This window comes from Thermobia domestica, chromosome 7 (assembly GCF_964235325.1).
Source record: "Thermobia domestica chromosome 7, izTheDome1.hap1.1, whole genome shotgun sequence".
Lineage (NCBI taxonomy): Eukaryota > Metazoa > Arthropoda > Insecta > Zygentoma > Lepismatidae > Thermobia > Thermobia domestica.
Window position 1 is genome coordinate 95,967,059 of NC_137460.1, and position 72,089 is coordinate 96,039,147.

Consider the following 72,089-nt stretch of genomic DNA (forward strand, 5'->3'; position numbering starts at 1 on the left):
TTGCCGCTAGAGGGGCGTTCGTTTAGAGGTTGTCATCCGCCCCTTACTCTGAATTTCAGATTTTGGGGGCAGTAATGCAGATTTAGAAACCTTTTGCTGAGCAAAGTTCAACATAAAAAAATTGAAGTCCTTGCTTCGAATAAATACGGATTTTGATCCGTTATAATCCATTTCAATTGGCCGTGGAAAGCTATAGACCCATATTGCGCCCTTGTATATTTTTTGGCCCAAGTATTTCAAAGGTGGCTTTACTTTCGAGTTTCGGACCGGCTTAAAATTCTGGAAATTGGGCCTAAGCAACTTTCCACTTTAATCATCTGTATGTTCTCCGTATTTATTCGGTGTAAGGACCGCAAGCTTGTTCTGTTGGACTTTGCTTATCAAAAGGTTTCTGAAACTGCCTTAATGCCCCAAAATCTGAAATCCAGAGTGGGAATGGATTTTGCCTTCCCGATGCTGCCCTCCTATTCCACTGACGCCCTGTCTAGCGGCTGTCATATGAAACTATCCCACGATCTTTCGCATAGTTTTAGTTACATTTGTTTTGTACTATATTACGTTTTGAAATAGCAAAACGCATTTGCTGAGCAAAACCGACCTTTATTGAAATAGATTCGGATCCATTGTGCTCTGAACGCCAAAAATACTATCTTTATTCAGTAAATTATTGACTCAAAAAACAACCAATTACATAGGCTTGCAGAAAATATTCTGAACCTAGCACAACATGAAGTATGCTTCAAACATTACTTTTCGAAAATGTATTATTTTCAAATAATTTTATTGCCATCACTATTCTGATATAGTAATCAAATTTTGCAATAAAAATCTCACCCGCCTCCACGAAACGCGAGCTTAGTCCCTAAAGGCATAACTAGAAAACGCCCAGAAGCAGTAACTCCGAAATTACTTGTTTTAGGGCTAAAATCGCCGTATTTCTGGTAAAATTCTAGCCTTAAAACACGTGACATGACTCTCTTTGCATTTGAAATTTCGAATATCAATCAAAGATGTCCGCCATGATGCTTGATAGCTCCATATGATGTTTCAGACCACTTGCAGGTTTCAAAATTCTCCTTCGACCCGTTCTCAATACACAAGGATGGTGAGGACATTTGTTTTGGCATGTATATTAATAGATTTGTGAAATCTCTATAGTAGGTAGATTTTAAAATCTACTCAAAAAGCTTATTACAGCTAGGACGAGAGTCACTGGCAAGAGGGTGTAATAAAAGGGGGTCATGATATGAAATAATTTGAGAATTATATACGTCTAAAGTCGCAATCACACTTAATTGTTTGCATACTTCCACAAAACATTCAATCACGAAATTTCGCATACATATTCACCGTGTGATGTGAATAACGGGAAATTCTGATATCTTGGAAAAGGTGATATTTTCAATGTAAATGAAGGGTCGAAATTTTTCGTCGTTAAGAAATACTGGTTTTTATAGTATTTGCAGACATCATAGAAACGTTATATTTTGTCAGGCAGGGAAGCTAGGAACATAGTTTGTGTTAGAAAAAACAGTCCTAAAATTCGTTTTCGTTTGGCGGCCCAAATCGAGAAAATGTGAAGTTTGTAATGGCTGTTGCTAGAACGTCTAAATTTTGAGCTGATGATTACTCTGATGTGTAATTTGCGAATGCGTGCTTAGACTTAAAAAACATAGTCATCTTGGGGGTAAGAAAGTGCTAGGAATGTTTTAAGGGGGCGTCTAATTCTAGACAACTTGTAGATATGGTGGAAACACGAAATTGAGTTAGGATGTGTGGATTGCAGCCTAACTAATGGAAAAAATTGGACACGTTGAAAAAGTCGTCATCTTCGATCTAATATGGCGGCTCAAAAATTTGTAACCATGAAAATTGTAAGTTGTGCTCACGGTACGTAAGGCAGGTTTTGCTATATTATTAAGGATGAAGTGTAGTTTAAGAGAAAAAACAAATCTCTGGAGAAGTCGCCATCTTGAATGCAAAGTTGCCATGTTGTTGAATTGGATTGATCTGCCATGTTATGTGCTATGTTAAGGGTAATAAAAACATGAATCAACGTAGTTTCTCGGCTCTGATGTATCGCGTCTGCTTTCTAAGTAGCAGGCCTGGGTTCGATTCCCAACGAAACCTTGTTTTCTTATCACCATGGCTTCGTATTAGAAAAGTAGTTTCTGTCGCGAACAAAATATTTTTGTTATTACACGTAGAGAGAAAGTATATATTTATACGGCAACTGTTCAGATGGTCTGAAGAGGAGGTACTATGTTCGTGTGAAGCTTTGAGACGACACAGAAATCTTAAAATACAAACATTTGTAGCTTTGGAAATGGGGCCTCACCAGTGTTTCAGAAACAATGCTCCGGGGGGCACATTTGGTATTTCAGAGGGGCAGTGCTAATAATAATCTATTTATTATGCTATTATAGACGTATTATTTTGGTCTTCTCCGGGGGCACTCACAGAGCTTGGGGGCAGTGTCCCAGAAAAATATACAAGTCTGAAAGAAACATTGGGCATCACTTCCGCGATGTAGTGTCCAGACCAGACAACAATACAGTTTGTCTCGCGACAACAGTGTGTGCCTCAAACCGGAAACGATGCGAGAAATCGGAAAAATAATCTCCCTTTTATGTCCCTTGTGGATTCTCGTTAAATTACATACGTATACCAATTTTAAAGTCTATAGCACAACTTCAGCCTCCAAACCGAAAGTACGTCAATATCTGAACAACGGTTTGGAAAATAATCATAATAGATGCCGAAAAAAGCATGATTATAAATTTTAAGCAGACTCAGACACACACACAAACGTCTTTTGGCAATTGTCTCGTTTGCAGCTTACATAGTTATAATATATGAGATACGTGGGAAATTGCCGCTTTCGATTCGTTTGTCTGTTGAGCAAGGTGGACATCAAATTCCATGCATAATAGACTCAAGCTTTTTAGCAATCAATATAAAAGTAAACGTTCCAAGAAAAAAAGGTAAGAGAAGAAGTTGGTATGAATTGAACCCTGGTCTCTTAGTTCTTAAACTCTTATGTTTCCGCTGGACTAATTAATTTCTTACATTTTTAATTTTTTTTCTATTTACTGGTCACATAATACATGTGAGGCCAGTGTAGATGGAATTATATCTCTGAAGTCGAAATACTAATGATCTTTTATATGTGCTCTTTTAAAGAATATCGTAATGAATAAAATTCTTGTTAATTCTTTATATTAATGAATGGGATTTTGAGAAATTGTTTATGTTATTATTTTTGTATTTATATGTAATTTAGTAATGGGGAGAATCGCTGCACTGTTTGATTCATGTTCTCTTTAATGTGAATATGTTTGTTTGTTTGTAGCTTTGTTACTGTTTCCAAGAGTGTATGTCTGTTGGATATCATAGCGTTTCAATGAGAGTTTTTTTTGTAGTATTAAGTATCAATCAGTGGTCCCGGAACCAAGAAGCTCAGGCCCTGTTAGACTCCCAAAATTTTCATTGGAGGCTGGGCTCTTCCCCCGAATGATCGATTAATATTTTAATTGATTTGCAGGTAGGACTATTGTTAATACGTCATAAATAAAAATCAATAGTTAGCAAAATATAACACAAGAGAATGATATCGGATTAGCAAAGCTGTAAGAAATAAGATACTAAATTATTATGACATGGTTAGGAACTTACAAAATTTAACGATTGAACAGTTTTTTTCTAAATTATATTAGGTATAATATTTACACTATAGGGAGAGGAATTTTAAGCTCATAAATAAACTAGGGAAATAACTAGTAAAACGGAGTACCCTAAGACACGCAATAAGTATACTTGATTTCTTTCGCCATAATGTGGCATACGTTATTGCTAAGGTAAAAACCCATAAAAGGTTGTTTATATTTAGGAATAAATGTTCTTTTAATGAAGCTATCTGAAAACAAACTTTTGTCCGTATTAAATAAATAAACGTTTCAGTAATAACTGTAGGATAATATGATTTTCACAGTAGTTTTAGAAATTAGGCAAGAAGGTTAGTCCTGTGTAATGTGCCCTTTATATTTTAGTTAAGCCGACCAGTGTAGAAACAGGAACTTCCACTGTTTTAAGTACCCAGCAGAAGGACACAGATTGAAGTGAAACCCACAGTCGTGACGTAGAAGCCATGTTAAATATATTTCTCCGTCTCTTACCGTCTTGGCTTTTCCCTCAATACTAAAATTTGAAATTATATTAGATTTCTTTCATTTTCGAATGTATAGAGGAATGACACTGAATCTATAAAAAGTGACTCTCACTCTTTCTGACTGGTATAATGGACACCTCAAAGTCCCAAAGTCAAAATAATTTGTACAGGTATATTGAAAACAACGTATTACAGTGGATCGGATTTCATTAAAATTGTAGGTTTACGTCTCATAAATCTTGGGTGTTGGAAAGGAACGTTTAGCTTGAACCAACGAAGCCAAAATCTAATTATGTGTTACTATCTTCTCAGTATGGTAATTGGTACTGAACTTGGGAAACTTTAATTTCCACTACTTCAGATTTGACTAGAGAGACAAAGGAAATATGTAAGATACTCTTGTGACACTGGAGCCATATATCTCTATCTCTTACCGTTCTTGAATTATCGCAAAAAAAACTGAAAACGGAAATGGTAATAGACTTTTAGCTTTTCGGGTTGGAGTAGAGGATTAAAGTCGGAGAGGGAACAGATCAATATTGCATTGAATTCTCATAAGAAAACTTTTTGGTTTTCTTTTTCCGCTATAGCGATCACTTTTCAAAATGGAAATCATACAAATCCAACATTTTCAGTTTGAGTAGAGACAAAGTGCTTTTCGGATTACTCAATCTATATTAGACCAAAATTTATCGTTAGTTTTGCAGGTTTTGATCAATTGAGATTAATACTGAGACTACAAATGAAAGTAAATGTCTATTATTTTCGGTTTGTGTAGAAACAGAAATGGTGATGGTGAATTGCTTGTAGAAGATACTTTTTGCTCTATGGTGATAAACGTTAACGAGTATTCACTAGGTTTAAAATTGTTATTCTATTTACTAAGTTTATCGGGTCAAATGCTGCAAACGATTCAAGCAGATAAAACAGATCAAATGATCCTATGGTGTCTATCCTTTTCATATAGATGAGAATAAAACATCTCCACGCGATGACAAGTATAGAATTGAAAAATTTTCCGAGAACTTTCCTCACAATATCAATCTCATATGTCAACGAGTCATGGTTGATATCGATGGTATAACGATTTCCTTGACGATAACTAAAGATGTATTCGCCTTACGTTCTATATTAAACATTAGAGAAATTGTGAGAGTCTATAACGATAGAAGATTAAAATATTTCAGACACATTGTGAAGAGTATGTCAGAAGATGAAGTTCAGTGCATGTACGCTGAAATTTAAACGTGAGCTTTCAATCGCCTGAGACACTTCTTGCGTGAAAACACATCCACATTTGTATTGGAAACCAAAAAATGCACTAAATACGAACAGAATAAAGTCTATATTTTTCAAGGAACTACCATGATAATAAATGCATGAAGTCGATTTAGTTATATATAGAAAGAAACAAATAATTGTGTTGATTTTCTTTTTTGTCATCGCTTATAGACCTCTGGTTTCTGCTCTACAAAATAATATAATCAATTAATATTTACTTTGTTTCATTATTTGATCTATCATAGTACTGTTATAATATATTTAGTCTGTTTACAGTCTGAGTTTCTTACAAATATGGCTATAATTGACAAAAATATTGCAAAAAATGTTTACATCCTACTCTGAACACATTTATTTTCCTATTTGCTTTTGTGATGAAACTTTGCACTGTGTTTATAACTTTTTCTAATGACATTTACATAATAGAAATACATTGTTAACATTTTGACCTCAAAATGGAATGGTTAATCTGTACTATACAACGCTTGAGATAAAATGGATGATAATTATTATAAAGCAATATTTATACGTATAATGAAACAAATAAACATAAACACGCAGCAACGAGTTAACATAAGTAATTTAAGTTTCTTACATTTATAATAGTTACTTAAATATTTAAATTGTAGTCACGTAGAGCAAAAACTGTTTTGAATTTTGAATGATAAAAGGAACTAACAGCATGTATTGAAGTTGAAATATAAAAATGGCGGCGTGAAAAATCCATAAAATAATGCACTATTATTGATGCAGTCCGTAATAATATCACACAATGTGTTTTATTCCAAAATAATATTCAATACATCTTGTTAATACAATCAGTGCCTTTCATTGTCGTAAATATTTTATTGGAGTATATACAGTATTTCTAATTTAAATGTATTATATGAAAAACATTTTTAAAAATTAATGAAGTAAATTAATTCATGGGTCCTGTAATATATTTCTTGTTTACAACCATGATTTATAATTAAGCGGATTAATACAATTTGCAGCTGCTACTTAAAACTATACAGTAAGTGCCATAAGATAGTAAACTGTTACTATAAATCAATGTTTCAGACTATTCATATTTCTTGTTCTTACGAAATACAATTAAACACAGAACACGAATTATATCTTTTCGTACTTTACTTGTAGGTTGCTCAATTGTATAGTAGATTTACAGAATGTTCACATTATAATGTTATTTTCAATTTTCAAGGAAAGATTAAGTATAATGTAATTATTGAAAAAGAGAATTGAAGAAATCTACTTAAAATTCTCAAAATACGTTTTCTTGTAATACTTATGTCTGAAGAGATTACTTCATATTCAAGTACTAATAAAGAAAATTATATTCCTTGATAAATAGTAAAGAACACTTATACTATACATACACACATATCCACAGTATATATATTCTATTACAGTAGTTTGTCCTGATGATCGAGATTTCAGGAAGTTGGACTTTCCTAGTAAAATGTTATCAAGCGTTCCTAGTAAAATGTTATAATATCTGGAGATCAAATTCAATTTCTGTTTGTCGAAAATTTTTTATAGTGTGTATTTGCTTTACTAAACTCTATGTAATATCGATTTCTCTCGTTCTAAGCTTACAGAATATAGGAGTTTCTACTAGAAAAGTAATAGAGAATAGACACTTAATAATTAGAGTATATTTAAACTAAATATTTAAACTAGTTTTTAATCTAAGAATAAGTAATTGCCTAGGGGTATTTTTTGCTTTTAAGTACACACAAAAGCTTCAATAACAGTTTTGTAAAACTTCAGGTTCTTTCCTTGCATAGAAAATCATAACAAACGGGATACCTCTAATAATCTTTTTATTTAGAAAAATAGACCAATGCTATAACAAAAGATTCACCTCAGAAATGCACGAGAGTTAACGTTAACTACACGGTACTCTGTCCTCTAAAATTCCCTAAACATCTCTCTCAGTTTACCAAGTCTCTAAGCAAGTAATATTTCTCTAATTTATATAATCTGTGGAAACAGGAAGGTTAGCTCTAATTAAAAATGTGACCTGCCCGCTTTAATTTCTTAAGAATATTGACTCATTAAATAAAACAAAACATGGCCCACCACCTATCTCGTATCACCCTTAAATAGTAGAAGCACTTCCAAAGGATATCTTTCAAAAATTCTTTAATTAGAATGGGCAAGTAAGGAAAATGAATTCCATTAAATAGCGAAAAGATTCTTACATAGATTTCTCAATAGAGGTAAAGAGTGAACTGTACTCTCGAATAGAGGAGATTGAATTCTATTAGAAACAACATTCTATCAGTAGAAACAGAGAAGTCCACTTCAGCAGAACGAAGACAGTACTTAAAATACAAATTATATAACTTTCGTATTACGTTCCTTAATTCCGTATATAGCTCTAGTTTAAATTTTCGTATCTCTAAATTCCTGCTAAATTTTAGGGAATTTCTATTTTAAGTGTTATATCAAAGAATACAAGCAATGTAGCACTTCAGAACTTGAATATCCTTTTCTCTAATCTAAGAAGGACCCATTTCCCTACTTGTTTGCATAGCACTTACTATCTGCAAAATTAGCAACGTGGGAAAAGAATCACATATCTCTCTCTCGTGAAAGACCTGACATAGTCCACGCAAGTCATCGAAAATTACACCACTTCTTGTACAAGACCTGACATAGCGCAAGTAAGATTCTGAGTACCTACCTAATAATCTGCAGGATCTAACATAATCCAAACTAGATTTCCCTAAGAAACATCATTTACCTTGCAGGACCGACCATACTCTAGGAAAAACCACTGAAAACGCATCCTTTCCAGCAAATTTCATTCACACTTAGGTAGCGGTGAGAAAATAAAAGAAGAAGAAACATAATTTTAAAACACTATGGGAGTAAATATGCTCCATAAAAAAGCATTGGAAAGCCATTACTAGAAATCCTGTTACAAAGTAGCTATCTTGTGGAAAGTAGAGGTTAATTATGAGTGTGTGTGTGGGTGGGTGTATAACAGTTAAGGGTCTTCACTACAGCTACCGCTAATTTTAGTGTTTTTCTGTAATATCTCCAAAACCAATAAAAATGTTCGAAAAGTAGAAACGTAGTGAACTAAACGATACGATTTTGCATATGATACCTTTACGACAATTCACCTATCTGCTTTTGGTATGCCGCTATTAACAGAATCCGAAAAATGCTAAATCTATCTGCAGTTGCAAATCGAAAGCAGATAGATGAGTTGTGATAACGGTATCACATGGAAAATCGTATTGTCTAGTTCACTATGTTTCTGCTTTTCAAACATATTTATTTATTTTGAAGATATTACAGAAAAACTGTAAAATGAGCGTAGTGAAGACCCTTAATATATTCTTATTATCTAAACACTAATATTAATATTGATTAAATAAATAGAAACAAATCTGGAGATTTATCTCTATATACAATATTAAAATTATACATTTAGTTACTTATATTTAGTTAGTAAATAATGCTATTTACATTTAATCACAATTATATATAACTACAAGGTGCTTCCAAACAACGCCGACAACGTTTAGGAGTAATCCCTGGTACCAAGATAAGACAAAACGTATGGACCAATCTGAGTGCACAAATACTACTTTTCGGAGTTATAGGTTGCCTGAAACACGAGAAAATGAACTTTAAAGGGCAATAGGTCCAAAACTATGGGACCTACCGCAGTCGCGTCAAGACTTGACTTAATAACTAATATGCGCTCTATCTAAAAATACATGTTTCAGAATCCCGCGGTACTCACGAAACAATTTTTATTGAGCCAGTTTGACTATGGGCATATAATTTGAAGTATTCACTACCTCCGTAAAACTGGTTGTGTAAGTACCTCAGGATTCTGAAACTTGGATATTTGGATTGAGCACGTACTAGTTCCTAAGTGAAGTTTTTACCCGACATACGATAGGTCCCATAGTATTAGAGTTATGAACCTTTAAATTTGGTTTTTTCAATTTTTTAGCTAGCCTCTAACTCCGAAAGCAACCATTTGCAGACTATACTTTCTGTCTTGCCTTGGTCTTAGGAATTACCTCCTAAGCGCCGACGGTATTCTTTTGAAACACCGTATATATATTAACACATATCAGTAAGTGGTACCAAGTGGCACATGGAATCATTACATTATCATCATTATATATAAACTTCGTAGCGGGGCATCCTGCGAATGACCCGCAAATTTCCCACCTGAAGCGAGATATTCAGGTTCGCGAAAGAAATTTTGACAAGAGAAATGTTCATTGCATTTTTACTTGGAGATCAATAGGGTTCAACTAGTAGGGAACTATATTGGAACGCAATGTTTTTGAGTAATTATACAACTAAGGACTCGAAATGGGTCCACAGGGAATTCATTCTATGGTATATAAATGGGAGTTATAATTCCATAGGATGTTCTAAAGATGACCTATGATAATTTTTTTTTCATATTAAGGATGTGATGGAACTGACGTCCATCAAATGTCAGAGATAACTTGTGCGTAGCTATGTGTTTTTACTTCGAAATTCTTCAAGAAGCAATTCTAACTCTGTACGTTCATGCAGTGAACACAAAACATAAAACAAAAGTTGAAACGTTTATGAAATTATCGTTTAGCTCTTTCTCTTACAAAGTTGTTGCTTTCAGAAATGTTCTTCCCAAATCTCTACAAGTCAGAGAGACAGCAATAGCGTTTTCGATACTTCTAAGTTTTGCTAGTTTTTCTTTCATTTTCAATTTTTAATCATCTTCTATATTTAGACATTTGATGCATTCTTGCAGTGTTCTTGCTAACTACTTCATACATTTCAATGCATGAATAAAGACTAATACAACTGGTTTCAGAACGACAAAATACACAATCTCTGCTATAGACATGATACTTCCTCCAACGAACAGACCAAATACTCCACCCACAGACACTGAAATTAAAAAAAAAACAAAAACAAAAACACAATGATTATTTTCAAAATATTGCATTACATGTTTTGAAATATAATACTATAAATAAAAAAATATTAATACAATTTTATAATGGAAAAGACGGAGATTTGCTGGCTAGTCAATTTATTGAGGTCGGATGCAAAAATATTCAGCAGGATGAGGCTGCTTAAGTGTTGTAATAAAAGATATGGCTGTTTTCCTTATTTGGTCTATTTCTGAACCCACCACAACAAGCAGCAACAACAGTAGGTTAAGAGAGAGATTTTCGAGTCTAGGTAGGAAGACTTCAGCTGCTAGGAATAATTGCAAAATAGAAAACAAAGACAAACAAAGAATAAGAAAAGACCAACAGCTTACTTTTAATACAATATATGTTAAGATATAAGAAGTAGTTAATTTAATCTACGTATGATCATCAATTAACCTAGGTACAATGAAAAATAAAGAAAAACACTTATACAAAGAGAATATATGCACTAGACAGGGCCAATTAAGATAATCAGAAGTCACTCTTGATAGTCAAGAAGATAAGAAGATAAGTTTTATTTCGAATTTATTCTAATCAAACACGAAACTTCAAGATTACAAAAAAGGAAAAGAATAATAATGGGCTCTTTACCAGTGAATTTGTTTGGAATTTAGAAATCATTTATAGGCTGTTGATTTTTCATAAACAGTATATGTGTTTAAAAATTCATTTCGTAGAAAGTAGTGATTTTAGGATATTTTGCGAAGGAGGGATCTTTTCGATACACATGGCATGAAAAGTAAGTTTGCAGAATTATTGGTAACTTACTTTGAACATTATAGCAATATGGCCTTTGCGCTGTTCTTGGGCAAAATTTTACCTCTTGCTGCACCTTAAATCACTACTGTTCGTACTATTTCAAGTAAAGTTTCTTAAACATCAATAGAAACGTTTCTTTTAGTTGCTTAATACTGTATTTAGGTAATATTTGTAAAATGTTCATGTTTAGTATATAAGGCGGTATAAACCGTGTTTATAATAAAAAAAATCTAACAGAAACTAATCGATTTATTTGTATTTATGACCTACGTTAGGATTCATATATATCGAGATATTTACATTTTTAAAGTTGTATCATAACAGTTGCAATGATTCGATACATGATGCTCTCCCACTGTAAGGGAAATCCGGAAATTTGTGCATAAAACACACCATTTCCTCTCCTAAAATTTCGCATCAACCGGGACACTTCTTTTTGTGTTCTTTCAGGGAATACTTGAATTCGACAGGGAATACTTGAGAATACTTTGAGAAAACTTTTTTTTAATGTTGATTTATTTTGACCTTAGACATTTATCATTTTAATAAATTTATCTGCATACAGTAACAATCGTAATACAAAGAATAGGGAGAAGGCCTTGTATAAGGTTAATGATAGAGATAATTCTCATTAAAAATTATAGTCTGTCTTATTGTCTCTGTTACTGACACTTTCTTTAAAATAAGGGCAAAAATAAATGCTAGCCTCGGTGCATCTCGGTCTGCATACAGAATTAAGTGTAATACATACTCACTTCTAATATTAAAAAAAACACACACATTTAAAATTTATATTCTGAGTATTTAATACAAAGCGGCAGTGACGAAGCCTAAACACTTCAAGTGGTTTCCATACTAATTGATGTATGGAAGGACAGAATGTAGAAATGAATACACTTGGCCCAAAAGTAGGTATACAGATCTACATATAATAAGGAATTCTTAATCACACCAACAAGAATAAAAATAAACTAAAAACAGGAGCTAGAAACATATAGGACTGTACATACTTTTTGGCCACTGTGTTATATCAGGCTAATTGTCTGCCATGTGGTCGGCTAGAGTCATCAATGGGCTCTTAGGACACACATTTTCGTATTTTTTTTTAATACACAGACGTAAGAGTTGCTGAATGGTCGGTGATGTGGAAGCCCTATTCTTTTCAGGTTTCCTTTGTTATAAGGTGTTAAAATATTAATAAAATTAGTTATCAAATAGAAAGAAGTATTCAACTAAACTCTTGCACTATAGGTGATGTCTTTCTCTTTTATGACGCAGGTTTAATTGAATGATGAATGACCAGAGCATCGGTTGCTACGCACCATTATTTCGTTCTCTCTGGGCCACAGTTTACCTTATTTTAATCTAAGTAGCTCTCTATTTGGCTATAGAAGGTATGTATGTTAGTGGGTGAACACTGGAAAGTTTTTGTGTTACTACAGGGTATAGAATTTGCGACAGTACACTTCCAAGTCATGTACGCTAATAGGTAGTTAACGACAACCCAATAATACATATTTTTTTAAAAAATAAAAAAGTAGTTAGCCAATTTCGTTTTCTAGTATTCGCACCCATAAATTGTCAATTTTATATACTGTACATGCCAAACAGAAAGAGCACAAAAATATGAAAAACCCGTACCGCTATATAACCATCTTTTGGATTAGTATGTAGGGTTAATAATAGAGATTCTCGGAAATTATTTTTTCGAACACGACTGTAACTTTCTTGTGTTGTGTTCAAGAGAGACTGATACATTATAAAAATCGACATGACATTGGCGATCACAAATGGGATAGACGGCATATGCGTAGTATTATCTGTCGATATCATTATTGTTAAGAGAGGGGTTTGAGTTATGCCAGCTTGCTGACAATGCAACTACATAGATTACACAAATAATCTGCAAGTAATCTTTTTCAAATATCGTTCGATGTAAGATTCTTTATTTTAAAATTCAACAAAAATCAAACCTCGATAAACTTAATAGAAAAGAGAGTATCTTCTCGAAAACAAAATTATGTTTTGCTAAATTCTTTTCTCCCCATTTTTTAATAATTCAACAAAGAAATCAAGAGTTGTTGCTTTTCGGATTCCACTGTTTCCTCCTTCACTATAATTCACAACTCTTTACTTTGAAATGGGACCAAACTAGATTATTATTAAAGATAAGAATGCAATGCAGGATATTTCAAAGAAATAAAACCCAGAGTTTCGAAAATAAACTTTTTTCTTATTTTGGTGTGCAACCTATGGTCATATGAAGTAAATACTTCTTCGCCATTTCTTGACAGCTAGGGCTCCAAGGGTTCATACCTACTGGACATTCTTCAGTTTCGTCTCCTAACCTATCAATTTATCTCATTATCTCCATCTAATTTTATCTACAGCCCGAAGAGGTAATTCCGCATTGCCTATTCCTGTTCTGCGTACGCGCAATCGATGAGGGATATTTGAATTGCTTTTTGTTAAAAGGGTCAATGTACAATAAAAAAGTTGTCGGGAAATAACAAAAACTGTTTTCTTATGAGACGGTTTGGTTTATATAAAAAAGAACAATGCCTTACATTTATAACACGTCATTTTAACGCAAATTGTTACATCTACAAGTAAAATATTAACTTCTTTAAAATAGTTTCAATTGTGAAAAATGTTATATACGCACTTTAAGCAGAAACCGATTCAATTAGTGTAAGAGAATTTTCTTTCTCTACTTCAGCTGTGGCCAATGAGTTATTTAGAAAGTTAAATATGTATTTATGTGAGAAATAAGAGTTAATAATCTGGATTTTATAGCCTAAATCAATTCAATAATAATAATAATAATAATAATAATAATAATAATAATAATAATAATAATAATAATAAATTGTAGACTATTAGGTTATCTTACACATACACATTTACTTAAATTAGAAGGTATTGCTATAGCACAAAACTGGCATCTTCATGTAGTTCTTACCTATGACGGCTCAAATCACAACGTTTGTTCTGGTCAACAGATCAGTGTTTCCTTTCTTAAACAGAAATACCAAGTCAGATAGAACCTGTAATCCAGGCAGATCCAACTACCCGGAAGCAGGTAACATTTCAAGTTTACGTTATTATGGCATACTCGTTCTCACGTGTGACATTTCTTTACCAAGTACCATACCTTGACTATTTAAAATATAACTCCATGTTTAACTTCCCCTACTGAAGAAAAATGTAGTAATTTTGAACACAGGCCACAAAGTTGTAACACAAGACTCTTTGAGCTAAGTGGCATCTCTTGTATTCTACACGACAAGTACGACTAAATTTTGAGTACTCTTCAGGGAAAACGTTTTGTCTATCCTAATGTGATCCTCATGTTTTCGTACTATGATTTAACCTGTAACTTCAGAGCAATTATTTCACACATCATGACGAACACAACAGAGAAATAAATTGTATAAAGGAGATCCATTATAAATTTCGTTGGAACAGAGTGAATTTTAAGCCAGAATCCTACAATTATAAGGCTTCGTGTGCTCGTGCTATAAAAATATGTCATGAACGCACAAAACATATTTCGGTAGTGCCACAGTAGCCAAATAGTTTTTGGTATTAATTATTTTTATAGTAGAAAATCCACCAAACTTAAATATTGCATTATTCCAGTCTCCCGCAGTAAATTGTAAATATAATAAATTGAGTAAATAAAGTAATGGAATAAACTTGAGAAATGTATTACATACAGGTACTTAGGTATCATCCCATTGATAAAATATAGTTTTAACAACAAATATTGTATCTCGGTATTTTATTTTGGGGGGATGAGGGAGTCTGGTTGTTGCACTCTTTAAAATCTTAATAGGAAATTGATATTTAATCTTCTATCAGGGAAAATGTGTCTATCTACGAATCTCAGGTACATCACTGTTAGTAGCACCTATGTATGGGGATAGCCGAAGGTATTCATATTTAATATTTTGATGCAAAATTTAAAAAAAAAATAATAATCCCAAAATTTCTCCAGATAATTGAATACTTAGAAAGTACTATTTGACGTATCATCGTCGTAAGTATTCTTCAGGTATTGACAGGTCACTTGCCGAAAAAGAGATGCTTACATGCTCCATGGTCTTTAGGTAACCTTTTTGTTTCTTTTTGTTTTGTTTGTTAAGCTTTTTTGTTAGGTTTTGAAATCATCCATTTATTGTGCTACCCTCCGCCCTATCCTCTCTTTCCTTCCGTCAAAATCCTCTAATATGTCCCTCGTGATATAGTTCTTTCGTAGCCAATGTACTTACCAGTTTCTCTTCCTTTTGTTAATATTGTCTAATATTGTTCTTTTCTCCCCCAACATTTCTAAAACAATCTTGTTCATTTTCCGCTCAACCCACATAATTCTTTCCATTCTTCTCTACACTCACATCCCGAAAACTTACAGTCGTTTTGCATCATCTTTGCGTAACGTCAATGTTTGTAATCCATATAGAACACTCTACATGAATCATTTTATGAGTCTTTTATCAAATTTTAATTCAAGATCCCACATAATTGTGTTTTCTTCCTTCTAAAGGATTCTTTCGCCATTCCTTTTCTAGCTTTCATTTCACTTTCACAGTTCATATCATTAGTAATAATACTACCCAAGTATTGGAAACTAGTTACGTGTTCTATTTTATTTTTCCCGTTATATTTCTCCGTTATACTTTTTGTCCTTCTAATATTTATTTTCATCACATATTCTCGACAGCCCTGTCTCGAATTTTCTAACATCATATTGGTTTTGTCCTCAGATTTCCCAATAAGCGCTATATCATCTTCAAACCGTATGCACCTGATCATTTTACCTTCTTACTGCAATACCGTCTTTATTTTGTAGACTCTTTTTCATTATCTCCTCTAGATAGATATTAAGTAATATTGGTGAGGGACAGCATAGCTGTCGAACCCCTCTTGCAATTGCACTCTCTTCCGTCATTTCCTATCCTATTCTAATAATTATAGGTTGGATCATATATAAGTTCTTACGAGTCTCAATCTTTCCATTCCATTCCAACATTCTTAAGAACTTCCAACAACAACGCCCAATTCACTTGGCGTATAGTTCATATCAAATGTTCCTTACTCGAAAAGAATAAATCTTCAATTAAATAATGGTTTTATTGAGTTGATCACAACTAACGAAAAAAATTCATTACGCAAACATCTTGAGACCTACTCTAGAATATGTCAAATCTTCTCTCGTCTCATGTGCTTCCTTCTAAAAAGGGATAGCAGAAGGATTCTCCAACGAAAGAATTTATCCAGAAACAAAGGATATCTTTATCTTTTAATTAAAAATTGAATTGATATCTTTCTCATATCTGTCTAAGAAAGTTATGTATTGGACCTTACGAATTCTTAAATTTATTGGATATCTATTAAATTTCAAACAAATTCATTAATTGTGCTAAAATAAATAATTGCTATAATGCATCACCTATACTTTAGATTAACAAACACAACGTCTTACTTATTAAAAAAAAAAAAAACGGCAAAATATCGCAAGCCAGAATCGGATATTGGGCGCTCGTGGTATATTTTTATACCCTGAGTTGACACTTTTACTTCCTTGCGCGCTAGTGAATTACACCCACAGAGTAGCAGGAGAGAATCATGCTTCTTACAATTACAATACCAGTTTCATATACTCTCTACGTGTATGATGATTTTTCGTTTTGATTCCTGGCCACACTGTGTGAAGGGTCAAGGGTGTAGCTGGTTCAAGGTCACGAGTGACTTGTTTCTTCATTGTTTTTACTACAATTGATCATTGTTTTTACTATAATTTATTATAATGGGTTTATGGGTATAGAATTATGAAAAAGATGTTAATTTCGGAGGCTTTTGACCTATGTTATCCTCTTTGATGTCGTCTTATAATGCATAATGGTTTACTATGAAATGATATATTTATTATGAGAAGTTAAAACAGATGGAGGGGTGATCCTACACCTAGTTAACAACATTAGTTTATATAGTTTTGTTCGTGGATTAAATAAGAGTGTTGCAAAGGTTTAAAGGGCTTCTTCGTGTATTGGCTTATGTTAAGGCAAACGTCATGTATATTGTATTACATGTGCTTACGTATTCGCTGCCAGTATCGTTGACATTGTTTTGTTATTACATATTGAACATATACGACGTTTAATTGTCAAGTAGTGTGTAATGGTTTATTGAGAAAGGATACATTCATTCTTAAAGAAGGTAAAAGACGGAGATGGATAAGATGATTTTGGACCTAGCTAGTACCTCTCGTTTCCGTTCGCGGATTAAAATAAAAAATAACGTCACATTTATTTTTTGCTTCAATATGATTGGTTCATTGTAATAACGATTAATCATATCTATTAAACGAGAGAACATCGAGAGGTTATTTGTTACTACAAAATAAGAAAATATACGTTTAACACAGAAAGGATGTATACACTCTTTAAGAAGGTAAAAGAGGAAGGCGATGGAATGATTTCGAACATAGTGTATCTCGCTTCAATTCCTGGATTAATAATCGTGGATTCGATTAATCATACCTATTAAACGAAAGAACATCGAGAGGTTAATTGTTACGATAAAATAAGAAAATATATGTTTAACACTGAAAGGATGTATACACTCTTTAAGAAGGTAAAAGAGGAAGGCGATGGAATTATTTCGAACATAGTGTATCTCGCTTCAATTCCTGGATTAATAATCGTGGATTCGATTAATCATACCTACTAAACGAGAGAACATCGAGAGGTTAATTGTTACGATAAAATAAGAAAATATATGTTTAACACTGAAAGGATGTATACTCTCTTTAAGAAGGTAAAAGAGGAAGGTGATGGAATTATTTCGAACATAGTGTATCTCGCTCCAATTCGTGGATTAAAATAAGTGACGTCCCACTTACTCTTTGCTTTAAGCCGATTGGTTCATTGTAATAACTCATCGAACGAGGTAACAATGAATATGGAACATTGTTATTGGTTTCGGCGATTTAAAGTTGAGCATTTCAGTGTTTAGTTTAGTTAATCATAGTCCTGACCCCCTAAAAATTTCTATGTCCGGACAATTTTATTGCTGGAATGAAATAAATAGTGACCAAATAAAAATAAAATCGTAGGTAGACATCTGTTATCCTGTACGTTATCTTTTGGCAGCCATTTTTCAATATGGTGGCTGCTCTAACACCTTTTACATTATCTGGGAAAAAACTGACACATCGTGAGTGTTTTAAAAGTGCAAACCTACGTTTTCTGGGTTGTAGAATCAGATGAAACTATTTCCAAATTAGGTTTAAATAGTTTCGAGTATATTCGTACCAAGTATGTATACTTAGACGCCACGAAAGCTGTATAAAATTAAGTAATAGAATTTCTTTTCATTATTTCAGAAACGAGGCAAGGAGGACTGATTCTTTTGCAATAAATACTTCTTAAGGTGTTCAATTTAGTCGGCAATGCATAGAAGAGTCCTTTGATAGCAGTAAATGCATAATGTGTCAACAAAATACGTCAGAGCGCTTGGCCAATTCGGCTGCTGGAGTTAAAATATTGCAAAAAGTTGCTAAAATGTGAATGGCGATGTAAATAAACGAACAAATGTAAAAGCAAAATAGTGTATCACAGTGGATACGTCTGGGTAGAATTATACTCTAAAAAAGTAGATTTAATTCGAAAATCGAATGAAGCCGAAGCAGCTGAAAGGGCTGTTGAGCAAGAGGGAAAATGTTTATTATTTCCCTCACGAATACCATCGCTTCGGTCAGAAAAACGGGAAAGTTCTGAACCTAGTAGAGGCAGTAGTTCGTGGTTTCACGGAGCTTTTGTTTTCCATCATATGGGGAAACGTAGTAACTAGAGGAAAGATGGAAACATTATAAAAAAAAAGAAAAAAACAAAAACAAAAAAAAAACTAGAATTTGTGAGTCAATACATGGAAGCTCTTTTATAGTTGTAACTTCCAAGACAATGCAATTTCCAAGACAATGTATTTTGTCGAGTTGGTGACTGAATAGTGAGGAAAAAAAATTCATAGCTGATTTGTACGCATATGAAAATAGTACACGAGGATGCATTACAAAATATGAGACAATGTAGAAAGTGTTATACCAGGCACCATATTGAAAAATGGCTGCCAAAAATAACGCACAGGATCACAGGTAACAAAAAACATTCAATTCGAAATTTCCTAACTGAAGTTTTGGAAAAAGTGCAAACACAGGATTGAAACCGATCACTTAAACTTTTGATCGAAACTTAGTTTACATCTTTGGATTGGAATAAGTTTCTAAATTTTGGTTTGAAAATTTTAGGTCCAAAAAATTTGAATACACAGATAGCAGATAAGATGACATCAGATGGAATAACATAGGTCAAAAACCTACAAAATTAACATTTTTTGATACTTCCGTACCCGTAAATGGGAACGACGTCCTACACACTACTGGACATAGGCCGGCTAAAAACCTTTAACTCATTCGCTCCAAGGCTGTAGTGCATGGCACTTAAATAATGGAAACAAAATGGGAGAGAATTATAATTATTGCAATCTGGTGCTTTTTATCTTGATATCAAGTTCGATTCAGGGATGAATTACTGAACTCAATCATAATTATAACGATATAAGGTAACAACACCTCATCAAAAGGGATAGAAATCTCCAAATTTTTTGTCATAAAAGGAAGCAATATGAAAAGCGCTCATAAACCCTATACTAATTAATAACGTAGTAAATCATCAAGAAATTAATCAAAGACGTTGTTTTTAGTAATTTTGTACATCTAAAAGAAATAAATAAGCCATCATAACTTCTGATCCATAAATCCCAATTCAATGACATAATTCGAACGCGTTAGCCGGGCCAAGGTACATCTGACACATTCATGCCAATGTGCATGGCTCCTGAGTAAGCATAAGCAAAATTTCAATTGGTGACGCAAAGCCCGGACCAAACTACTTTTGACTCATTCGCACTAACGCTATGGTCCATGGCCCCCTAAACTGGATAAACAACATGAAGATAGGGTGAAGCAAATAACACTCTTTGCAAGGAAATTTGCGTGACCTCCAACAGAGTTTGGTAATTGCTTCAACATACAGAGTGTGTCGCTGCGTTTTCACTCACTATTTGTGGTAGTCCAGCAAAATATCCCAAAAGAGTTTGTAGCGTGGGGTGCCATGGAACATCATAGATACACAACGTATAATAAATACATGGGTGTTAGGACGAACCCTATGAATATTAGGAACGGGGTTACTTGTTCCGGTTTATGTGGCACACATCAAGCTTGAATTGTACAGGGCGGAGAACAGAAATAGTGACGTACTTAGGTAAGGGAACAAATAACGCACAACTACTGACCAAACCCAGTTGCTTGTGTTCATTTAAAGACGGTATCTGCCATTTGCAATGTTGTTTTTTTTTGCGCTTGAGCTACATTCGCATGTTTCTTTCGGAAAGCGGGATCATTGTTTTTTTGTATTATACATAAGCTTGTAAGATGATAAGCATGAATCCTATTAATGTTGTTATTATTTAAAAGTGGAAGTTGAAAATTTGTATGCCGACATAGTTGCAGAAGGGGTAGAAGATAAGTCATTTGTGTCTCCACTTAAAGAACTAATAAAGGACAAATATAAAGATAGGACGTTACTGTAAAGTTCGACAACTTAGACATAGAGACTGATGCACATAGTAAGAGCTCGGCACAAGAATGAAATAACAGTTTAGAATGTGAACCTGGACCTTGCACTAGTGAATATGAAGCATCAACCTCAGAATAACATGTAGTAATTACATCAATAAATGAAACTGTTAAAATAGGTACAAGAAGAGTAAGGGACATTATGATACCTTAAAGACTCCGTGATTATCTACAGGAGAAAATACATGTGCACATGAAATTATCTACGTAAGGCTCTCAAATATAGTAAACACTTGAAAAGCCACAAAGATTGGAGGCTATTAGAAAGGACTTGTTATAAGCGTTAAGGGTTTCCCGCGAACAGTTCTTAAACATTCTTGAAGTTAATTTATAAAACTGGGCTATATTATCATCAAATGAACACAATTATCGCCTACTTGTATCAGCAAAGTTTCTTCGCTGTTACAAAAATAAAAACACGATCAGCTCCAGAAAAATCACAAAATTTGTTTCTAGAGAAAATTTGCAAGAGCAGTCAGAGTTAATCACATACGAAAAGTTTTTTGAGGGATGTGAGTAAAATTATATCAGCAACTCCATACAAGGGTGATTATGTATTCAACACTGATCAGAAGAGATTTAATACGAGCTGATATCTGGTAGAACTTAAGCACAGGCAGGTGAAAAACATACGCATACAGTTGTGCGATCAATCACGCATTCCTACATTCTTCAGATTCATATGCCATCGGGTGACACATTAGGGACACGATTTTCATATGCTTTTAAGAAGAAAAAGAAGAGTTCGGTCTCAAAATTAAACAAACGTTAAAACTCAAGAAAGAACATGTGCAAAGATGGCTGATGTGCGTGTTCATTCCTGATGTTACGGTTGACATGCTACTGCTGTTAGATTCCTGGAGTGAACAGACTAATAATGATGTTTCTAACGACTCCCCAATACAACAGATGTTATACAAGAAGATGAACCGAATCCAATAATTACTTCAAAAACTAGGAGATTTATTCCGCCACTTGATGTTTCCTTTTCTGGACTGTACAAACTTGTCATTCTCAGAATAGGAGAATATGTAGCCTACTTTCGACACAAGATAATATTCGAAAATAGTACAGAAAATTTGCATAATAGAATCTTTGTAACGCAATTAGATTCTGTGGTGCATATTCAATTCTGTTCCACAGCACTTCAAGACATGTTGGTGTATACGTGCTAAAAGGTTATGTAACAAAGGAACTGAACAGTGGTTTTGGAAATGTTCTTCGAACTATTTTTCAAGTTGACGTTGATATATATGCAACAGAAGATTGTGAAGCAGCAGCATCTCATCCTACACGTACTGTTCCATGGCTCTTTGTCCAACTCACTTCGTTTGCAATCCACATTACCATCGATAGAATAGGTTTCGTTTTAACTTTCATTCAATATGTTTCAACTATTGTTTCGTTTATTTGTGTACTATTATCACACGTATTATGGAAAAGCGTAGATGTTGAGCATTTACTAATTAAATAGTTGTTTCATGTTGCACTTTTTGCATCACTCTGTATATCTCGTAAAGTACGCAAGAGCATATCGAATGACCATCGCTCGTTATTTACCGACCTCCAAATACTATCTATACGAAATTGCGTACAACATCTACTCGGATTACATAGTTGTCTTACTGGCTTTTATACTTAGCCAACTGGATCCAGTTTCTACTTTGCATTTTTATTTCTGCGAGATTCATCTTAATATTGTCCTCCCATCTGGGTCTGTGTCTTCCTAGTGGTTGATTTCCGATTGGTCTTCCAGTTAAGACTTTGAAAGGGTTCCTACTTTCTTCCATTCTGCCTACTTGACCTGTCCACCTGAATCCCCTAGATTGGATGACCCCTAACAATTTTCGGTAAACCGTACAAATTATGTAGTTAATCGTTATAAAGTTTCCGCCATTCCCCTTTCCCATTCCTCTTGGGTCCGAATATTCGTCTCAGGATCTTATTCTCAAATACTTTTAGTCTATATTCTTTCCTGAGAGTAAGTGACCATGTTTCGCAACCATGCAGAACAACAATCATGATCATCATTTTATATATTTTAAACTTCAAATTTCTCGAAAGGATTAGCGACGACAAGTTTTTTAACTGAAAAATAACGAGAATTCCCTGGTTTTAGTCGACATCTAATTTCCTCGTAAATATGATTTTAATCTATTAATGTTGATCCTACATATCTGGAACTATCCACTTTTTCAAAAGTATTATGTGATATTTTAACGCATCCATAATGTGTATAAACCCCATGTCCCTGCAAGCGTTTAATAAGACATGTGTATTTCTTTCTATTGTTTTCGTATCATGACCTATTAAATTTACATCATCAGCATTCTCCATAACCTGGTGAATACCATTTAACTCTAGGCTCTGGTTGCTATCTTTGATTTTCTTTATATCGTATTTCTTCACAAAGTTGAATAATAATGGCGACAACACATCTCCTTGTTTCAGGACATTCTCGACGTGAAAGCCAGAGTGGGATTTATTTTAAACATATTTTAATTAATCTAATTAACTTTTTCGTTATTCCAATTGCGTTTCGATATTAGCTTCTGTAAGAATGATGTACAATATTTTTCTCTCATAAACGAGTCGTAAGCTTTTCTGAAATCAATAAATAATTGATGTACGGGGTACTGCATTATCACTTCGTTTCGAGTATTTGTCGAATGGTAAATACTTGGTTGATAGCTGATTGATTTGGTCTAAATCTGCACTGATCATCTCCAATAATTTCATCTGCGTATGAGGTTAATCTTGCTAATAGAATGTTTGAAAGGGTTTTGTAGAATGTTTACAGAAGAGAAATGCCTCAAAATTATTACAGTCAGTTTTGTTACCTTTGTTGTGAATTGGAACAATGATTGATACTTTCCACTCTTCTGATGATTCTTCCTTGTTTCAGACAAGAAGAATGAGTTCGTGGATTTTGCTTCAAAATTTTTCGGATCCAGCTAAAATTAAATCAGCCGGAATTTCGTCTACAACCGGAGATATGTGTTTCTTTAATTTCTTTATATCGATTTCTACTTCTATTCTTTTAGCTTCTGAAATTTACGGGTGTGCCTCCCTCTCTCCACACACATTACTTTTTTGCTGTGTTTTAAACAATTCGACAAAGAAATCTTTCCATCTATTTAAGATGTTATCTGTATCAGTGATAACTGTTCTATCAGCTTTCTTTAATATAGAAGCATAAAGTTGACAATCTTTCTTAAGTTCATTAATCCACTTTTACATGTCTCGAATGTTTTTATTTTCACTATTATCTCAAGTTCCTTAATTTTAACTTCCAAAAGGGCGCGTTTCTTTTGTTCTAAAAATTTTGGAAGTTTCCCGCCTGATGTCAATAAACTTTTGAGTAGTTATTTCAATCGTGTTTTGTATTCAACCTCATTTTGACTGTTCCTTTTTTCTGATAGTTTAATGCGTTCCTGGTCGAACCATAGTTTGCTCCCACGTATTTCTGCTGAAATTTTAATGCTGTCTGTAATTTCAGTCCAAGTATCCCCAACACTAGTGCACTCCGAAAGTTGTAAAACTGAGAATCTATTCGAAACTTGAATTTGGTATTCCTCTCTTACCTGGCTCTCTTCTAATTTCTTTTATTTAATCTCTCCGTTTTTAGACAATAAATATTTTCTTTATTCAACGACAATTCTACTTTTATTATAGTTGCTACCAGGTAGTGATCAGTGTCACAATCAGCCCCTCTAAACGACCGAATATCAATTATGCCAGATTGTCTTTTTCTATCTACTAAAACGTGATCAATTTGATTACGTATGTGTTTATCCGTCTGGCCAAGCGGATTTCTAAAAGTCCCTATTGGGAATAAGATTTCATTATAAGATTTCTTTATTTTGTAAAGTTCAATAGTATAACGCCGTTGTCATTACTTTCCTTATGCAGACTTTGGTACCCTATAGTCGGTTTAAAAATATCCTCTCGTTCTACCTTCGCATTGAAATCTCCTAATAGAATTTTCACATGGTATCGCGAGAGTTTATCAAATATCCGTTCTACTTCTTCGTGAAAACTGTCTTTTATATTATCATCTTTATCTTCTGTTGGGGCATGTACATTTAAAACACTAGTATCACACCACAGACCCTTAAGAGGAATAAAAGAAAATCTATCATTAACAAATTCAATCCACTTAATTTATGATATTATTCGTTTGTGTAAGAAAAACCCAGTTCGTAATTGATGATTTTTATTTCTTTTCCCGTTAAAGATCGTAACATTTCCGGGATTCACAGTTCCATTTTCTTCCCAACTAACTTCTTGAACTCCCACTAGGTCCATCCTGTATTTCTCTAACTCACTCCCTACGGATTTTAACATGCCTGCCCTATAAAGACTTCTAATATTCCATGTGTATTATATATATCCATGTATATTATGTATATTATTTATAATGTATATTCTAATATTCCATATACACAAAACCGTATATTCCATCATATTCCTGATTTGCTCCACGGAAACGTATTAAAACTAATGGTTGTAGTAGAATTCTACAAGTAGGTGTTGAAATCGATTAATAGAATTGGAGAAGACCACCAAATGCAAGCGAAAGCTACTTCTCTCAAAGTATTAATATTTTCACTGTGACGATCAATGTTGGAACTTTAAGTTGTAGAGTTTCTCCACTTCTGGTGTGAATTATGGGTTAAAGGGCAAAATGAATCTTGCTTTTGGCACACTGAATCCCATAAAATGTTTCTACTATCTTTTTATCCCTCGGGGTCGAAAAGAACCTGAAGTAGTTTGTTATTGCTAAAGCTGATATATCTGCCCACCTGTCGTTTCAACCCAGTATCATAATTAGCCAATGGGACGTCAACAAAACGAATTAACACTAACATTTTCCAAAATAAATCAAAATACAAAACAAAAAAGATAAGGGAATATATGGGTTAATGACTGCTCAGCTAGTTGTCGAGAGATGGATGGACGTTGCCATATTATAAGATTCCACACATATGTAAATATACAAAGCTTGTTTGAAAATCTATATTTTTCCCCATGGTATATATGCGCGAAAAATTTTTATAATATTTTGTTGGTTTCAAGATAAAAAATATCGATATGAGTTATTTGCTTTAAGTTGTTAAATTGAAGTCTCTTTATGTTGTTTATGTACCAATGCATTAAAATTAGAGATGCAAGGGCTCGAAAAAAAACCGGCTTTTTTGGGAAAAAACTAGCTTCGCTTTTTTGCTTGGGAAATTTTGGGCTTTTTTGAAAATTCTGCTTTAAATTGATAAACCAGATTTTGTTTCACTTCCCTACAACACAAAAGGTCATTTAATTAGTGGTTGATGCCGATAATAATATAAAACCTCGAAAATAAACCATGAATTTCGAAAAGATATTTCAAACAGTTTTACTTCTCAACATATTTACATTATGAATTCCAGGATTAACCAATGTATACAATAAGATTTTTTTAACCTCCTACATACAAAAGTAAACAGGGTTGGCAAGAACCATGGTTGTTTTTGAAAATGCCAAAAACCCGTTTTTTGGAGGGAGTTTAAACTATGCTTTTTTGGTTTAAACCAGTTTTTTTTGGGTTTAGATATTTTGCTTTACGTATTTATATTACATATTGACAGAAATAAGTTTGTTTCGCCTTGGTGTTATTATGCAACAACGGAGTTATGCTGGAAGAGGTCACATAAGCTTAAAGAAGTCCGGTCAGTAAATTTCTTAAATTAAGAAACTCCCGCCCTAGCCATCGGGAAAATCCCGTCATTACTCTAAATGTAAAACAATAACGGAAAAAATCCTGTTATTGCTTTGCATGTAAAATTTAAAGGTCAACGTATCATAATCAGTACGCTAAAACTGAGGTATTAAATTACAAATTTAGTGCGTACATATCATTGAAAGTACAATCCAAGCTAATGTTGGAAGCTACGTAGGCAATCGATAAATTTTGTCAATTTATATCAGTATATTTAAGCAACCTTGGCTTCTTTATAAAACAACAGGTATTCAGGCATGCAGAAATATACAATTTAGTTTCGTTTCGTATGTTCAGGTTTAACATCCTTACGTAATACCGAGGTTATCAAGGAGAAGACTTTCGCTTAAAGTGACATCCGAACCGCTACTTTGTTTACGCATGAAAGAAGGGTTGTGGTTCGAGCGAGAATTGAACATGGGACACCTTGATTAAAAGGTGAAAAGGAAATAAAACTAATGCAGATGGTTTGATGTATGGAAACGTCACCATGAAGTTCACACGATTCGCATTTTTCGTACCTTTTATGTTTTTTCGGTTTAAACCAGTAGTTTATTTTAAAAAAAGAAGAAAAACAGCTGGTGTAAACCAGCCAACCCTAAAAGTAAATACTTCTTTTAAAAAAATACTCAAATAAGTAGCAAAATTCTATGTAGTATTTTTACTTCAAATTATTTCATACCCTCTTTTTAGAACAAAATAAAATTAAAATAAAACATAAGAAAAATACTTAGATTTATATGATATACTTAAAGGCTGCACACCTAGAGCTTTTGGTTTTGTATATTCTTGAAATTCTACAGTTTCATATAAGCACCATCACGGTTTATTAAGTCCTCAAGTTTTCTGTATTTTTAACAAGAGGGATTGAACATGAAGGGTGTGAGATAAGAACATGATAACCCATAATTTTACTATTTTAAGAAATTAGAAATTTTCTGCTGCACAATCCATTTTGAAAGTCGGAAAGCTGATTTTTCACATAAGTCTATACATGAGGGATTAAACGAAGCGGTATGCGTTGCTGCCTATCTGATGCTGCGTAATTCAGCAATTGAAAATTTGTTAGTTACCATGTTCTTGACTCACACCCTTCATATCATTATGGAACTCTCCCCACCCCACCAACACGCACAAAAAAAAGGACTACGGAATATATTTAAGTTAAGATAAATACAACTGCACAACAAACATGATTGACTGGAGCTTTTGCGCTTCTATCGAGAAGTCCGGAATTCAACTCAGCATTCGACCATTCTGACAAAACTTTTCTTCATTCCATCTATGAAGTAGAAATCGTGCGTGTACTGTGAGTTGGCTGACTTCATTTCTTATTGTTTTTAAATCGTTATTATTACTAATTACCAGCAGTGACGGTTTTGCGAAGGTTAGGGGGGGCGGTCTTTCGGACTGAAGCTTGTTCCCCAAAATTACGGAATGTCTAAAACAAACGAAATATCTATTAGTTATGCCTTTACTCATAAACTTTAAGCTGCCGTCAAATAAAAATTACGAATGTTTAGAAAAACTAAACATAGTAAGAAAAAGCCCTCCCAAAATACTTTTCTAAATCCGCCACTGATTCTCAGTATAAAATGATCTTCAAGGTTGTATCCGGAAGATTATCGCTAAATATATAAACGAAACGAAATACAGTATTAGTTATGCCCGTACTCATAAACTTCAAGCTCCTCCCAAATAAAATTAGGAGATTTTAGAAAATGAAACAATCAGAGAAACCCGTCCCAAAGTACGTTTCTAAATCCGCTACTGATTATTTGTATAAATTAGTATTCAAGGTTGTATCCGGAAAATTATTGCTAAATCGTTGCACAGCTACAGTATAACAGAAATGTGGAAGTACGGTTAGACGGATATATTGAAAAACGTACGCTTTGACGGATATATAGAAAAACGTAAGTTTAATTTCTGCGTTAGAAGCTAGAGTACTAAGCTCTTAGAAATGAAATAAACGACAAACTGAAATGATATCGAGAAGAAAAAATATCGATAACTCAAAAGTTAAAATAAAGTTAAATAGCCTCTAGAATTGCCCTCAAATACTACATTCTCAGGGTGTCTAGCAGTCGAGAAAATCGGGAAAGTCGGGAATTTGTCTTAAATTTAAAAAATGGTCGGGAATTCGGGGATTTGTCTGGAATTTGCGAAAAAAGTCGGGAAAAATGGGAATTAAATTCCACATGTTGGAAATTTCCACATGTTCCACAGGTTCGTCATTGTTTCCACTTCCATTTTGCCATATTCGTTGGGTAGAAAATGCGAAGGTAGCCAAGCGAAGCTAAGAAATATTACCGCATGTGAGAAAGTATGTTGAAACGGTTAAGGGAACAGACAAAGAACCCAACTGTAACAGTTTCAGAATAGTAGCTAGAAATTTGAACGACAAGTTGCTCTATGCAAAATTAGCGTTTTTTCAATCTCTTGCTGAGGATTGTGAGCCTTTCCTGACTGAATATCAGTCAGACACTCCTATGACTCCATTTTTGCATGATAGCCTTTCTCAGTTATTGAAAGTATTGATGTTTCGCTTCGTTAAAAAAGAAATAATGAACAGGAAGAGTATCAATGCTATTGATGTTATGGAGAAAAGTGAAAACATATATATAGCTCGCGACAAAACATAACCAATTTTTTCCTCGAAGGTCAAGATCTAAGGGTTTACTTGTCCCTACCATAAATTCTTCATTGTAACTAGATTCCGGCGTTGCCGCTCCAACTCAGGTAGAACTATATAAAGCTCTCAGTATGGCTAACCCCATTACGGTTATCATAGTAGCCCGAGCCCGTGCGGACCTCTAAACACATTACCCCACAGAAATGAGTGCCATAAGTCCAGGCCTTCTAAAGGCTGTTGCGCCAGGAATTTAGCTATCATTATTATTATTGCTAATAATAATATGCAATATTAGTAATAGACTTAATAAAGATTCTGCCTGTTTATCTGCTCTGTTTGTAAGTATATTATTTCTAATTTTAAGATATAGTTATACAGGTCAATATATAATTGATCAGTTTCTTTCTAATGCGATTCGTCATGTGTATGATAACTGGACAAACTACAAATTAGGATACTATACACAGGAAATTAATAATGATAGCTTTATTACTCAGATATTAACCTGCATACATTAATACATATGAGGATTTCTTTCTTTTTTTATAGAAAAAAGTTTTAAATTGTCATTATAGACAGATGACCTGTTGAATACTACTACTACTACTACTACTACTACTACTACTACTACTACTACTACTAATAATAATAATAATAATAATAATAATAATATTTTCCCAGGACATTGAACAAAGTTATCATGCCTTGCAAAATATTTTTGATGGAGACAAAGATCATGTTCTCATCGAGATAGATCAGTCGTCCTCAGAAACTGAGGAAAACGAAAACGAGGACATGTTTTGAACTCTGGAAGTGTTAAGTTCCAATTGTTTATTTTATCTATTTATGTGAGAATTTTCAAAATAATGTTCAATCAGGTCTGATATAGTGCTTTATGTGAGATTGATTCTAAGTTGCATGAAGGGAATAAACAAATAATAATAATACGGTAATGATAATAATAATATTTATAAAAAACTAACATTAGTGCATCACGCTAACTCCTAATAGTAAATCATATTGATGCTCATTGCAATAATTTAGATTTGAGCATTTATATTTATGTATCCGCAAGTTCGTTGGTCGGCTAACTAAAAAAAAGAAAGAAAAAAGAAAAAAGTGAATGCAAACAATTAGAGCTTTCAAGTATTGACTTTAACCTATAATTAGTGCTTGAACTTTTCGGGTAAACTGTATCCGCCGGATACCAATTGCGTTTGGTTTACCCGATCCTTAGACCTGATAAATCCGTTTGACCCGTGTTTGGCCTGTTTGGACCGTTTGAACCGATAGACTCGTTATGAGTTCGTACATGATAATTAGAACAATTTGTATTATGATAATAAAGTGAAACAACACATCATTTACAATAATGACAGACTAAGCTTGTTTTCATAAAAACGGGATTATCAGGTCATCCCTATTCATACGGTTCAATCGGGCAAACCCGATTCATACGGGTACAAATACAATATCGATCCAACGTGCGGTCCAGTTTCTATTCTATTTTCCGAGCATTACCGCAAATGCACAGTAGCCCGAAACGGCTCGGACGTAAAAACTATCATATTATTATTATTATTATTATTATTATTATTATTATTATTATTATTATTATTATTATTATTATTATTATTATTATTATATTAATAGGAGAGAAAATTACTTGTTGATTGACCTGTACGTATTTTATCCCTATTTTAAATGATTATTCTGGTTTTATGTATCTGTTTATTGGTTTGCAACACCCAGAAGGACAGTTCGAGACTTCATTGTTTACCCTGGCGACACAGGGAGAGCGGCTAAGCTTTTGTAATACCGGCAACATCCAACTGATTGACAAACCGCACGTGGCCGCTAACAACCTTATGACAGTTTTACTGCTGATAAGAAAACTTGGTTTAGCTTTGAAAACCACTATATATTTAATTCGTATCAAGGAAATTGACCTTGGGTATGCAACTAGGTCAGCACTGAGGAGATGTACAGAAGTTAGTGAAAAGGAAATGTGTTTCCGAAAGCAAGTACGTGAATGTTATCAACATTTAGTTTCCAAGCTGCAGGAGAGGTCGCCGCTAAAATATTCCTTTACAAAAGCGCTGACATTTCTTAATCCCTTAACCGTTGGTTATTCACAGGAAGAAGCTGTTAAACAAATGAGAGCAACGTTCGAAATTTTAGTGCAGAGTAATATTGTCTCAGCGTCTGATGCAGAAAAGGCAAACAGGGAATACAATGCTCTAGTAGATCAGGCACATGTGCGGGAGAAAATGGAGTGCGGGAGAAAATGGAAAAGAAATGAACACAGACTTGGTGACTTCTGGATGAGTGTGTTACCACCAAATGATGTATATCTGTGTAAAATAGTAAAGATATGCCTAATTCTTTCCCACGGTAGTGCAGCATTAGAAAGGGGTATTTCGATAAACAGGGAAATAGTAGTTGAAAATTTGTCAGAGGATTCTTTAGTGACGCAGCGTGTAGTGTATGATGCTGTCAATGAGGCTGGTGGCATACAAGCCCTTCCTATCCCAAAGCAGATGATTCTATCAATGAGAAACTCATACGCAAGATTCAAGGAAGCCGAAGAACACAGCAGAAAAGTGATGTCAAAAAAAGGGCTGCTGAAAAAAGAAGAGCAGAACAGAGACGAAAGGAACTTGAAGCAATGAAACAGAAAATCGTAAATCAGTTGTCAGAAAAGGTTGCTACCATAGAGGAGGAGATCAAAACATTGCATGATTAGGTTGTTTCATTGCATATATGAAGAAGGAGACATTCTATGATCAGGTCAGAACTTGTACACTTTTTCATTACATTCAACCTTTCCTAATTTTACTAAAACATTTTTTTTAGAATGAGTCGGGAAAAATTTGGAAATGGTCGGGAAAAGTCTGGAAAAAGTCGGGAAATTGCTGAGACAAATTTGCTAGACACCATGATTCTTCCTGTTAACTTTAATTCGTAAAACATGTGCTCCATCCATCTTGATGGTGAATTTTAGAGCGAAATATGGCATTTAGGTCATGGAATTCTTATCTAAATATAGAATATACTATAAGAAGGCTATTTAGATAGAAAAATCATGAAAATGAAAAAAAGCCAAAATTTCCAAAATTCTCGTTTTTTTCCCAAAAAGCCGGCTTTTTATGTGAAAAAACCATCGATTCAAAAAAGCCGGCTTTTTTGCATCTCTAATTAAAATAGGTAATCTTATCACATAAAATTTCCTGTACCAAATATTATTGAAAAATGAAAATATTTTAATGACATAAACAGGAATGATCAGTTCTGATATGACTTTCAGCTTCTCTTTGTATCAACATTTATGAACTGCATCCTTCCTTCATTTTAGTTTTCATCCTTATGTTTTATTGACTACTATAATTAATAAAGACTAAGAGTTGTGATAAAATACTATAGACGTAAAATTTTGTTCTCGGTTTCACTAAAAACCAAGAACAAATTTCGATTTTGTTGAATTATCATATTTACTATTTTGAAATTACTCTCTAAATTATGTAGGATATTATATTGATAACACTTTTAGGTCGCATTCCCTGCCGTTATCGTCGAAAGTAGTCTAAGTGTGAAAGGTGGATTTTTTTTTATCTTTACCATAGGACTTATTATTTTTGACTTAACAAATAAATAGAAATACCAGATGTGAGGCTTTCACATCGGTGGATTGGTTTCAGTTATTAAACTCATCTTAGCAGAAAAATAATGCAACTTGTGCAACTTAGTTTAGACGCCAATCTAAAGAAAATATCGTCCAATCCTATGGACCGTTAAATTCGCTGAAGGTTGAGTTGCATGCTATTTTAAAATCAAATGCCATGCTTTTAGAATACTTTCTGTCGCTTTATGTGAGAGTAACAGTTCTAGAATTTGTAACTTCCTTTTCTCATTCTTCGTTCTGTATACAATATATGATTTGATCAGAGATTAATATATATGATTACCTTTATAGTTAATAATTAATACTGTTTACCGTCTTTAATATAGCACACTTAAAATAATCTATCGATATATGAAAGAGATAAAATGAAAATAAAGTAACCATTTTAGCAACATATGTTGGCATTTTAAGAAAAGTTGTTTTGACTCATATTTTTGGTGTTTGTTTCTTTACTACAATTGGATTTTTTGATGAATATTTGCTGTTACAGTTTGCTTCTTACTATTAATAAATGTTTCATTACGAAGAAAATTTGTCACAGAATATATAAGTTTCTTCTTATGGATAAATATATAAATACAATTTGCCGATTCTGTTGTCAAATATTATCTTAAGGTTCATTTTACGTTTTTCTTTGTTCAATAAGAAGGATTTACCTGTAATGTCAGTCAAGTCACGGAGGACCCTCATTTTTGTTCTAGTGTTGGAGCGAGTAATTACTAAAGTAACTTTATGATATTCTCCTCCTCTTAGAGGTTCATCGCCGCCAATTCTGTAAGAAGTGATATTGTAATTAGTTCTCTATTTTATATTTAAATTTTCTCATACAGAACGTCATCTAGAGAGTAATCGACAGAATATTGTGCTAAGGACATTGATACAATCACATAAGGTTTTAATTAACTTGTATCAAGTGTTAATATGATGCAAATTGTGGACGTTGTTGCTTCACCTACAGTCACAAAATTACATATGTATGTTTCTCACTTATACAAAGTACATTACATGTACTACGAAATTGGAAAATAATCTATTAAATTCATATGCTGCTTAAGGATTGTATTTTCCCGCATGTATTTTACTTGACGTTTCTGCTGTACATTTTTCAGCTAGGGTATATCGATGCTACATGTTGATATGTATGATATTTATTTCCATGTATGCAAATATCTAGTTTGTTCTGTAATGGCTTATTTCTCTGAAACTAATGACAAACATTGAATGCTTAACTATTAGTTGGAAATTATCTTATAGTAATATATTTATATAGAAAGTCTATTACAGTAATGCATGCACTATCAGAGAGAATGAATAATAACTATTTTTGTACTTTTATCATGACATCGCCAGATCATAAAAGCAACACGAATTATTAATTGTAATATCTCACACCACATATTTATCAGTAATAAAAGTCCTCAGTGACTGTGGCATTGCACAAGTGACAATATTCGAATTGTGTATTTGCATTTAAATTAAGCTTTCGTTTTAATGAAGGGAAAACATATCGCCTACCTCTAATTAAATTTGAAACCTTCCCAGTATTTTAGTATCTGAAAACATCCATAATGTTCTTATATTAGTTTCCTCCGGATATTTTCCCGGAGCTATGACCATTTATATATCGTCATTAAAATCTTCAGTTATCTACAACTAAGAAATAACGCAGTCCAGACATATTGGTCTATAATTGAAGAATTTATTCAACGCACACACACACACACACACACACACACACACACATATATATATATATATATATATATTCAATTGTAAGTATACGGATAAGATATTTTCATCAATGTGTTAACTGAACTTACGAAATAAGATATGATTAATAAATATTTAGATAGTGTAATAATATAAAAAAGAAATAGTAAATCAATTTTGTAAAAGATTAGTTGAATGTCCTTATTTTATATTAAACCTTAAAATGAAAGAATTTATTTACTCTAATTTATGTATTTTATTCCATGTATGTCAGTGGTATTATAAATAATGTTTTGACTCAAGATACTGAATGAAGATTGTAAATTTAGAATAATACAATATTCAGATAGGAGAGAATGATGACTAAAGTAGTTTAAAAATATTATTCTCAGTAATGATAGTAATACGTACGTAGTCAAATGAGATTGTTGAAGAGAATTTTGGCCACATCTTAATAAACAATTACAATATAATCCCTTTTCTTTCAGATCAGGATTTGCAACTATTTCCAGTTTGTCTGAAAAAACAATTACAATATGTAAATTGGAAAAAGAAGTGTTATTATGTTGCAGTTATTGATAGGCATTTAGCGGTACTAAGAGCTACAACGTATGAAGAATAGTTTATCATGAGTCCACTATTTTCAGTAAACACCATTATATTAAAATGATTATTTTCTTAAGTTATTACAAAGTCGTACGATTAGATTACTTCGTCGTATATATATATATATATATATATATTTGTCCACATGTGTAAATGTAAAAAGAAAATATTATATAGTTATACCATTGAAGATTAACATCTATACGATTATCTCTAGTGCCTGACCTGTAAGCTTGTCAACCACTCAGTTGCAGGTAAAGCAAAGGCAAAACTGTTGATGGGAAGTAAGCAATTTTCATAAGGATTGATGACATTTAATGTAAATAATACACCGATTTAAGTTTAATTATTCTAAATTTAGACATATTGTTACTCATACAGCAGTTATTACTGTTAACTTGCCACAATTTTCTAAATCAACAACGGTAGAGCAATATGAGTAAAGAGACGAAACAAGTCCGCGAGTTTAGTGTTGACAGTTATTTAAAAATGGAAGCGGCCTGCGTAAATCAGCAACCAGAGAATTGATCGCTTAAATAAATATTTCAAAAAGATAAGATTCCACAACTCTCGAAACTATAACAAAGGCAAATAAATTTAAATATGTGATGAAAGGTTGCCTGTTGCAATCTTAATTTATCAAACTAACTAACTAACTCTATGGCCTGTGGGAGCTCCTCCGTGGCTAAGCGGTTAGCGTACGCGCCTTTGGCGCGGGAGACCCGGGTTCGATTCCCGGCGGGAGCTCATGTGGTTCGGATTCCACGTTAAGGTCCACGTCTCATATAGCCTCGCTGCTGAAACGGGACGTTAAACTCAAAATCAACTCAACTCTATGGCCTGTGGAACCCGGAGGTTCAACGCCGCGTTCACAAAAGCTCTCCACTGACTTCTATCCTTAGCTAACTGCATCCAGTTTCTACTTTGTATTCCGATCTCTGCGAGATCCATCGTAATATTGTCCTCCCATCTGCGCCTAGGTCTTCCTAAGGCTCGTTTTCCGATGGGTCTTCCAGTCATGACTTTGAAAGCGTTTCTACTTTCTTTCATTCTAGCTACATGACAAGCCCACCTAAGCCTCCTAGACTTGACGACCTAACAATGTTGGGTAGACCATATAAATTATGTATTTCATCGTTATGAAGTTTCCGGCATTCCCCATTCCTGTTCCTCTTGGGTCCGAATATTCGTCTCAGGATTTTGTTCTCAAATACTTTCAGTCTATGTTCTTCCCTCAGTGTAAGCGACCATGTTTCACATCCATATAGAACAACAGGCATGATTATAGATTTATATATTTTAAGCTTCAAATTCCTCGACAGAATTCGCGACGACAAGAGATTTTGAACCGAATAGTAACACGAATTCCCTGCTTTTAGTCGACATTTAATTTCTTCGTGAATATGATTTTCCTCTGTTAATATTGATTCTAGATATTTGAAACTATCCACTTTATCAAAAGTATTATTTAATATTTTAACGCATCTATAATTTGCTGTATTACGGTCCCAACGCACTTCCATGTATTTAGTTTTCTCTGCATTTACTTCTAAACCCATGTCCCTGTAAGCGTTTAATAAGATCTCTGTATTTCTTTCTATTGTTCTCCTATCATCCCCTATTAAATTTACATCATCAGCATATGCCATAACCTGGTGAATACCGTTCAACTCTAGGCCTGATTCCTATCTTTGATTTTCCTTATAGCGTATTCCAGAACAAAGTTAAATAATAATGGCGACAACGCAACTCCTTGTTTCAAGCCATTTTCGACGTGAAAGCTCTTGAAAAAAGTTTTCCTACCCGGACTTTACTTTGGGATTCATTTAAACATATCTTAATTAATCTAATTACCTTTTTCGGTATTCCAAGTTCCGTAAGAACGTTGTATAATGTTTCTCTCCTAACCGAGTCATACGCGTTTCTAAAATCAATAAATAGTTGATGTACCGGGCTACTGTATTCCCACTTTTTTCGAGTATTTGGCGAATGGTAAATATTCGGTCGATAGTTGATCGATTTCGTCTACATCCACACTGATAATCTCCAATAATTTCATTTGCGCGTGGTCAATCTTGCTAATAGAATATTTGAATGAATTTTATAGGATGTTGACAAAACAATCTTAATCACAGTCCAAAATTAAAGCGAGTAAATTGACACATATTTAGGAAGATCTGTAAGTTTCACTTTCCGGATGAAATCTATTTGGCTGATTCTGTTTACCTTTTATAGCTGTTTGAGGTTTGAAGATGCAGAGAAGGTTTGTGGATACTGTCCACGATCCCTTTATAAAAAGTAGAAATGATTGTAAACGAAACAAACACATACTGGTGCAATCATGCCTAGGAGCCGTACGTTGCTATTTGCCGGTTTTTGACAGTTTAATGTACACTTGTCTGACAAGAATTGTAAGCAGTTTTCCATTCTTTGTATGAGACAGTGTAAAACTTCAATTCTCCAAAACTTGAAGATGGAAGTTGGTAAATCTATGTTTCTTGCCTCAGAATTCGGATACCTTGAATTACTGAATAGCTTAAGATACATTCAATGATTTTTATATTTGAAATACAAATGTCAACGCTTAAATCAAATCCTGTAGAATAACTCCACAAAGGTAATTTAGATATTTGGGCCAATTGTTTCCCTATTTCTCAATATTATGGGACTATGTTTAATACTTTCGGTGTTATTACAGAGAAGGACTCACTAAATATTTGTTTCTTCAATAAGGAGAATTATATGATTCACTTTACGACTCTTGTGGCCGATTCTGCCTTTCATAAATAGTTTAATATTTACCAAGGGATAGATATTATACTTTGATAGACGCTGAGAAATGTCTCGAGCGATTCTGAGCTTGAGTTATAGTAACTGTTTAATACCACTTTGTCTATTGATAATTTCTCCTTGATGCTGTTTACCTTTGATTTTAGTAATATTAAAATCAGACAAAATTATGATAACCACGAGCTTCAAACGCTTTGCTCTTACACGCTCCATTTATAATATTTTAGAACATATGGTGAACAGATTTGACGATACAAGCTTTCTGTTCAGCTAATTCCAGTGTTACATCGTCTTTCGGATTCATTATAGACAATCTTGATCATCTAAAAACTAAATTCAAGAACTATATCATGTCTATATGTTGTTGTTTTGTTTGGTTTTTTGTGCCTTCGTGGCTACGGTAAAAGTGAAAACAAAGTACTTAGATTTAGGCTTTATGTTGATAGTGCAGACCATCGTGGAAGACTATCAGAGCGATTTGCGCAGGGTAATGGTATCCTGCTATTGATATTCTCAGTGTTAGAATGTTTCATGTTGCCATTAAGGTGTTCTATAGCAGATTGAGACTCATATGCATTATATGTGCTATCCTGATTTATCTATTTATACACTACTTGTTAATTACCCATCCAGGTAGCTTCACGTTGTTGCCAAATAGCTTCAAATTTCTTTAACCTTTTTAGTTACTGGTCAAATGAGAGAGGATTTTGATTTTCTGCTGAGAAAGTAAAGTGTGTTCACTTTTTTTTGCCAAAGAACTTGCCTTGTTTATCCAGACTACTCTTGTTTCCGAACTGTGTGTTAAGAATTTGTAGTATTTACCATACTTAAGCCGCTGATAGCAATATTAATTTGAAGTTATATAATATTTTACTCTGGCCTAATTTATCTTATGGTTGTATTGCTTATCCTTCTGTTCGCTCACTCCTGAGACCAAAACACCTCCCTATTTAGTCTGCATATCGGTATATAGAATCCACGGCTAAATTAACATAAGTTGGATTACCCTAGATCGTGCACTTAGCTTTTTGTTCATTGTGTGATTATCTGTACCGACTCCCAAATAACAGCTATTAAGCTGGGAACTATTTTTAGTGCTCAGGACCTCACTGAAAAATATTTTTGAGCTGCAATTTGGTAAAAATAAATCGCGATTGTCTGCTGGATAATAACACTAGTGACTTTTGTGTGATAATCATGCTTTCTGATAATGTTCTCGGAATTGAAATGGCTAACATTCTCTGAAGCTTTTCTTTTTAAATTTTACGTGCACTGTTAAAAATGTATATTCTAGTTGTTAATTTTTTCTTTGCTTTCTAGTGCTTTACCTTCTACGATTCTATTTTTATAGAGTTTGTTGTGTTATTTTATTTAATTAGACTTGTATACAAGTTGTAGAGATTTGTTAGTTTTCTTTTTCTTTTTTTAGAATTCTATTGAGAAGACCATGGAATACATTAGGCCTTCAGAAACGGACCAAGTAACTTCCTCGGTAACGGTCTCACTAGTACATTAATCAATGAGTTTTAACTCACATTTTTTATCATTATTTTAGCTTCATAATTTATTTTGTAAACATTATACGTTAACTATTACCGTTATTGTGGCTAAATGAATAATATGAAAACTGGCATCAATTTTGAACTAATCAATTACTTACCAAACTACAATTAAATTGTAATTTGTGTGATATTTAAGAACATCGACTATTTTAAATAATATTATTTTTAAATTACATGTTATGGTATTTTTTACTACACTAGTGTGCACAATTTTCGGACAAAATCAAGTTTTGCATGACGTGTCATTACCGAGTGTCCTAGATCGATTAAACATGATTCATGCATAGAAAATGGTGCATAAAATATGACACAGGAAACACGACGTGCCTGTACCCTCGAATGTGCCCTTATGTTTTGGTTCATTGTGTCCAACAATTTAGTAGGAAAACAAAAATGATACTTATACACAAACAGTAATTTACACTGAAATCGCTGTGGATTGTGATGGGTCCCGTATGAAATGGTTCTTACGAGGCGTGTGATTACTACGTACAGTTATATATGCCATTTGGCGTGCTTCCATAATGCTCACAAGGTTGGTAATGAGTTGTGATATAAAGTTCCATTTCATTATCTGTGCTAATTACAACTGCTGGATGGTCCTTGGTGTATTTTGAAGTGGTTCAAGACGTCTTCTTATTGCATCTTGTACATGATCGATGGGATTTAAGTCAGAGGAAGAGGCACGCTACTCAACCTACCGTTTATTCTCTCGTTAGAAGAGGTCAAATATTTCTGAAGTTTGACGCAGTTCATTTTTATCTATAAAGATGAATTCTGGGCAGAAAGTACCTGTAAAAAAACGCACATGGGGAAGAAGTACAATGTCACAATAACGTTCACTGGCCAATGATTTGGGTTTAAATATTGGAGGTTGGTATGGCACATACTATAAGACGCTTCAATACACAGAACATCTTGACCACCAAAGCAAAAGTATTCCTGGCTTTACTGCTTATTTCTGCAAGATGCATTTAGGTTCAGAATAACTAATACAGTCTTGATGTTCTTGGTATCATTGCAAATGATATTTTCTGAGCCAACAGAATACAACAGAATGTGCATTGGGCAAAGAGACAACTTCCATTCACTTCGACGCACCAGCATAAAGTGTTTAAGATTACGCGTCTTTCACAACTGTAGAATGTGATTGGATTTATACCTGCTGTGTGATTTCGATACCTTCTTACCTTATACACAATATAACTACGTTTTGGTGCTGTACTTTAGCGTGGTTGACACAGTTTTTCTTCTTTACACAACATTCTTAGTGATTTGTTTTGCATGTGAAATAATACTGTAAGTAGTACCAAACCTTTGTTGTGACACTCGTCAAACTTCAATCTTATTTCAGTTTTCCGATGATTGTTCCTCATGGTCTCTAGACCATGTTATGAGTCAAACCACCACAATAATTATCAATCTCACCGACTAACACCCACTGCCTCTTTCCCTTCATTTCACTGTTACATTTTAAGGAGCAGATCCATTACGATAAACGTTACGTCATGCAATGCCTTGTTCTGTGAAAACATGTAGGAGACTTTTGGCATCATTGTGTGGACTTTCATTAATTTCTACTCACTACAGAATACTTTATGTTATTTTATGTACCTAGACCTTACGTTTTGCACAACAGTATCGTATGATAATACAATTTCTGTGTAAAAGTAGACTTACCTTTAAACTTCCTCAAACATTCATTTCCTGATTCGTCGCATAACTTCTGCCTGCCTAAATATTGGAATATGTTGAGATCAGTAAAAATTGTAATTGTTATCGTGGATGAAAATTAATACTATTAAAAATTAAAGGACAGACTTTTTAATGAGTTAAAACAAAGTTTGACGTATTCTCAAAAATATTCATTTCACACAAGCGTCTATAATCAGACTTCTGTATTGATAATTAAATAAATTTCATCATTTCTAATTTTATGAAAATGATATCGTGAATAAAGTTTTATATTTTTTCAAGTGTTAAATTTTCCATTTAAGCGATGGTGATGCTTTCCAGTGGATGATCTTCCAAGTTTCCGGAGTAACACAAGATGGTGGCAATATTTTTCAGGCCTATATAATGAGAAATGTTCCATCATGTTACACCTGTTACTTTCACTTCACTTCATCATGTCAGTTCAGATTTAAATGCCTGATATTTAAGACTGTATACATCCTAAAAACTGAGAGGATTTCAATGTGCGATTTGAGAGGCTTGCGAGGATTAGCTTATTCATGGTAAACAAATATTTACTATTATTAACACAATTTTTCAAAAGTTCTCTGAAAGAGTAATGTCGAGTGAGATAGATATAAGTAGAATCGTTATAAGGCACTGGAAATTAAAATTGAATGGATAAATCATAGTGTTTTGTAAGAACTAACGTCTTCTGATATCATCTGTTTGCAAATATAAATATTTTTATGATTACACTTACAAGAAAAAATAAGCAAGCAATTGTGCTCTATATCATTAACATACATTTGTTTCTTCATTGATATATCGTGTGATCTCAAGTAATACCTACTATACATGTGGCTACCAAGAGAATAGAAATACCTGATGACAGTGCAATTTTCCTTTATAATTAACATGGAATTACCGTTAACCCGTGAAAGAGATACGATTCCTCATGAAATTGAAAGATTCAAATCATCAAGTCTTTCTTTGCCTTTGATTTACTGTACCATTTTTCATGCAGATAAGTAATCAGTTTTTTAGTAAGTATGAGAAACGATATCTTCTCAGGAGTCTAAGATTGAGAAGTAACAATAGGTATTTAATATAGTTGTGGTTTGGATGGGTGGATTAGGGGAGATATAGTTCATTGAGATTTTCACTGAATCACGTCTTAAGTTTCTGGTAGTGTGAATTGACGCATTGTCTGATTGGATAACGAATCTAGAATCAACATCTGTATTATAACTTGAGTATGATCACTGAAAATATTTACATAGTCATTGCAGCAATGATAACTACAATATTATTAATATCATAAGAGGAAATTGGACTCCACAGCATCATAGAGTGGCTGCAATGTTCTATCATAGGAAGGAGATACACAGTTCGAAACATACACAATATGATCAATAAATTGCAGGACTAACTCGAAATAATATACTTAACGATACAAACATAATTTATTACCACGCTACTTTTCTACACACATCTATTATCTAGTCATACATTTGTGAGAACTTTGCAGAAGCTCTGGAAAGCCATATTAAAGTAGCTTACTGGAAACCTCTTCAGTACAGCCGTGACATTCGCGTTAACCGATAAAATATCTTCAAAACGCTTCTCATTAAAATCAAATTAGTACTTAGAGAATAGCATCAAGTTTTCTGGGGTCAAATCAAGCGAAAATGGAGTGTGCTCAAGCGGGCGTTTTTTCAGAAAGAATATTCCTGGAAGCACACTTAGTATTCCGGGGGGCACTGCTGGTAGTTTTGTATTTATTATATTGTAGACGTATTATTTTGGTCTCCTTCGGGAGGGCATTTCTGAGCTCCAGGGAGCAGTGCCCCCAAAACATGTCTGGAAGAAACACTGTGCTCAAGGACTGTGACCTTTATGACCCAACGTTGACTCGAAAATGAACCCTGCTTTCGAACAGAAGAGTACATCATCCCATAAAAACTGTTTTGTACCTCAGCGTCTCTTCGCCTCATTTGGCTTCACTGTACTTCATGCTCTTCTATAAACTCAAAACTTTCCTCAAGAGGAATACATTATGTGAATGATGCACCGATTTAAACGAATGTTGTCAAGGGAGTACTGAACAGCAGTCGTCATATATTGTATACTGGTTTTCGTGACACTTATTATCAGATCTTAAAACAACTGTGCCAACTAACTGCGTCCATATTGTTCGCCCATTTTACATTTAGTAAAGCACCTAATTTATCACGTTTCAAAATGTGAATACGCTGTGAGTTCTCCATTACAAAAAACATTTCATGTAACGTGAAAGACAGCAAAGTACCGAATGTAAAACATCAATATTGGTACGTTCCACGTGCCACGAGCTGCAAACTACAAGTCTTTAAGTAAGTTTAATACCAATTTATTTGTTCTAATAATTTACTTTTACCTGAAACGTATCCCATAATGTAGTCAGTGCAACCACACAATTCCAATTTTTTCTCAACTAAACATTGAGCAATACACGCTGTGTAGCTGTAGTACTTGAAAGCCCATAAACCATCCGTTTCGTGGGGAAATTTGCACTTGCGTGACTCTGGGGGTAGGATACTCACATCGCTGTCAACATCTTCTTCCATTAAAATATATCTGTACCTATTTTCCTCTGAAAATGTAATAGTTTCTCCGTAGAGTATAGACCCAATGCCCCCTTTGAGGGGTATTTCAGTGTCTTGCAAAAAGAAAATCTGAAACGATAATACGTCCGTTAAACATTTGTTTATTTCTGACTTTAATTAAGGGAAAAGAGTTTGATATAAAGTATTTTATGCAAAATTTTCATGACACTGTGTAATTCTTCGGGAGTCACATTTTATCATACAGAAAAAAATAATTCTAATAACTATTGAGAAACAAAACTGACATATCATTATGAAAATAATCCCCATTCTTCTTTTGAACTAGTACGGGACGGATACAATTATAAAATTACTGTCTGTTTCATAATTATATCAGGCTACATTTCTCAAAATAAATTTTATCTACTTTCAAAATGATTTTAAAATTATACCGCTATACAAAAAGTAAAGTTTCTGTCACAAGAACAAAAAGCGTTTCTGGAAGGAAATTTGACTCTGAATCCAGATCAAATTGCAGATTTTTTTCCATGGGCCTCAGTTTTCATGTAAAGGTTGTTTTTGCTCATGCCTATGGCAGCTTACGCATTATATGTATTTGTCTTAAAGACATGGACTCGCAACAAGAGTTCCTTACATAAAGTTTTTAAAGATCGGTATTAGTACACAAAAAATCAAAGGAATGAGAAGCACAAATGATTGCATAAGGAAATTCCCGTCATAAGGTTCATCAATAGTCGGACAACATTGCTGCACTCAGATCCAATTGATAACACTTTTCCATTTGAGTAATTTCCTGGTGAAAACATTCAACATGTTCGTCACTAATTGCATCAAGGAAGAGGTCCGGAAAGAAGTCCAAATGGTCATTCAGGAAATGCAGTTTAACTGACATGTTACATCTCGTACTGAGATATGATCTCACTAGTTCATGTACATTCCGCATAAAAAATGCGATAGCTAACGTCGTTCCGTTAGGCCACCCAATATACACCTTCTTATCCCGTAATTGTGTCAGGTAAAGAGACTCCCTCTCTCTTCTCCTTTCTTCTCTCCTATACTAAAATTAACTAAAACATGAGCGCAATTCTTATTTCAAACTACATATATATATATATATATATATATATATATATATATATATATATATATATATATATTAGTTTCGACAAAATGAAATAACAAAACCGATAAAACAAAATTCATAAGTTGATGTAGGGAGAAACTGAAAAATTGAAACCAATAGGTGTTTATTACACAGAGATTCACAAATGAGGCAGAAAGAGAGTGAAAAGAAGAGAGGAAGAAAACGAAAAGGGAGAACAGAAATACTGTGCAATTCAAACATAGTAAGAAAAGAACCTAATATTATAAAGTTCCGTTTCCAGAAATCCAACAGTAATATGAAAATAACGTTTGTTTTTACATACTTTTTCAGAACTATTCGAATATATAGAGGATCCTATAAACATTCATTATGTCCCTTTCATAATGGATAGCATACTCAATTTCAAGTAGAACTGTACATTAGGGTGGAGCGAAAAAAACTTTTTTTCACCAAGCAAAACGCCTGGGGTCCAAAAAGTTGCGTAGTAGCATGGTGTCAACGGGTGTAAAATATTTCCTTGATCGGTTGATATCTTCAGGTTGCGCAGAAGTTTGGCGAAAATGGGGGAAATTTAAAAAAATAGGATATTTTAATTTATTTGCTTTTATTTCTTTTTGTCACCAAGCAAAACGCCTGGGGTCCAAAAAGTTGCGTAGTGGCCTGTTGACAACGGGTGTAAAATATTTCCTTGATCGGTTGATATCTTCAGGTTGCGCATGCGCACTGAAGTTTGGCGAAAATGAGGAAAATTTGAAAAAATAGGATATTTTAATTTATTTTTTTTATTTTTTTGTCACCAAGCAAAACGCCTGGGGTCCAAAAAGTTGACAACGGGTGTAAAATATTTCCTTGATCGGTTGATATTTTCAGGTTGCGCATGCGCACTGAAGTAACATCCTTTTTTGCTTTACCAATAAATTCTATTATGCCATTAAGCCCAATTCGTGCACTGAAGTTCTGTTAGCAACATTCATGTATTGTTTGTAAGAGTAAGTTAAGAAGCAATTAGTTAATTATTCATTAATTAATTAATGATTAACAGGGGCCAAAGTCTTTCTTAGTTTCAAACTTCGGCATCGCGAGCCGATTCGGAAGACGTGCCCGGATGAAAAACCATCGCGCCTGTCCTGTCCACAGACTTGAGTTGCAGCTTCTGTCACCACACGAATGCATCGTTTGACTGCTTGCGTATGGCACGGTAGATCCTTCCACCACAGATTTTGAAGTTGATCTTGATCCAGGCTATCTTCTGGCAGTCCAATAACGAGTGGTGGTTTGGTGACAGCGAGGTCTTGCCAAAAGATGATGTCTGTGTAATCCTTGGCGCTGAAGTTCAACGGCGGAACTTCGAATTTTCGAATCGAGCCGCCAGGACCAGGAGGAGCCTCTCTTGCCTTCAGTATTCGTTTCTTGGCCGAAGTACGAATATGAGGTCTCTCGTCATGCAGCATCGCCAGTAGGAGGTTTTCGGGATATGCGGCGAAGGCGTTTCTCTGCATGGTGTCGTAAACGACCTTCTTCAGTTCCGGATCGAGGTACTGCGACAACTGCATGGAATGCCATAGATTCTTTGGTGCATCCGTGATCTTCCAATGGCGCTTGATATTGAACCACATTGGAGCGTACACGCAGACCACGAACGTGGACAGGATGACTAGGTTTTCAGATGGGATTTCACTCGCCACATACAGCCGCAAGATTCGATTTGCAGTAGTCAACCATTGTGAATGGGACAACATGCCAGGACTTCTTCCTCCCAGCCCTTGCGGGAATTGCCCGGTTGCGACAGCCCGACAGATGTCGAGTAGATACTGCTGGTCGTTGCTGAGGTCTGGGACGACGTCGGGAAAACTGCCTTGGATAGGCTGGAACTCCAGGACAGGAAGGTTCTCGCAAATATGAAGGTTCTTTGCGAGTGGTCCCGTATACCCTCGTGGGCTACTCGTAGGACCCTCTAGATACTCGATTAGATGACGTAGGGTAAGCTCATTGAAGTGGAGTTAACGGACTATCCACTGCAATGGCTTGCCCAGCTGAACTTCCAGGCAATGAATAACCCCATTTTCCTTTCCTGTGTTGACAGCAGTACCGTCGCTGCCGATCGCCTGCAGTCCCGACAACTCCATGTTCACGACGGTTGCGTATTCCAGGATTGCATTCGTAATTGCTATAGCAGATCCGAATTTTGGTGTAACGTGTCCGAAGTATGTAGACCCTGGTTCACTGATTAGGGACACGTGTTCCTCCACAATCTCCCTGCGATGTAATTTTCCACCAGCCATCATTTCAACAGACATCGTTTTGTCCTTTCTCCCGTCGAAGTAGAGTGCCTGCAGTGGTTGGAGCTGGAGGGGCGGATCTTGTAAACCCTCCCTCATCTTCTCTCGCTCTCCCCTACTTTGCTTCTGTCGTTGACCGTACTCTCAGCTGACGGATCTGCTGTGTCGTGCAGAATAGCAGAAGCAATCGCTGCGGCAGGCCTGTCAGCAATCCCATATCTTTCTAACACCTGGGCAAACGTGGGGAGTTTGAGACTGGTACTGGGCGACTGCTTTGTGGATTTCCGGGTATCGAAGGTTACTGATTGGTCAGTTGTCTCAGCACTAGCAGACTGCGCGCAATCGATGCCATCGTTGGAATCCGAATAGTCAGCTTACGTGTCAAATTGGGACCTTGGACCGGAGTCTTCCTGAACCTGACGATGCCGCATGCGCAACCTGAAGATATCAACCGATCAAGGAAATATTTTACACCCGTTGTCACCAGGCCACTGCGCAAGTTTTTGGACCCCAGGCGTTTTGCTTGGTGACAAAAAAAAATTAAAATATCCCATTTTTTTCAAATTTTCTTCCTTTTCGCCAAACTTTAGTGCACATGTGCAACCTGAAGATATTAAACGATCAAGGAAATATTTTACACCCGTTGTCACCAGGCCACTACGCAACTTTTTGGACCCCAGGCGTTTTGCTTGGTGACAAAAAAAGAAAAGAAAAGAAATTAAAATATTTCATTTTTTCAAATTTTCCTCATTTTCGCCAAACTTCAGTGCGCATGCGCAACCTGAAGATATCAACCGATCAAGGAAATATTTTACACCTGTTGTCACCAGGCCACTGCGCAACGTTTTGGACCCCAGGCGTTTTGCTTGGTGACAAAAAAATAAATAAAAAAATAAATTAAAATATCCTATTTTTTCAAATTTTCCTCATTTTCGCCAAACTTTAGTGCACATGCGCAACCTGAAGATATCAACCGATCAAGGAAATATTTTACACCCGTTGTCACCAGGTCACTACGCAACGTTTTCGACCCCAGGCTTTTGCTTGGTGAAAAAAAGTTTTTTTCACTCCACCCTACTGTACATATCTGAGACACATCTAGGATAATGTCGAAAGTTTAAAACACATGCTCTGTTTCCGTGTGGTTCGATTGCAAATTCGGTAGTGTTCATTATACGTACTGTTCCAAAATAAACCCAGCAGATAGCGTTGTTCATATCCTCCATTTCAGGCTACTAGTGCAAATTGAACAAAAAAGCAAAAAAAAAAAAAGCGACAAACAAAAAATATACAAAAAACAAAAACAAAAAAAGAAAACGAAATGAAAAGAAAAGAGAAAGAAAGAAAGGGAGAATGGAAGAGTTCTATTTTATTGCTAAATTTCTATCAGAAATACCCTATATTAAAAGTCCAAAGTGTATCGTAATGGAAAGTTACGAGTCTTGGAAGGAAAAGTTTATGTTCCTCATAGATGTAGTATGTTTCAAATTTCAACGTGAAAAAAAGAACACATTGAATTACAGGATGGGAACACATTTTGTGTCGAACTAGTATAAATGAAATTTTGTTTTCAAATAACCAAATAGGTTGCCATTTTCTAGTCTTTTCTGAAGATTAATCTGTTCCGAACATCCAGCATCGATTTCATTTCTTCCGGATATAACGTAATTTGCACAGATAAAACGAACACGTTAAGAGCTCAATCGGATCATCGTGTCAATCGGATGATGTTGGTTAGGTTACAGACCACCACTGGGTCGAGAATTCAAATATGTAGTGACCCGGTAATTCGATTGATATTCGGTAACAAAGAGGATAAAAAATACATTTTACTTATTCCCTTGTGTTTAAACAGTATTTCTGTCAGAGATGACAAAGACCGGAGATGTTATCCCCAGAGCACGAGAAACATGACGCCGAAGTTAAGAGTTAATTCGATTCTCCAGACCAAGTATATCGGGCTCTTGCTCCGTTTTAACTTTAGAACATGAAGTGCGTGTGTGTGAGAGAGGGAGAGATGGGGAGAAGTGAAAAATGGAAAGAAAGGATAGGGAAACGTCAAGAAGAGAGAAAGTGGGACGAATATGAATATGAAACATACTTATTATTACAGTGTATGATGTAGAACGCACACACTGTTTATTCGAACTATCGCCAGTGATGCCTTGAAAGTTCTCCATCAGAAGATAAATCTCTGCAGCCATTATTTTATGCCAAAAAATCATTACCTGATGGGAATTCGAACTAAGATTTCCATTTCGAAGTCTGACACGTTACCACTACACCACCGATTGCTTTAGCCAAATTTGTTTAACAAATTGTGTAGTGTTTCTTTCTGAGAACGATAACACGAAAAGTGTATACTGCAGATCAGTGATGTCTTTGGAATGTCCTAGTAATTCCCTTGCTTTTCGCAACCAGCATTCGTAAATCGTCTCTATCATGACACAGGTGTTTTTTTCCATATTCTTATGTATTGCTTGTCCAGTATGATAAGTCGATTCTTCACAATCACTTTGTAAAAATAACTTTGGCGCGAACAGGATCTGAACCTATGTTGGATAGCTGTATTATCCATAGGGCCATTAAGTTACCCCTACACTATCATGCCATTGAAGCTACAAGCCAAATATTACTTACTTAAGCCCTGATCTTTTGAACAAACAAAAGGACACAACGAAATTAACCTTTTCGTCGGCCTAGAGAGAAATTAGTGGCCACTAATAAAGGAAAGGCGTACAATCCAGGAAAAATTACAGAATAAAACATATTTTGTAGTAATTTCGTCGTGCAAGTTCAAAAGTACATCAATAATAATAATAATAATAAAAATATTAATAATAAATATTTACAGTACAGTAGTCTATTATTATTATTATTATTAATAATAATAATAATATCAATTACACGCTTCGTTGGATTAAATGGAGAAAAAATATTAATATGTTCCGTTACTCAGTTACTGTTTACGATTACTAAAGTACTCTTTGATATCGGTCATTTTCGATGTGTTTTATATAATCGCTCCCCACCTTATGTTGTGGGGCACGGCATCCGCAGTGTCATTGTTGATATTATCGATCCGGAAAACTATGAATTCGACACTGGTATTGGTTATTTCGATCATGATCATTTTATATGTCCCCCTTCCAAGTTGATGGGCTGAATGTGAATTTAAACAGCATCTGATGTGTCAGTGTTAATCTCAGCGACTCGAAAAATTATACATTTGCCACTTATACCGGTAATTTTTCGTTCTTTTATAAATGACGCTCCCTCTCCTCATGTCTTAAGTTACACCGTCAAAGTGAAATGACAAACAATCTCAGGCTCGAGCATCATCTAGGTTGAACATTTGATCAAGATTGGTTTGGTGGTTGAAGAGTCATAAAGTTTTATGTAGTTATATATATATATATATATATATATATATATATACGAGGCGTGTCTTTTAAGTAAGGTCCATTTGAACATAAGTACAAAACTAAAGGTTATTTAAAAAAAGTAAATGTATTTTCAGAAAGTACATACCTTACTCTATTTTTTGACATAGTTGCGAAGTTTGTTCAAACACTTATCATACCTCTCAACCAATTTCACGGGACCAAACGGGAGCACAGTTTCCTAAACTTTATGTGTTCAGAAACAATTTTGTAAAGCACTGATCTCGACACGTCAGGAAATTCGTTTGAGACCTGTTATTGTGAAGCGCCTGTTCTCACGAACCCTCGCTTCAACTGAAGCCACCAAATCGTCTGTAATCGAAGAATGGTGACCGGAGCGGTCCCCATCATGGACGTTGTCGAATCAAATTAACTCTTAACTTCGGCGTGGTGTTTTTCTTGCTCTGGGGATAACATCTCCAGTCTTTGTCATCTCTAACAGAAATACTGTTTAAACACAAGGGAACAAGTAAAATCTCTTTTTTATCCTCTTTGTTACCGAATATCAATCGAATTACCGGGTCACAACATATTTGAATTCTCGACCCAGTGGTGGTCTGTAACCTAACCAACATCATCCGATTGACACGATGATCCGATTGAGCTCTTAACGTGTTCATTTTATCTGTGCAAATTACGTTATATCCGGAAGAAATGAAATCGATGCTGGATGTTCGGAACAGATAAATCTTCAGAAAAGACTAGAAAATGGCAACCTATTTGGTTATTTGAAAACAAAATTTTATTTATACTAGTTCGACACAAAATGTGTCCCCATCCTGTAATTCAATGTGTTTTTTTCACGTTTAAATTTGAAACATACTACATCTATGAGGAGCATAAACGTTTCGTTCCCAATACTTGTAAGTTTCCATTACGATACACTTTGGACTTTTAATATAGGGTATTTCTAGGTCGTCGAGTAAATCAATTTCGTTGTGCACCTTGCTGCAAATAACGTTACAGAAAGAAGCCGGTTCGTTCCAAACATCAGGGCTAAAGTAAGTAATATTTGGCTTGTAATTTCAGATGGTATGATAGTGTAGGGGTAATTTAATGGCCTTATGGATAATACAGCTTTCCAACATTGGTTCAGATCCTGTTCAGGCCAAAGTTTTTTTTGGAAAGTGATTGTGAAGTATCGACTTATCATACTGGATAACCAATACATAAGAATGTGGAAACAAACACCTATGTCATGATAGAGACGATTTACGAATGCTCGTTGCGAAAAGCAAGGGAATTACCAGGACATTCCAAAGACATCACTGATCTGCAGTATACACTTTTCGTGTTATCGTTCTCAGAAAGAAACACTACACAATTTGTTAAACAAATTTTGGCTAAAGCAATCGGTGGTGTAGTGGTAACGTGTCAGACTTCAAAATGGAAAGTCTTGGTTCGAATTCCCATCAGGTAATATGTTTTTTTGGCATAAAATAATGGCTCCAAAGATTTATCTTCTGATGGAGAACTTACAAGGCATCACTAGCGATAGTTCGAATAAACAGTGTGTGTCTTCTATATGATACACTGTAATGATAAGTATGTTTCATACTCATATTCGTTCCAGTTTCTTTCTTTATTCTGTTTGTTACTTTCATATTTATCCTCTGGTTTACTGAGGCTCAGTCGAATTAGCGGGTTACAACGGATTTGAATCCTCGACACAGTGGTGGTCTATAACCTGGCCAACATCATCCGACTGACACGATGATCCGATTGAGCTCTTAACATGATCATTTTATCTGTGCAAATTACCTTATATCCGGGAGAGATGAAATCATTGCTGGATGTTCGGAACAGATAAATCTTCGGAAAAGACTAGAAAATGGTAACATTTTTGGTTATTTGAAAACAAAATTTTATTTATATTAGTTCGACACAAAATGTGTTCCCATCCTATAATTTAATGTGTTTTTTTTTCACGTTGAAATTTGAAACATACTACATCTATGAGGAACATAAACTTTTCGTTTTCAACATTTGTAAGTTTTCGTTACGATACACTTTGTTCTTTCAATATAGGGTATTTCTGATAAAAATTTAGCAGTAAAATAGAACTCTTCTATTTTCTTTCTTTCTTTCTCTTTTCTTTTTTGTTTCGTTTTTTGTTTTTTGTTTTTGCTTTTTTGTTCAGTTTGGATTAGTAGTCTGAAATGGATGATATGAAGAACGCTTTCCGCTGGATTTATTAGAATGTATTTTGGAACAGTACGTCCAATGAACACTGCCGAATCTGCAATCGAACTATGCGGAACCAAACATGTGTGTTAAACTTTTGACATTATCCTAGATGTGTCTCAGAGATCTACAGTTCTACTTGAAATTGAGTATGCTATCCATTATTAAAGGGACATAATGAATGTTTAAAGGATCCTCTATATATTCGAATAGTTCTCAAAAAATATGTAAAAACAAACGTTATGTGTATATTAATGTTGGATTTCTGGAAACGGAACTTTATAATGTTAGGTTCTTTTCTTACTACGTTTGAATTCCGCAGTATCATCTGTTCTCCCCTTTCGATTTCTTCTTATTTCCTCTTCTCTCTCTCTCTGCCTCATTTCTTAATCTGTGTGTAATAGACATCCATTGGTTTCAATTGTTCATTGTGTGAGTTTCAGTTTCTCGCTACATCAACTTATGAATTTTGTTTTGTATCGGTTTTGTTATTTCATTTGTTCGAAACTAATACATGTGTAGTTTGAAATAAGAATTGTGCTCATGTTGTTAGTTAATTTTAGTATAGGAGAGAGAAAAGGAGAAGAGAGAGGGGTCTCCTTATCTGACACGATTATGGAATAAGGAGATATATATTGGGTGGCCTAACTCAACGGCGTTAGCTGTCGCAATTTTTTGATGCGGAGTGCATCACTGATCACTAGGAGCTTCTGTCGCAAGTACATGAATGCAAGGGGAGTGTTTGCCACATTTCCTTTCTGTCTCTGTTGTCGCACTCGCATAGAATGCAGCAGTACTATGTGTAGCCCGGCCGTGTACCACCAGAATAGCACTTAACATTAGATCTCAACACATGTGCTTGACACATTAGATAAGAGTGAGTAGTTTAAAAGTCTCACAAGTCTCCTTAAGGTTAACTGCGTGAGCAGTCCGAACAGAAAGAAATTTGTTTCCGTTGTGGAGAAGAACTGCATTGAGTCTCAATTTACTAGAAATCTTTGTAGAGACTCTATTCATTTACACTGTATGCATAGCCAAGAGTTTCCGTAAGGGAATCCATATTGCTACAAAAACCGCCTTACCTTTCATCAAGAAATATTCAGAGAAGCAGCATGGTGGTCACGAAAAATACTTTTGGATAGGGAGAAACAAGATTCCGTCCTTTTAATCGCGAAGCTGAAAGCTCACATTGCTGCCTAGACAAATTTAAATCGCGAACAAGATCGTTGAGAGGACCTTGTGAGAAAATGTATGAGGCATTTGATTCAAATGGTAGGTCGGCATGAGTAGATCCTCCATCTCCTGAATCTTCTTTATGCACGTTACAATATTCATCATCATTCACTATCACATTTTCGGGAGGTAGTGGTACGGAAACTCCTCACTGTACATTACAGTTCTCATAGCAGATGGTAAATTTTAGCATTGCACATTTATCTGTGTTTTCTACGTGGTTCCAGCTATTTTTCTTAAACAAAAATAACAGTCCGTTGTGTGATCCCATATTTCGCTCTAAATCATGGCTGGCGGCATATGTTGTGATTTTTTTGCTCAGCTGGTCAGGAGGCTAACACCTGTCAAGTAAAATATGTGCGGGCCCATTTCTTGTCTTGGTCACCAATCTTACACGAGAAATAAAGTTCGTTGCACTTCTTTACAAGTGGAATGAATTGTCTTTTTTGCGACTTCAGAGTCAGCTCTCCACAAATATAACAAAGGGAATTTATACTATTAACACAGGAACGAGGCATTTTCTTCTTCTACATGACCATAACACTCAAATTTCACTAACCTAGAACTACATGCAACCACATCCCACGCTATCAGAACTCACAATGCTGCGATAAAGGTGGCAAGGAACAACGCAATTGTAAGTGATAAATATGACTCGTCGCGAATGTTGCCAAAAGTTCATTCATTTTCAGGAGTGTGTTCCTTGACCTCAAAGGCATGCATCGGAATTCCTTGTATTTTTCTCGATTTTATCTCACTTTCCTTTAATTTTATTTCAATCAATAAATCTGAAAGTTACTAAAATTCAACCGTGGCAGAATAAACCATTTGAAGAGTTTTTATCGATTTTAAAGGCTTTCAATAAGGCTAGGGTAGCATGCACAAGAAAACTGAGCAAAAGCTGATTTTATTTTCGAATTTAGTACCCTCGACTTAACTTAGAAGGCTATTCAGATTTCTTGTGGCAAAAACTTTATTCGCCAGTGTCATTATCATAACTCAATGAAAATTGAGATCATTAGAAATGTAAATATTATAATATCCAATTTGATGGTTTTAATTCCTGAATGTTGATGAGAATTAGATAATATCTTGTGACATGACTTGGTAATATAGTACAGATGAGATCTTTATTTTGAGTCTTCGCAGCCACACAAACGTCTTCAAATTAAACATTCTTGACTAACGGAATTTTTGGTGTTATAGACCCTGTTCTTCTTACAAGGATATTTTACTGAGCCTTTCATTTCTTTTGTAATTTTCATGATATTTTAAATTCATTTGCTTATGTTCGATATACTAACTGGAAATATAAGTTTTCAGTCATTTTCTGCTATTTTCTAAGTGTATTTTAGTACACTGCGTACTAGTGTTTCCCCCTCCCATTTATTAATTAAATCCTATTATTACGGTAACCAGTTACTGAATCAACGAATCTGCAAATTCTCGTGAGTATGAAATTTAGTTTTGTTTTAAAGAAATGTTTTCGTGTCGCTGTCAAGTTTCTTTTAAAACATAATTCTCTAAGTTTAACTAATCTCTCATGGTATAGTCGTTATCGCCCTTGTCTTGTGCGAGCGATCGCAAGTCTGATTGCCTGTGTGAATACTGAGTCGTAAATGTGTAACAATCTTTTCAGGCAAGGTATTCTAAGTGATGTTTTTCCACAGATTTCCTCATTCACACAGGAAAATGACGGAATTTAACCTAAAGTATAAGTTTCAGGCCGTTTCACTACTTCTCCATTTTTCTTCCTTCCCATTTCCCAGAAAGTTTGCTTACCGAAAACGTCATCTCTATTACCCGATAGGCTTAAGACCCGAGCCTGGTACAGTTTTACCTAATCAGATATATTCCCCTTAATTTTAAGTCTTGATGCTGTTGGAAGTTTTATACTAAACAATATTTTCTACATCCATATACTAGTTAAAGTTTACTAGAAAATACCCGATTATTAGAGAATCAAATATTAGTATCATCATACATTAATTTAATTGAAGATAACCAGTCATCTTGGGATTAATTCGATTTGAAGTTCAACGATAAAACTGTTTACCTTGAAGGAGTATTTGAGGAGAAGCAAAATTAATCTGTAGATCGAATTGGAACTTTTGTTTAGAAAATTTGTAGATTAGATTTTGGTTTATACCACAAGATAACTCAAATTTCTAATAATGGGTTTTGGTAAGATTAATTGATATTATTAATAAAATGCATGGATGCACCGAAGTGAACTTTACGTTATTGAGATTAAGATAACAATTCAATTTGCAGCCAGATTGCGTTACCTATGGAAATGAGGATGCACTTTCCTGGTAAATTCTTTAGAAAGATATATGGCCTTCATTTCCCCCCGTAATTCGTACATGTAGCCAAATTTTCCTTGTATAAAATGCATAATAAATCTGTAATGAATTACGTTATCTGTGTGTGACTTGGCCTTTGAATAGGACGATATGATACTTTAATTTGTGTATGTGGTTAGTGAAATTAGAAATTAATTGGGGTAATAATTAACAAATAATTATACGTCAATAACATAGGTGTAGATTGTATAAAAATATTGTGTTTACTTAAGACGAAATTAAGAACATATTTAATATTACTAGAAAATAACATTATAACACATAATATGCACCATTTTCTTCGATGCGTTTTATCCATTCTACAGGCAACACCACAATCTTAACACTATAAAATCTCTGTGGTTTTTTGAAAGAAGAAATATAACATTATTTTTACAGGTTTATTTCAATTCAACTTAACACAATTCAGGGAGTTCGGCGGAAACAGAAACAAACGACGATCTGACGCAATTTGCTACGGACCATACAGTGGATACACTAAAGTTATCCCAATTTTCAGTCAAGTTTTCTTAACTCTTAACCGGTCGCTACATGCGTATATAAGTCTATTGTTTACAGTTTTGTATTCGTCATCCTTTCTGTTAAGAAATGTTGGCTGTTTCTTTTGGATTGTTAACTGTACTTGTGCTTGTTGTAAGCAGAGCACGTCTGACTAAACCTTTATGTCCGGCGGCAGCAGCCCGTCATCTAGTACGCTTCCACCAAGAACACAGCATACCTACCTGGGCGTCATTATGGGTATTTTCACATAATGATGTCTCTCGTCGCTTTGACCACAATTATTTTCAGACATTGTGGTCATGCGTTATCTAATTTTCATCACGCATGATCGACAGGTTGAGAGACAGTATAAGTTCGTTACATTTCGCTAGAGGTTCCTAGATAGAAATTCAGTCGAGTAAATATCTTTTAGTGATACGATGTGGCACCCAGAAGCTGAGATTCTTTGTGTAGACAGCTTTACCCAAAAGGCTTAACAATGTTTGGTGATGGATATTAGGTCATTCTTAATGTTATGTTTGGTTCCTTGCAGGCATTATTTGACTTTTCCCAGAATATCGTCCGCTTTAGGTGTGATTGGTCACTGACTACGAGAAACATCTTGGAGAGAGAAAGTTCGAGTACGAAAGTGACTTAACGATCTTTCGGCTGTAGCTTTCACAGAGTACTTGGTTAATAAAGAAATTGTTTTTTTAAGGCCCTGCTCAGCATCTTCGCCTTTATCGAAACAAAATTTGTAAATTATCAGTAGGTTATCGAAAATTACGCCTTTTCATCACTATGCAACACTTCACATCTAATTATTGGAATTCCAACCTTCTCTTTTGCATATCTCGTAGCTTCAGCTGTCAAATCACGTAGGCTTCACCCGATCGAACTCGCATACCCTGCGTTATGGCATACTAATGGTGCATAAGCTTACCACCTTTAAAATTAGATTACGTTATATACTAATTATTAAAATCAATCAATCTTGATTTTAAATGAGTTTGAGTGAAATAGTCACTATGTGAGTAAAATTGGATCTTTATTCTTGAAATAAATCTCCCTTAAAATAGTATCCAAATGACAGAAATTGATAAGATAGTAGTAATACTCTGGATTATATATTCCATTCATATTATAAATTTTTATTGCAGTATTCAAGATAATTGTTAAAATGGTATGTTTTAGATCTTGGATTATATTGAACATATGATATTTAACTTCGGCTTCATGCTCTGATTTCTTCTGACTGTAAACGGAAATAATGTTAACATTTTGGGAGTTGAGTGGACAAGAGATTCAAGTAAAATTACAATAGTTGTAAAAGAGAAATACAATTTTTGCCGTACGTTTAAATCCATTGAAAATTAATACTGTTTTTTATTATAAGAGTTACTTAAAAATTCTAGATACGAGTGTTTTAAAATCTTAAGACACTTCAATTAAAGATTTGATATGAAACATGTCCAGAATGACTGACGTTGCACTTCATTTACTTGGGCACTGAACGCGTCATATATTGAAAAAATGTTTTTAACCCCTGAAGTTTAACTCTCAAATTCAGTACGCTTTCCACCTTACCTGAAGCTTCAATGACAGAGGAAGAAGTACCGAAAACTTTATCTCTATAACATTAGCCTTCAATACGGTATTAGGACCATCAGGTGATTTGCTGAAATAGAATTTCGTAGAGAGAATTAAAAGTCAAACTTCTATGGATACTTACATTCTCTATTATTGCATTGAGAATTTAGAACATAAATTACGGAATTAAACCTTTAGAACTGTTTAGTGAACTAGTTTTGCATCAGTCTAGTGAAACGTTTAGTTAGACATGTATGAGTAAACTAATAAACGTTACGTATGAATGTTTATCTTTACGGTATAACAAGAAAAATCAACATAAACCCACATCAGGAAACATTTATATCAGAATCTATACAATATGTTTCCAACGTTCAATAGAACCGTAATGTACTCTCCAGTTTTGGTAACCAAACTATCTGGAGGAGTGATAAGGTTTGACATAGTTAAATTCATTGCTAACATTGCATATGTATGTGTACATTCCAATCAGTGTTATGGAGCATGGCTCCACCATGCATGCGCAAATATCATGAACTATAATAGGATATTTCCTAAAATGAACTTAATTCAAATCAACATAAAAAACAAAGGCTAATAACAAAGTTGAAACTTCTTGATTCATCATATATCTCAACATCAGTTCATATTGCTCAAAATTAAATAAATATTTAGTATCTGTTTTTGTTTACAGTAGTATATGAGTATTAATCGTTGGAAGTTTTCACATATAAATATGATTATTTTTCATATCATAAATTAAAATTGAGTTTAGAACTTAAATGAAGCATATGACTGTAAGAGTTGGGACAAGACTAAATTACTAATAAATATGAAAACTGAATGATTTGAGCTTCAGTGATATACTTTGTTCTGATTGAAAATAAGTTAAAGAGGTGATTATAATATTGTGAATTTTGTCACAGAGGAACGAACAAAATTACCACATCTATTCTTATCCGTTATAATGTTTTTTATTTTATTTGGCGAGAAAGAAATAACATTGAAGATGTGTTCGCCAAACATTTGAAAAGATATAAAAGAGTATATTTTATATTAATAAAAAAATGGAATATGATGCCATCTTAGAAAACGTGCTGTAATCAGGTTTTTATTGCTACATCAGACGACATGACAACCCATCCTTTTAAAAGCATTTTGTGTTCAATATTTTAAACTGTTAATTACATAAGTAATGTTAAAATAATAATGAACCGATTATAATTGTAGTCACCTTGAATGCATAAAGAATTGGCAAAACTACGTAAGCAATACATTTTGCCACATGGTTAGATTTGTCCTAAGTTATAACTCGTGATGAGGTTTTATTACAATATATGCTTTAACAAAAGAGACACTAACCAAAGCTTAAAACTTTACTTTATTTTAAATTATAATTTGTAACTGTTTCGGATATCTAGCATATCCTTCTTCAGACACGATCGAAATTAATGAAAATACAGACATATATATAAATGTTGTTATAACAGAGTTTAAATTCTTTAACCGTCATATATATATTCATTGTTATAAAAAAAATTTTAAATTCTTTTAACAGTCATATATAGAGTCATTGTTGTACTTTTTATTTTTATTTATTTATTTATTTTTCTTATTTACCGAGGCCTTCAGCCCATCCCGTAAGTCTTCGTGTTCACTTTCCAATTAATCACTTCCTTTATTTTTGGTTCTTATAAGGGCCCTTTATTTTTATTTATTTATTTATTTATTTATTTATTTATTTATTTATTTATTTTTCTTCTGTATGTTATTCAAACTTCCTTGCCATGATTCATTAATTGGTAAGCCCCCTGTCCAGTTCATCAGTTTATCTCTTCCTACCTTCTTTATCCAATCCGCTTCTTTCCACTTCCTTATTATCATTCTTTTCTCCATCTCCAATACTTCCGTCTTATCCCAATTAATTGCGTGATTCGTCTCCTTAACTGCGATATGTCATATATAGGAGAGACAGGAAAGAGAATGAAAGAAAGGATAAAACAACATGAAGATGATGTTAGGAAGAAAAAAGATACCAATGCCATATACAAACATGTTAAGGAGACGAATCACGCAATTAATTGGGATAAGACGGAAGTATTGGAGATGGAGAAAAGAATGATAATAAGGAAGTGGAAAGAAGCGGATTGGATAAAGAAGGTAGGAAGAGATAAACTGATGAACTGGACAGGGGGCTTACCAATTAGTGAATCATGGCAAGGAAGTTTGAATAACATACAGAAGAAAAATAAATAAATAAATAAATAAATAAAAATAAAGGGCCCTTATAAGAACCAAAAATAAAGGAAGTGATTAATTGGAAAGTGAACACGAAGACTTACGGGATGGGCTGAAGGCCTCGGTAAATAAGAAAAATAAATAAATAAATAAAAATAAAAAAGTACAACAATGACTCTATATATGACTGTTAAAAGAATTTAAAAATTTTTTATAACAATGAATATATATATGACGGTTAAAGAATTTAAACTCTGTTATAACAACATTTATATATATGTCTGTATTTTCATTAATTTCGATCGTGTCTGAAGAAGGATATGCTAGATATCCGAAACAGTTACAAATTATAATTTAAAATAAAGTAAAGTTTTAAGCTTTGGTCAGTGTCTCTTTTGTTAAAACAATTAATCCAATGCCATGAATAGTCTTAACATATGCTTATGTAAATGCACTATCGGACTATTATCTTGGTGCACTTCTCTCAAATTGCAACAGGAGCATGTTGGCCTACTTCTTCGTTCGAAATCGTCAGGAACTGAACATAGATAACATCTGTAGGACCCCTGTATAGAATAAAGCATTAGCCAGAAGAAGCACGTGGATGGTATTTGTTCTAATTTATCCTGCTATAGAGCATTAAGGGAAAATATCTTACACTATCCATACGCGTCTGACGGTACGCGTACATCATCACGGTGATACGGAACATTTTGTAGACAATCTTAAGTTTGAATAAATCTAGTTGCAGACGAACGTCAGAATGAGACAAATAAATAAACAAAAAATAAACTTAAATCCAAGTTATGTCGGATTTCCGTATTCCATGCTTGAGATAACTATTCTCTATAGCAGAATTAAAAGGCACAAATGGCATTTCTTTGAGAGGGTGCAGGGATAAGAATAGAAATGAAGTTGCTTGAGGTATTAATACAAACGTGAAGGATTTTAAGCCATGACACACGGTGGGTAAATTTAGCTAAGGGTAAAAAAAGGAAATCGTTCAGTTTAACGTCCCACAATTCTGCTCTGTAGCCTAAGCGAAGCGGATGAATGGCAAAAGTTAATGATGGTGCGACAAGATATGGGAGGAAACGAGAGTATCCTCAGAAAAACCACGAAAAGTCTACATCAACCTTACTTTGCTGGGATTGAACCAGGAACCAACGCACTATATGTAAGCGCACCATCATTGAGCTACCATGCACTCAACTATGAGTATAGTACCATCTTATCAAATTAGAGTATGTGAACAATCCAGTGTAATAACAATTAAATAAAGTATTTTGCAATGTAACACTTCAGTAATATTTTGTTTGTATGTGGGAGATGTGAAATCTGGAGAAAAATTACTTGAACGTTGGCAATAACCTTTTTAAAAGGCAGGTATCCATATATAAAGGTGTTCGTCCCAACAGAACAACATGTAATTTAGATTCATTAGAGGTTGAGTATTGAGTTGAGCTTACACTACGTCGAAATAAATCATCCCAACATCGGGGCTTTAGGTAGGCAAAAATGAAAAAAGTTGTATTTCATTTAATTTACCATCATCTAAACAACAGCAGTAACAATAGAGACACAGCGGAGTAGTAGTAATAACATAACCATTTAAGTATTCAAACTAATATTTGAAACATTCAAACAATCAAACATTCAAGTAGAGTCAGTAGTAGTAATTGAATGTTTCCAATAATAGTAGTGGTAATGAAGAAGTAGTTATATATAAAGCTTTATCAGTATTAGAGGCATTATATAGAAATTTTATGTAGAAGTAGAAGTAGTAATAAGAAAACAAAAAAAGTATCAATAGACTGTTTTTTCAAATAGTAGCGTTTAATATCATTTAACATTAATGTAATAAAACTCAATACATATAGCAATTACGGTATCAGGCAAAACGTTCCATGTTGCTTATTTTTGGTTAAGCCATATTCGATAAGTTATATTCAAATAGTTTATCACATGCAGAAAATTAAATATAGGGAGCCGCATGCAAGTTCTTTTCGGTGCGTTATATAGACAGAATTACCAAATATAATCTTTGATGTTAATTATATATCGGTTGTCAATCATCCAGATATACTTTTTCTTTATAATTCCGATAACAGATGCAACTATATATGACTGTTTCCATTATTGTTCGAAATACGTAAGTGCCTTAACTTATTCTTGTTTAATATACAGTAAGCATTGCGTGTTCCTTATTGATACTAGTACATTTATGATATATTAACTTTATTAGCGTTTATTTATTAGCATTAATTTTCAGCTTTTCATTTATCGTATATTTATATTATATTATTAGGGACATAAACATTCATTTGATTGTAATTATTTTAGATAAAATTTTATTAAATAGCATAATAGAATAGGAATATCCTAAATATTTGAATCTTTCGTTCATATGTGGTCTCTGGTACTCTCCTTAAAATTAGGAACTTAGTTTAATATAATATTTTAGAAAATATTATACTAACTTAATATTTTTAGATGATGCTCTGTGAGATGTTGACCAAACTTTAGAAAAACTGATAAGATATTGAATTATATCTCATTAGGGGACCATTACAATGTCAAATTCGTATATTTTTAGACTTGTATAAATAATTTTAAATGTACGTTTCAAAAGCTTATAAAAACATGTAAGATAACTATTTTAGGCAGGCATATCTACATCACATTTGCATGTTTCTTATCATCAGATAGAATTTACAACAGCAAATGGAAACACAGTATGATATATTCTTGTACTCTGATGCAATATAATACATTTTTGGCTTGAAACTTATAAAGTAAATTTTAAAAGTAGATGATATACAACAACAATTTTACACTTTCAACATTAGGGATTAAACTCAAGACTTATTATCTAAAGTAATTGGTTGAAATCATACTTTCTGTAATCTGACTTGTTGACCTCTGGCTTTAACTCCGCATTTTCAACTAGAAAGTAAACTTTAGGTTTTGAATTTGATGGATAATTATTTTTAAAATGATATAACGAAGGAATTTCACAATTTAACCTTACTAGTTATAGTCATGGTTCAGTACAATGAGATTGTAGGAATTTTATCTTTGACAGAATGTGATTGGTGTCTTACATATATTGAGCATTGTAATTGTGTGTGATTAATAAGGAAGATATAAACATTCATAAATATTTCTATCACTGCAGTAAATATTTGTTAACTAAAACGAAGTTTCTACAGCCCTAAGGTAGATACTAATTTTTAAGAGAAATTATTCAATTAGTCTGTTAGTTAAAAACTGTTTATTTGCTAAGTAGAATAGTTAAATGTAGAACAGTTTTCACAAAGCAATATTTTTGTTTGACAACTATTATCTTATTCATAAGTTTCGATTAACCTAGAAGTCATCCTCTTGGAAACCTCATAATATCTTTACAAAGAATGTTTTAATTAATTGGTCGCAAGAAAGGAAATGAACGTCTTGCTATCGACATTGGGTAAGCCTTAAGTCTCATCTCGCATACATGCCATTAATCAAAAGTAGAACTTTCAGCAACATATCGTATAATATTTATTTAACTCGTAGCTACATTCGTCCCCTAGTTCAAGGGGAATTCAGGTTACTAAGAATAAGTAGGAAAGCATATGAATAAAAGTGTATAAAATCTAGAAACATTCCTTGCAAATGTGAGGATTTCGTACAAACATATGTGAGATCTTTTTAAAATTACATGAATTCGCCTCCCTACTTTTCGTTGTGATAAATAGTATTACATCGAAATCAGTTCTTAACAAAGTATACTGTTTTACTGGTGTAAATATGTAAACTTCTAGTTAATTTGAAAAGCGTATTCTTGACCGATTTTAACCTAAAGCTTCAGTTCAAAAGAATAAAGTGAAACACAGCTTATAGCTCACGTATTACAAACTATGGATAGTACAATTTGGTTTAAGACTTTTGTTTGTGTATAAGGAATTAAAAGAAAAAATACTCACAATGCAAGTGGCTGAAACTGAGGTCAACGTTATCACAAAATCACAGACGAAGTGGATCACACAAACTTCAACAAAACACACACACACACACACACACACACACACACTCATATATATATATATATATATATATATATATATATATATATATATATATATATATATATATATATAAATTATATATCATTAAACAAACATGGTTATGACAACCAAGTCCCAGTAATGGACAATTATATTCTATTGAACTGAAATCCAGAGAACGGAGAGGGTATTTTTCACACTGTTTTGAAATATTCATTAATCAGACGCACGAGGTTAGATATTTCACTTCAATATGGATGTAAAACATGCTGCAGCATGTTAGATCCGTATGTAAACACAGAACGTTTTTGCCGTATTTGAAAATACTAACTGCTGTAGTAAACTTGATCTGATTTTACCTGAAGACTACAACATTAATAACAGTACGTCCCTTATTTACTTAAGTTGTCTTTTGTGCTATCCAACGGACCTAAACTCTTATATATTGTTGTCCATTCTATAATATAAAATGAAATAAAATTCAAAACTATCCATCCAATGACGTCAAATTGAGAGGAATGTATAGTTGGTGCTACTCACATCAGGTTTATATGGATATGTAGCAATTGTGCTTCGTAATACAAATTTGGCATGCTCCATGGCAAAAAAAAAAGAAAAAAAAATCAGTAAGACTATATGTCCAAAGTTTTACAATTTAGACGCATTATATTATTAACATATATTTAACATAGAGATCCAGGATATTCATTCAAGGAATTTATTCACCCTAAAATTTAGTTTGAGTTTACATTGAAATTGAACGGCAGTGAAACTTTTAGTGTATAAGCAATCTCAGAACAATTACATAAGAATTAAATCACTAAAATCTGTAATTTGGTACAAAGAAGTAATAGAAATCTCAAGTATACGCACAAGTGAGATAAAAATTCTAAATACATATGATGTATATTTGATGTAAATGAAAATGATACAAAAGAAATAGAATTGAATTTTGGAAAAATAGAGAGCGTTGTAGAAGATTAGAACTAGATTGTAACTGTTTTAAAGATGTCAGTGCCAACGCCAATATGGTGAAGTGACGGTGGTGTCATGATTAAGACAGACTGCTAACCTAAAATCTAGTAGTTAGGTGCTATGGAAGAGACATTGTAATTTATAATTTTACCATTCCACGATAGACATGTCAAACGTTTTAAAATTGTTAACGCCAGATTAAGATAGAGATGCTATTCATGGCTATCCATGGTGATGAAAAGATTTTAACGACAAAAAATTAGTTTAGGTTCTAACGAATACTTAAACTTTAGTTTATCCTTTTGTTCTGTGAACTCCGAAAACATTTTCGATCAATGACTCTGAACTTTCGCTTAATTTAACTTTTGCTTTCGTTTTGTAGTAACGAGAATTTACAAACTAAGAATCTACAGTTTAATAGATGTTCCGGAACACTCGGCTCTATTTACAACCAAAACAATAGCCTCATAAATGGTTGTTGAAAATGAATTACAGTATATTATTTGTTCCCAAATTTAAGGGATTGTTTATTATAAACTACTTGGTGGATTCAAGGGTGTTTTAGAGAAATTTTAACTCAGCAATTAAATGTGATAACTCCTAATATTTAGTTTCAAATTTTCGTTAAAGTCTGATAGCCATTTTTGTTACAGACGAACATTTAATCGTTGATAGTTAAAAGTGAATCACAAACTACCTGGAGTCACCAAACAAGTGTTCAGTAGATATGTTTCATTGAATGCTACTTCACTCGTATAGGGAACACCAGTTTTCCTGTATATGTTTTACACGACAAATGTAGCATAACGCCAAACAGGCTATTTTGGTAAAAGAAAATAAGAAACAATGTAAGGCTGAGAGTTATGTGCTTGGTTGACACAATTAATCTGTTTCGTACATTTTTGGGTTAAATAAGCTTGTAGGCTTGTTCACACGTAAATGAGTGCGTGGTGAACATATATATTTGAGATGTTATGCCATGTCCAAATGACGGGTGATTGTAAACTAAAATTCAATACCAGTTCCTGTCTTATAGCAATAATTTTCTTGAAAGAGAGAACGAAAAAGGAGACAGTTATAATATAGATTGAAAATGAAGAAGTGAGCAAGTTCGTTTGAATACTCTTTTATCTTTCAATGTAAATATGGAAATACAAGACGAAATTGTAACTAGGCAAACAATTGGTGACTGAGGCTACTGCAAATGTTTATTTAGAGACCTTCCTGGTCACATAAATGAGTAAAATGAAGTATTAAGTTGGCACACTTAAAATATGATAACTTTGTGACTACAAACAACGGTAAAAATGTTAAAGAACACTTTAACTATTTTCAAACTCTGGTCTTCTGGATTTGCAATCGACTGTCTTTATTGGGAAGCTACGCTTATTTCGCCCTACATTCGTTGTCATTAATTTATTTACGACAATAATACATACTATTTTGAATTTTCAACGACATTTTTTTATTTTTCATTGATTCCCCCTCATTACTCTACACTACTCACTTATCTATACTATGCATTACTTGTATTGATAACATTTGCCCACTTATAGTGCATTCCAGACCTTCTTTGGCTGTCCTCACAAAACTATAGTTTTGTCTAACTTAACTCTTCTATTGTCCACAACAGTCATAAACAAGTATACATTAACTTGCCTGTCAGTTAATACCTGCGATATTACTACATATTATAATGCATTATGGTCATACTTACCTTGTCTGTTTAGAGTTAATTAAATAGCACGATTGTAAATTTGTAGACATACTTCTGAAAATTGTACAGCAGTCAAATATAATGCCATTAATCGAGCAATTCTTGAAACTGTCTTCACATTCCCTGAAACACATAAGTAATTAGTTGCACAGGGTTACTTAACACATATAAACTGTTGAACTCATATAACTTACAATTCCTTTCTGTATTTAACAATAAAGTATATAGTAGTTCATATTCATTAATTCATATATATAGTTCTGGATTATTATATAGGAGTGCATACCTTATATCTATGTGGCTCGGTAATTTTGTTTAGACTCATTTTTCAGAATACACAATGGGACGTACCTATCATATTTAAGATTCAGGTGTGATCCCCGTTGAAGGCTAGATAATTTTTCGATTAAGTTTGGCTCAGCTTCTAATCCACCCTCTGTAAAACAGGCACCTGAAGAATTCTGGGGAATTAGTGAAAGTAAAGTAAGTTTAGTCTGACTACATATGCAAAAAGGCAGGCTATTTGAGATAGAGGTATTTATTTCATAGAAACCGATTATTTGAAAATGTAGAAATTTTTGGCATTTTGGACATTTTCATGATTATCTTATTCTCGTATCACCTTCATTTTCCTTTGATGGATTCTACAACTGCTAATATACAATTATAACTTTCATTACTTATGCATCCTGTGTTAAACCTGATGCTGGCTACATTCATTGATTTTAATACTAGCGTTTTATCGGTTATGGGCAATAAATGAAAGTTCTGTAGCTAACATATCGCAAAGGCTGTGTTATTGCCTAAGTACCATATAAAGTTCCTGAAAGTTAGATCTTGTTATGCGTATTATACGGCTGTCTAAATTCATACGAGCAGACTGGAGGAAATACACGAACTCGTATTTGCTCGGGGATAGAAATTCTACTTATATATTGTTTTCTGCTCAGGAAACACTTCATTGTGAGCTTCAGAAATCCTATGACAGTCTATTATAAATTTAGTTTACAAAATTCAAGCCAAATAAAGTCATTTTTCATTTTAAGTTGGTTAACGGTAGTGGAAATTTATTTATTACAAAATTTCATTTTCTAGTTTGATTTCGTTGTAGTACTTAACAGAAATAACAAACTTGAGAATTCTGTTCCTACATTGGTTGATTTTTAAAGGCCTGACTAAATGCTATGCATTTTATAAAAAGAGAGAAACTTTGTCTATGGGTAACGCTAATTCACAGTCGCCGCTCTTCTACGTTCGTTAGGACAGTGATATATATAAAACAAACTTTAACGTCAACTTACATGAGATGTACTACTATGAAGAGTTTCTATTAAGTAGAATAAAGTAATTCCGTATATAAAATCTATAAAATTTGTTCCATGTCAGGAGGAGAAAATTTAGTCCCTAAACCACATTAACACATTCCATAAACTACAGCCATTTTTAATATTATATAATATCTTTTCAAGTTATGAATTGATTATATTTTAAATGAAAAGCGTTTATTAATCGACGAAACGTGTTGACGACAAGATTGATCCCGATGAGAACCAACCCACGGTATCTGGACCGAAATTTACATAAAAGGTTGAGTCCAGGAAAAAATGATTCAATCTTATAATCCATAATAAAGTGAAGTCTCATTTATTCCTAAAAATCAACATCAAAACATGGAAATGGTGAGAAGTATTACCCTTCTGTATTAGTAATAGACATGTTTTAAGTCATTATGACATCTCGTCTTAATCCCTTGCCTTTCACTTCAATTCAGCAAGTGCACAGATGTATGTCAGTATTCCTATAGATTTTTAAATGCATTTTGGAAGACACAATTTGTTGGTAGGATCTACATATTTTTCTGCTGGGAAATTATACTATATGTATATGTCTTGTAGAAGTGTTATTGAACGTCTGTATCCTTCCGTCCTTCCATTCGGCTATCCGCAACCATGAGAAAAAATCCTTAAGATAAATCGGGAAGCCGTTTAGTTGGAATTCGTTGAGCGTCCCAAACACAGGTTCCATCTCCGTTAAGACCGTATTGACACGTGAAATGGAAGAAATCATTTGTTTCCAGTTTTAATGCTGATTGCCAAAAAATTCAACTAGATATCGAAAGTAGCTAATAGGAATGGATTTTGCGTCTCAAGGGAAAGACACCGTCTCCACCACCCGTAACACTACTAAAACTTGAATGTGTTAGAACTTATTACTACTTCCATTTTAAATGTTAATAAATGTTACTTTTTTGAGAATAATGTGTCAGGCAAACAAGACTGGGAGCCACTGTTTTTTACTCTAGATTGTTTCAAAGTATTTTCGAACTTTATGCTTTTCCAGGCTTTGTTTACGTTAATATTTACTTACATAATAGAAAACATTACCCACCTTAAACGACTTTGACCTTGGCATACATTACAATATTATTTTGTTGTTTTCTTGTTTTAGTTCTAGAATATTTCACATTCCTTATATGATTGGAGGATGAATTGTAACAACATTTTACATGTGAGATCGTTCTAAAGAATATCTGTAACATTTACTATTTGCTTTATATTAGACTATTATTTTTTCACAACAGTATATTTTTATGCAGTTTTCAAGTTCTCACAGTATGAAGAAATAAATAGTTTCAATCGGAATTATATTTAGCGTTAGAATCATTGTAATAGATATTATTTGTAGATAATAAAGCAAATTCTAGGATAATGACAGACGAAAACGTATAAAATGTATAAGCCAAGAAACAGTTTCATATGTTTGTTCCAAATGCAATCATATAACCAAATAATGATCCTCTCTTAATGATTAATCGAATAGGTATATTATGAAATAAAACCATTAGATTTTCCAAGCTACTCTAAGCTCCTGTACTAATTTTCGTACTATAGAGCTTGATGTTAAGAAAATACAGTACTAAAAATGTCATATCAATAACACCTATTGCAAATTACCGACAATTATAAAAGTTAATTTAAAACAGAAAGTAGATAATAAACTAATGTAAACATTATACCTGCTACGATTAGTATTATCGACTTACTCCTAGAGAAATCAAATAATTTAGTTATTACGTTTTCTTCAGATTACATGTATTAAACGTGTCAGTATTTTGTGCAACATTACGTGGATTATGTATGAAAATGTGAAGAATATTCGATGATTATGTTTGTCACTGTTAGAAATATATGTTTCACTGTTAAGGGAAATATATGCGATACGCCATTAAGCAGTGTATACTGAAATGTTTTCTCGGCCGGCTTCGTCACGGGTCAAATTTTAAAATTAGTTCGCTTCAAACATTACTAAAATAAGAAAAGTAATTGAAACGACCAAGACTGAAATAAAATGGATGCTTCAGATCCTGACTGGTAATACTTCACGGAGATACAGGTGCGTTCAACTGATTTAAATACATAGTAAGTATTAGGCAAAATACTGTCAATCGTAATATTATGAACTTGAATTTTATAAAAGATATTTGGATAACTCTGAATTCCAAGAAAATAACAATTTATTTAGATTATAATTAGTCAGTAATATAAAAAATGACACGAATGTAATTGTTGTGAATGTATCCCTCAAAATGAAATAATTGAAGGGTATTTTTTCTTACAAAGTACATAGTAATAAACTTGCCTATCATAAAGAAATTGCAGTGCAAAATAATGTTCTATAAAAACCGTATTAAAACAATTTTAATAAAGTCTTTAGATTAATGCAATCGATACTTATAACAGATCTTGATAACACAACATCTTAATTTATAATTTCTTCAAAATACTTCATGAAATAGATAGAATTATTCAGATTTATGAAATGAACATGAAACACACAAAATATAACCGAAACCTTGAAATAAAAAATGGGCACATATAAAGTATCCTTATATTCACGAATTGTAAGTTTCCAGCACAAATTTATTTTGACAAATAATTTACACAAATTCAGAAATCCATTGAAAGTAATTGAAATGCCAAGTGCAAACCATTTTTGTAGGGCGTTACAAAAACCAACTGATTATTCTTTAAGTAATTCACTCTAGATACAAAAGTACCTTTTACAATCAAACCTTACTTACTAATAATTATATATTATAAATATTTATATTCGTTTATAGCAGCAAATCCATTCAACTCGAATTGGTCAAAATGGATCTAGATTTAATCAGGCATAAAGGAATCGTGTCTCCACATCTTTCAGTGTTAACTGAAGTAAAGAAAAAGAACAGTTTCTTTTCAAAACGAAAGGGAAACAAGCTGTCCAATAGCACAGGGCTATAGGCGAATTGCGTTAAGAATGATTAGAAAAATACATAGAGTAAAATTGTTTAAAATGTGTGGTTTTGAACCTAAAATGTTTGCAAGTTTCCAATAGAATTGGCATTGCAGGATCCAGTCTGGAAAGGTGCATTATGTTAAGTGAAAAAGGGGCTTCTCGTATTCACCAGGATATGCTCACCTAATGTAAGGGCACTCAAAATGATGCTGGAAACGTGCATCTTAGATGAGGGAACGTAAAACATAAAG

The 72,089-nt window shown here is 33.7% G+C and overlaps 1 protein-coding gene across 1 annotated transcript; it reads right to left on the reverse strand.

The window, feature by feature from the left end:
- Nucleotides 1-10,241: 10,241 nt before the first annotated feature.
- Nucleotides 10,242-43,497, reverse strand: LOC145689260 (uncharacterized). The gene is made up of 5 exons (XM_081763396.1): nt 43,476-43,497; nt 41,299-41,352; nt 35,072-35,177; nt 33,607-33,722; nt 10,242-10,369 (listed from the first exon to the last, which is right to left on the reverse strand). Exons 1-5 carry the CDS (start codon nt 43,495-43,497, stop codon nt 10,242-10,244), a joined length of 426 nt encoding a protein of 141 aa, XP_081619522.1.
- Between the last annotated feature and the right edge of the window lie 28,592 nt (nt 43,498-72,089).

What these genes read in the sequence shown, in the direction of transcription:
- LOC145689260 (XM_081763396.1), bottom strand. Translation starts at nt 43,497, where the DNA reads ATGGGCGAACAATATGGACGCA. An exon ending in GGGCGAACAATATGGACGCA is followed by an intron (nt 41,353 to 43,475) that starts GTTAGTTGGCAC and finishes TCCAATATTTAG; the next exon opens with GCAGGCAGAAGTTATGCGAC. An exon ending in ATGTTTGAGGAAGTTTAAAG is followed by an intron (nt 35,178 to 41,298) that starts GTAAGTCTACTT and finishes TTGTTTTTTCAG; the next exon opens with ACAAACTGGAAATAGTTGCA.